Source organism: Anopheles nili, chromosome 3 (genome assembly GCF_943737925.1).
Source record: "Anopheles nili chromosome 3, idAnoNiliSN_F5_01, whole genome shotgun sequence".
Taxonomy (NCBI): Eukaryota; Metazoa; Arthropoda; class Insecta; order Diptera; family Culicidae; genus Anopheles; species Anopheles nili.
The window spans coordinates 68,730,156-68,783,374 of NC_071292.1; the positions used below are offsets into that span (position 1 = coordinate 68,730,156).

A 53,219-nucleotide genomic window follows, 5' to 3' on the forward strand; every position below is an offset into this window, starting at 1 on the left:
TCCACACACGTCCGTGTGGAGATGCGAAATAAAATAAACTCCACAATGAATCATAATCCGCGAAATAAAACACGACCAACCGTAATAAAGACAAGCCATTCTCGGGCGCCCATCGCCGGTCCCGGGGTCTCGTAATCAAATGAATATTTATGAACTGACCAGCAACCCCGGACGCCGATGGGGATGATCCGTTGGCTGGGCATTTCGGCAGGATCACATGCCGCGATCGCCACTGTTGACATCAAGATTAATCTCGTGCCGTTGGGCTTTTTTTTCTTTTTTATTCAAATAAACTGCGCAGTAGATTAAGCACAAATGTCACCCTTTTATTGGCTCCGGAATTGACTTGCATTGGGTTGATGCTATTTTGGACGCTCGCAACAATTTGCAACCAACAGCATCCGCGAACCTGCTCACTTATGCACACTTTAATGCCCGGAGCATAAATGGTACTTGTGGGTTGGAGGTTTAACGATGTAGCAGCCGGAAATGTGCTACTATTTTTTGCCAACGACCTGCTATCATTTTCCCTTTTCCTCCACATTAGCACCGGTTGGCGTTCGTTCGGTGAAAGTGAAACATGCGTGCTCAAGAACCCATCTCATTTCTTTCGTGGCAGCATCGGAGTGAAAAAGACACAAATAAAACAGGATGCCAATTTACGCAACCACCCGAGCAATGTGCGTGGCCTGCCATCCGCCAGGGTGGGATGTGCCCGAGAAAGTCACGCAACGTCGGAGAATCAGCCATCACGCTGCGTACTTCGGAGTTTTCGTCACGCCACACAAACACGCACGAACACGACACGATTTCCCTCGAGAAGCAGCCAACGGTAGTGGGCGATACTTTCTCCCCGGGGGACGTTCCGATGACGTCGGGTTTCTCTCTTTTTTATTCTGACTCCTCTTTTCCTTTCCCGATACTCTCGGTACATCCGTTTCTGAGGCACGCTATCTGTCGATGGTGATGAAATGGGGTGCTTCTTTCTTTCGCCTTCGTGGAGAGAGACGATGCTAGAGGATGAGACGATTTGGGCAGAACACCCGAGAAGAGTTCAATGCTTGCATTAGGACGATCAGACTGACTATTTGAGCAGTGTATTATTCAAACTAAGCTTAACGTTTAAAAAGGTCTACTTAAAACTAAACGTAATATTCAACGAACGTAGTTTTACATAAACATAAGCTATGATTTTCCTAGTTACAATTCCAGCCGTTAACTCACAGAATTTTGTTCATACTTAACCCTTTTCCAATCCACCACGATAAACATAATTATTTACGATGAAAATTTCCCCAACATTCGCCTTCTGTTCCACATAGTACGGATAAACTATAATTTTAATAGCTTCATATGCATTTTCCACCTTATCAAATAAAAAAAAGTCGAAAAGCAAACCCATAACATCATTATCAACCGACAGGACTCACGGCAAACACCACGACGTGCCAATGGGAAACCTTGATTAATAACATAATGATTTCAGTTGCGTCGGTTAATTTAAATTTCCATTCAAACTTTGTTAGCGCTGCCATTCAGCCCGAAATCAATGCACGATGTGAAGCTTTCCTCGAATTCAATCAAAGCCCACCTCTCTCCACGGTCCACAACCCCTTTTGCATTTCTGCTCCTGGAATGGAGAGAGCGGGTTAAGGAAAAACAGTCGCAAACCATTTTACCCGTCCTTTCGGCCACTGCTACCGGCGGGAATCCAAACAAAAACGCTTAACGAAATAATTGCTATCCCGTGAGGCACCTACCCTGTTTTCAACCCCCGTTCCGACACCATGTGGGGTGTAAAATGTCGCACATCACACGTCCGTATCATATCGGACCGTTGTCAATGAGGGTCCCTGGCGGTTGTGGTCAGGAGGCAACAACGAATAAAAAGGACAACATTATGCGTGGCGTGAAGAACAATGCCGGAAATGGAGTTCATTTTTTTAATCAGCAGGACACATTTAAAAAGCGAACATTTGCCGAATTCCACCATATGGCACCATTCCGGGTTTACGGTGCGCTGCGGGGGAAAATAAAGTGCAATAATTAAAAACGCCGGCTCACCTAGCGCAGCTCCACGGTATGGCCAGGCATTGATAGCAATCGATTGAAATTCAATAAAAATATTAAATGATCATAAAATATGAGATCTTGCTGTGCCGGTACACACCTCCAGCCCTATTCAACGGTCGATGGTGACTTCATTTCACATGCTCACTTTGATTGACTGCACGCTGCTGTGCTTGGAAACGGTGCGGTTGCTATGGTGTGACAATGGAGTAATGCGTTTTGTAGAATGTGTAAAATTTAAACATCAGCATAACGCTGTTTCCAATGGAATTTTTGTTCTTTCTTTTCAAACCAGCTGTCAGTTGGAATGACACGACAATAAAATGAGTTTTTAATTGGATCAAGAGTAAGAATGGAACCATATGCCTTTATTTTTTTAACTACAATAATGAATCTTTATATAAGTACACCATAAGTTAAAATCAAACATTATCGTTTGTCTATTAAACATTCATTATTAGATATATGAATTTGTGCAAAAACCACAATTCGATGTTTTGTGTGATCATTTGTGAATTCATGTGGAAATAGAACCTAAATTATTCTACTACTTGAACTATCTTTCTGCCTCAATTTGTTCCCTGTCGTTACAAAACTTGACACAATTGATGCGCAGCAATTAGACAAATATCCTTAGCGCTGTCCTTCGAAAGCATTACCAACTACCGGTGACATGATCACCGTCTTTTCCGCTTTCGTTTAATTACCACGCACGCAAGCCCTTTCGTGGCCAAAGGATATTTGTTTCCCTATTCCCCTATTCCCCCATTCCCCTCTCCTCTCCTTTCCCCAATACTATCCTGATTACTACGAGCAAGGACACGCTACGGTGGTAAAACTTTTTCCGTTTCGCACGAAAACTCCTCCCACCAGCTTGGTCACGGTATACAACCAGGTCGACTTTCGTCACAGGACACGGTGGAACCATTAGCCAAACATATCCTAGGCTTGGAAGTGCAGGACGACACTCGCTTTCTTGGGTGAATTATTCAAGTGCGTACGATGTCCCTGCAGCTCGAGAAAAAACAACCAAGCAATCCCTTTCCTCTGCAGGTCGCACACCACAAGCGATTCATAATAAATTACGGTATACTCGGTTTGTGAACATGCCTCGTTTTAGCCGTGACTGGTTGGAAAAAAGGCGTCGATTTCGGTCCAATCGCCCTCCGAGAAAGGATGTGCTGTAATTGTCGAGGTAGAAACGGGAGTAAACTTTATGGTCTACGTTTTTACGTGCCATCAAGGACAACAGGCAAAGTGGCTGCTAATGAATGAGAAACATGTACGAGGACATGTTTGGTGCAGATCTTCTTCCGATTTGCGACAGAATTGAAACATAGCAGTCAAACTGAAGCATATGATATGAACAACAAATATGATACACTACATCAATATAATGCAGTTTTATGAACATATTGTTAAGAGTTTTATTTTTATTCAAATTGTATTTCCTACTCAAATGTTTAATGTATCCAGAGTTCTATAGTTGCTATAGTGTTCTCGAAAATATGTAACACTATGTACCATCAGCCATGAAGTTTTAATTTTAGGTAATTAATTATTTACATTCAAATACAAAACTTACCCACGACAACGAGCTCATGTTTCCTATGTACCATGTTTCATATGCAGGCAGACAGTGAATTAGCATACTGTAGCCTTTAATAATGCTTTCCACTAAAAACTAATCCCCACTATGCATTATGATTAGTGAGCAACAAAAAAAATCACGCCACCCAAAAACCCTAACTCCAACTGTCGATTTTCCACAAGCCATTTCAAGCTCGCTGAATAGGGTTTTGCAACTCAATCAAATCTCGACAATTTCGGGGAAGACCATCGCATAAATTACACGCTCTAGCCCCGTGCTGGATTTGCATCAGAGCTGTTGCTGCTAGGACAATAATCACCAAACACCCCACACAAGGACAAAGAAATGCATCATCCCGCCGGACATGCATGTGGCAAGTGTCATGATTATTTTCGTGAGTTTTTTTCGGTGGTGTGTCTTTCCTTCTGCGCTCATCTCTTTTCATCGCCTTCGTCTACCACACAGTGGTGCAATTTTCCCGAAATTTCCTATTCACGGTGTGCCGTCGTGTCGAATGTTATCCGCCCTGCCCCTGCCAACCATCATAACGTCTGCTTCCCCGGTGAAGCCCGGTCTCCGGTTGCCATTTCCGTCCAATTTCGTTTCCGAATAACTTTTTAATTAAACACCAAATGTCAGCCGTCGGTCAACCGTCGGGAGTGCCAATGCGCCTTCGGTCCCGATGCAACCCGGCGGCCATTTCGTTTCTATCTCGTGGCCCTTCATACAGATTGGATTTTGTGTTCATCCCACCGGACGGTTGCCTCAAACCGTCCCAAAGGCAGGCTACAAATGCACAACTAAAGACCTAGCTTCGGTGGGGTTGGGCGTTCCATTTCCTGCGCCACACTCGCTTGTACACACACGCGCGCGCGCCTGTCCCGTCGTATGGTAAATGAAAAGGAAATGGGTGGAAAAGTGCCGCCGGGACACAAGGAATCTGGCCGAAGGATTCATTTTCTCCGATCTGCCGGCTGGTTGTTGATTGATTTTTTTGTTACTTCTCTTCGAGCAAAAGAAATACCCTTCAAAAAAAGGACACTCTACCAAAAGCTTTATTTGTGACAAAAATTGAGCAAAACCATTTTCAAAACCCCAACCTTTTGTGAGCCCGTGTCGATAAGTCCGTGGCAGCAAGAACTGGCCGGCCGGATGTTTAACACGTACCCATAATTTGATGATTATTCTCTCGAGATTTACAAATGTGCTGGAGCGCATCCTGCTGCTCGATCCTGCTGGGACAAGTTCCTCGAGCTCCTGGCATGCCGGACGGGTGCTACACGGAATCTAATTTGTAAGCACATCCGTTTCACAGACCAACAGGCCTTAAAGCGAACGCATCGGAATGGTCACCCACCCTACCAGGAACCCACCTGCGGAACGTGGCCAGAATCGTGCCGGATGCTGCAAAAGTGTGCACCCGGGCACTCTCACCTTTTAATTAAACTGCTCATCATCGGATCCCTCGAAGGGCGACGAGGTTCATCAACGGGTGTGGTAGTCAGATGAGGTGCTAAACTACTTATAACTCCACGCACTCTGGCCACCCGAGCTGTCGTTTGAAATCAATCGTGATGCTCACCGTTGGGCATGCCGGGCTGGTGACTGCAGGAATTTTCGCCATCCGACCAGCCTCGCACTTCGCCTAGAGGGATTCGCTCCTCGGATGGACGCATTTCAGTTATGAGAAGCCAGAACGCAATTTAACCACATTCACGCGTCCTGTGGCCGCTTCGGGGCACATCTCCAGTAGGCACCTTAAACGGTTGACAGTCGTAAAATGTGCCAACAGTGCCTCATCTGGTCGCCATCGTGGCTCAAGCCAGCCGCTCCGGTCGATGATGTAAGGGTATTATAGTTTGCAATCATTCGCCAACCGCAAGGGCAATCAAACGCATACGTTATGCGTTCGACGGATGGATATGACGCGCACGGTTGGACGTGGCAAACGGTTCTAGTGGCCAAAAATGATGATAAGTTGGATTTAATTATGGGTTTTGAGTATTCATATGGGTACTGCCATTTATAGGATGGAAGCTCTTCAACATTTGGATACGTAGCCCAGTGAGGAAGAGGGATTTGAAATAATTTCAATAAATGAAAATAATTCAAAAAATGATGAATGATTGCTGCATATTTTCTGCTTATGCATCTTTACTTTGAGAGTAAAATAAGCAACAATAGCTTTATCCATTGAGCAAAACACCGTTTACCCACTATTTGAGTTTCAATCCAGTCGCTCCATCGGTGGAATCTCTCCGCACATACGAGGCTCCAGATCGATAATAAATTTGAACCTCCTTTACCGGGGACGGACAAACTCTCTCGGGTAAAATTCATACAAAATAAGCTTCTTTAATCCGACCAGCTATGGCCGCCTGCATCGAACCGACCGCTGCGCCACTTTTCCAGTCACTTGCGCTTGTCTTTTCATCTTTGGCCGGGCAATGAATCGAACGCCTCCACACTCAACACCGGCACGAGGCAGACACCATCACCAACGCTAGATCACCGAACCACCGCAGACGAACCTGATGATAACTCGCCTCGACGTACGACTCCACTTCGAACGGGATTTCACGGCAGAGGTAGAGGCAAAAATACCACCAGCTGGATGTTTCACGAGCACGGCGGGACGAATGCCGGTGTGCGCTGTTGGAATCATTGTCCCTTTCTTTCCTTTCGATCCATGAGCCGTTAGCTTCGACCGGAATAGCTATTTTCCGATTTTACACGCCTTGGGGATTTCCTGCCCGGTGCAGTAACATTTAAAATGTTTTCTATGTAGTCCCTGCAACCGACGGCAAATAACCCGAATCCCACAAAACAATCTCCCAATCAAACGGGCACGAGCAAGACAGCATCGGGGACGTGAGCGAGAGCCGGAAAGATAGGTGGATAGCGAACTGAGTAAGGTGGTAAAACAAAATTCTAGTTCCATGTGCCCGCAACTCCGTTCGGAAGAACTATTACGCCGGAGATCTTCCGCCTGGGGGAAGTGCAGTTTGTCTGTCAAATGCTACGGAGCAAGCTCTCACTGTAGACGATGCCCTTGGGTTGCCCTGGCAACACTTTCACCATACCTCCCCAAAGGCTTTACAAGAGCACTAGATTACTGTAATCAGAAACAACATCAGGCATGGGAACGTTACATTCAACGAGTGTGAAGAGTGTGAACTGTTGTCGAAAAAAAAAAATGGTAAACTGCCAATAGTTTTAGCAGGTGTTAAACAACTATCAGGCTTTGTGGGATTTGAGAAGCACCTATCTGCGGAAGAACCTGAAGGTATGCTGTACAATGGGTCTCATTGCTGCTTAGCTGTCTTTTCCAGTAAAACGCCTAACGGAACAGCTGGACTGATGAATGCTAATTCCATTATCAACGTTTGTCTTAGCGCTCATCTCGAAGAATCTTTTGCCCTCCAAAGAGATCTGTAAGGCCCATTAAACGGGGATGAACGGTAAAGAAAGCATCGTTATCTTAGACCACTCCTGGGACCTTCTTCATTACCAGTTGCTTTAATTTTAATCTAATTTCATGGTTAATTTTAAGGAGCCTTCAGCCAAAAGTTCAACAAAGTGGCGCGACGTCGACCTTGGCATGGCGCTTGAGAAATGAAGCAAAAGAAATAGAGAGAGAGAGGGCGAGGGTGTTGTCGTTATCGACCCATTAAAGTGTGCTCATGAAAAGGAAGAAAAAATACCCACCGATGTGCATAATCGTTAAACTTTACAACCGGTCGCGGAAAAATCGGACGGTCCAGATGCTTGCCGGTGTCGTCGAGGCACGATTCGGTGGGTGCGTTATCTGCATCGGCAATGCTTTTAGAGAAATTATCTCCCACGAAAACCAAACACGCAGGCATTTTGTGATGATCAGTATGGTTATCTTTACCACCAGCTTTAAGAAAATGGATTTTCCCGTCTTTTTGAATAAGAGAGGTTTACAATTTGCTTGTTTTTAGATTAATTTATTAAACCGATATTTACATATTTTTACACCCATAAATATTCACTCTTTCCTACTTTTGTGTTTATCAATGATATATTAAAAGTTTTCTGGATATAAAAACTAAAAATATTCATTTTGCTTGCGTTACCGAAACTGCTATTTGGTTATACAAATTAAAACTATACAAAAGGGCTACCACGGCTCATCCCTTAGAAAAGGGGAATTTTTGTCAATTCGTCGATATTTCCCCGAATCAATCGATGCAATATTTTATTTCCCTAACCTAGTACCGAGTATTGCTAGGACTAAATCCCTGCCACTTTTACGCATGATGCACGAGAAGCGTCCACGCTCCCGAACCATCGCAACACAGCGCAACCAGGCGCCTCCATCAACCATAACAACCAGGCGCCTCCATCGACCACCGTCTCTGGTGATGCAGGTGCATACGAGTGGAAAAACTTTCCCACCACAGACGCATTCACTCACACATTCACAGACGGCAATGACAATTGAAAAATAAAACCGCAACCGCAGCGAAATCACCATGGCAACGACTCCGGATGCGCGACATCCCGGGAAAAGGATTAAGCAGAATTAAAGTCTCCCTGGTGACTGTGTTTTGTTTTCATCTGCACCGCGTCGCTGTTATTGTAGTCCAACCAGGAGAGATGCGCGGCAATCGGCATGAGGACCTTCATCATCCTCAAGACCACGCGGTTGTCAGCAACAGCAGCAGCGCAATGGCTCCCCAAACCCGCCCAGCAATAGGGCACCCACCATCCACGGGGTGGATAAAATGACGGCGGAACTTTTCCCGTACCGGATTCATCGAAAAACGCACAGCCCAGTTGGTGGTGATGATGGTGTGCATTGGCCGCACTCGGGTACGAGATGGTGATGGGAAAAGTTGGCAATATTTTTTCATTTCCATGCTTCAACACCCACGACTCTCGCTCTCTTTTTCTACCGGGAAAAACTGGGTAAGGGTTAAAAACAAATACCCACATCCCCCAGTTGGAGGAAAAATTCAACCGTCTGTGTTAATGTTTGCGTCAGTGCTTGGTCCCATGGCCAGATTCGTCCCGTTGCAAGGACGCACCTCACCAGCCACCGAGTAGAGGCTTTTCTCAAGTGGCCACCACTCGCCCTTCAACTACGTGTTTCATGGCGACGGTTTTATGGCGGTACGCGTTAGAATCGTTTTTCTTTTTTCTCATGTTCACCCTTTAAGCATACGCTGTGTGTTTGGATTACACTATTCAGGGATCGTACCGCGCACACAAAATACGACATAACGTAAGTGCACACATCAAAGCCCTTTAGGCGTGCCTTTCATTATCTTCACAAACCGGTACGCTTTACCCCGGATCACGTCTTACCCCGACACGCACACCCATCTCTAATCCACCCACCAAACAGGCAGCCCTCGCAGCTGGTTTAATTCTCGACTACACGGTACCGATTTGCATTTGCACGTAACGTAACAACAAATCCGTTTGCTGTGCCGTTCATTTCTCGCGAGCCCGTCGTCAGAGAGTTTTTCTACTCACTATGTACGCACGCAGATTTACGGTTAAATGACGTGTATTGAGATTTATCGATTCCATCCTTGCGCCCTCTTCCGGTTAATTGTTCACCGAAGACAGTGAAGAAAAGAAATCCGGGCGACGAACAGAGGGCAAAAACAAATCACACCAAATGGTGGAACAAAAATCGATTTAAATTTTCTCATTTGAAATTAAATTGCTTTCTTTTTTCAAGACCACCGCTTTTCCGGAGCACGTAAGGGCTGATTTATATGCAGCGCCCGCGAGAACCTGGCCCCAAAGTTAGCCGCGATTGTTTTCCTCCCGTGAAGCTTGAAGGGTGAACCGAAATCAGAACCGAATGCATAGGCACGGTACAAGTAAGAACGCAAAAAGGTCGACGATTGTGCAGTGATCGCAAAGGGATTCGGTGGCAACGGGACTCCTTCATTAACGACGTAAAGCGGCTAGCGGACGCAAACAATCCATCGTCTTCAGGCGAGCCGCCGCCTTCACTCGGCTTGCCCAAGGAAATTACAGTAATATTTTACACTTAACACCAGATTTCCTTACAATCGATTTGCTCCGAATCTGAACCAACCGGATTGGCGAACGGATTGGGGTGCGTTGAGCTGAGGGGTTGAAAAATGCTTCCCATATTAAGGCGAGTTTCGCCTTCTCTTGTTTCTGGTCCTTTGGCCGGACGGACTTTGCCATTTTGCGCTCATTGCAGTTTGCCGTTGTCACGTGGCTACTTTGATTCGTACGTTTTAGCCTGCTTCGGAGATCGATAATCGTCGACTCAACAACGTTCAACAGATCCTGACGGGTAGCGTAACAACGTGAAGGATATGCTTAATTAATCAACCCCTGGCGTGTGATGCCATCCACAGCACCCCCTTTTTGATGAATAATGTTGTATTCAACACGTTTAACATTATCGAGAAATTGATTTTAAGTTACGTGTTTGGAATCACAGACTGGTGAAGGAAAATAACAATACGAGAAAATAATCAATATTATACGCAGAGTTCTGCGACTTAAAGGGAGATTCGAATAAATTGTTGCTCGTATATCTTCGTTTTCCAGGTAAATGACGATATTTTCTCTCAGATAAAACAACTGGTGGAATGATGAAATGTTTTGTTACCAATTTTCGGAACCCTTTTCCAAAAGGCCTATTATCAGTGACATGAAACGGAGCGATTAAATACTGCAAATTAATCCACACAATAAATATATTTTTTCATTGCGTATGATGAATGCCTTTACTAGGGGCAAAATGCATGTTGCTAGTTATAAAAACGCATGTAACATGACACACAAACATATGGTAGCGTTTGGCAAGCTTTCTTCGTTTCCCTAATGGTCCTTAAAACAGTCATTTGATCCCGAATCGACGGTGCTACCCTCCGTTTTCCTGCCCCAAGGTCAAACTACTCCAGGGTGGCCCTCAAGATCGCAAAAGATACTCAAATGTGACTCCATTGCACAAGGGCAAATCTAATGAGGCTCGCGTTGCGGAACGTAAATCATTTGCAAAATATTCATTTACATCTCCCCCGGCGTTCTCCTTCCGAAACCTAGTTCCAGACCTTCCCCAGATGCTCGTTTGCTTCCTTATCGATTCCGGAAAAAAGCAAGCTCCTCAGCTCCTCATTCTCCCGCCCTCTCAATTGCCTGCCTCAGAGGAAGCCTGTTTTCTCGCTTATTGGCTGATTTACTATCATTTTCACGCGTGAACGTTGGACCGGAGCGTGCTTTCCGACGAAGGAAATCAAAAGGGAAAATGGACGTACAAACGAGTCTGTCTGCTTGGTGGAGAATAGAGCAAAAAAGAGGCATTCTTTTTTATCTGCTGTACATGTTCCCCACTTCGAACGCTGCATCCTCCCACCATTAGGTGTTGCGAGTCGGCGTGTGGAACCATCGGCGAAAGTGTCCTTCGGGATGAAGCGGCAGGCGTGGAAATCAGCATAACGGCCGCTCGTATTGCATGAATATTGAAACAAAATACGTTCGTTATGCATATCGCCTTACCCCTCGAGGGAGTGCCATCTTTACTGAGGGTACGAAACAGGATATTTCGAAACGAGTGCGCAAACGTTGTGGAGTATTGTTCGATAAAAGAACCCTGAGTGAGAACACCGCTGGAGGTCGCTTGAGGCCTCAGATGTGGAACACAAGGAGCATGGGCAGTGCCACGAGCAATGGACCGACACAATAACCAGGGAATCGTAAAAATTGAGTCAAACTTCATTTTCCCATCCAATCGTATTAGCACTCGGGAACGGAAAAGGGATATTTCACGGAGCACGTCGCGCCCGTTCAGATGGCGTAGCGTATGTTTCCGTTGGATCGCGATCAGTAAGCGGTCAACGTGTGCTATTTGATTTTGTAGCTACTCCTACCATTCATCAGCTCACGAGACGTGTAGCAACAGTCGAAAAAGGGCAGTATGTCCGTGCAATGCCCGGTAAGCAAGCTCTACAATACTCCATCTTTGGGTTTGCAAATCCCACTTTCATGCGATTTTACAGTGGTCTACAAAAAATCTGTACGCTTTGTAATACCTTCGAGAAAGTATTGCAAAAAGAATGGAAAAAATATAACCCACTTCCTATCACTCAATGCATCTTGTTTAAATACTCATATTGCTACATGATTAGAAAAATTTAATTTCTTAATTCTCCTTATTGACCTTACTGATATTAACTTTATTTTAGGTTATCTGTACTGGTCCATTGTTTGGGCTAAAAGATTAAATAACATATTCTCGCACTCTCGGATTGCATTATCAAAACACTGCCTTGCGCTACAAACCTTCCTAAACGCCAGCTTCAAACGGCAGATTGTACAAACACTTTTGTGAGCAACGGTACTTCCCTACTCAAGCTTCGACACACCATTAGAAAGTAGTCGAAGAGCTTGTCCGGAACCCCTAGAGGAGAAGTCGGGATAAATAAGTTATGCGTCGTGTGGGAGCCATAAGAAAGCAAACAGAATCCCTTCCCATCCAACGTTTTCCCATCGGGCAGAAGGGTGAATCGAGTGGCGAGTGGATGTGCTGTGGGAAAGATTTATAAAGGATTAAATTTTATCTTTCACTCGGCAACCATAAGCGCCTGTCCCTGGTTTACAGGTTGTTTGGACACGGGTTGACCGAAAATCCACTACAACCTACCACGGTACCGCCCAAACCTTGGGAAGATGAATGGTTGCTAAGTGTTTGGATGAGGAAAGAAGAAAAAAATGTCGTTCAAGTGTACCTACGTTCCCGATTTAGGCACTCTAAAATTCACCAAAGAAACAAGGATGCCGTGGTTGTGAAATCGCTCGAAATCGCGCCCGTTGGTGGAAATCTGTTACTTGTGCAATAATCACAACGTGGCTGCATCCCGGCAATCTCTCTCCGTTGAAGAAACAACCAGCAAGATGTACGGCAATGTCAGCAGTGTCGTCGGAAATCTGTAAGCCTGCGGTCAGCTGAAATTGCACCCATCGAGCCACCCACCACGGTGAACAATGAAATGGAAAGTTCTAATTAATTGCATCCATAAATCATGGCCAACAATATCGAATAATTACCGAACAATGTGTCGATGAGTTATGCCATGCCATGAGGTTCTCCGTCGACTCCTACTGCTGCTGCTGCTGCTGTGCCTGGAAAATGGCGATGCTGACATGCCTTCGTCGTGAACGTTTGGGATTTGGTTGCTATCGGTCCAACTCTTACTGGCCAACGCGATGCCATTGTTTCGGTGCATCGCGCGACCGTACTAATCAATTGAATGAACGTGCACTTGAAGACGCTCGTGTGAACGATGATGCATTTGTGCAATGTGTAACAAATCATCCACATTTGTAACATAATTTTTGCCCATTCGATTGATATCTCGATAGCTTGATAGCATTCCTTCAAAGGACCATTGCAGTTTAATAACGTGTGAAAAGGATTTTAAGAACTCTTAGCTTGAACACGCAGAACATTTATCTGGCAGTAAAATACTTGATCATGAAAAACTTAAAATCCAATCACTTTTAAAAGAAAATTGACAAACATTTATTTCAGAATACAACACGTGTATTTTCAACGAACTTTCGAGAACCTTTCAAACGCGTTTAAAACCATCCGCATCTAACCGTTTGCCTTGTCGTGCAATTTATATTTTTTCTTGATAAGATACCACCCCAATAACGCCGTTATCCGCTTTGTTCACCAAAACGGGACGTGTTTATAACGGCTCACCATTCCGTAATCCGTTTTCTCAAGTTGATAGCAGCAACATTGTACGCACGGCTGCATAATTCCCAACGGCGACCCGTTGATAACGGCCGGTGCTAATCGGGATTATTGTAGATTGAAATAAATAATCAGCATTGAACATGCAGCAATCAACCGCTCTTTCTAGGGTGCTGATCGTTGTCGTTAGATAGACTGGCGTGATGTAACGACGTGGCCCCTTTTTGGGTTTTACTGAGCGTGCACGATATGTCGCTATCGCTGCAGCGGTCGCTATCTCGCGCATTTTTGGGCAATTATGTCGGATATAAAAGAGAGAGCCGATTCTCGTTGCAGCAGTAGAAATAACGGTCTCAGCACAGAGCTACATCTTAGACAAAATGCGCAGCCTACTCTTACTTCCAATTTTGGTAGCTCTGGCAACAGGAGCCACGCTTGATTTCAACCAATATTGGAACGCCCAGCAAGTAAGTATGCTCATGCAAAAGCTTCTAGGTAATGTGCCCTACCATTTGATGCTTTCTTGACAATGCCACATAGATCGATGACTACTTGGATGAGCTGGTGGGTGACTTCCCGACCATAGCAAGCGTGGTGAATGTCGGCACCAGTTCCGAGGGACGCCGCATTCGGGCTTTGCGTGTCAGCAAAGACGGCAATGCTAACCGCCCACTCGTCATCGTTGAGGCGGGTCTGCGAGCCCGCGAGTGGATTTCACCCATGTCCGCTTGCTACATTTTGCACGAGATCGTTGAGCATTATTACGAATTCGAGCACATTCTGGACAACGTAAACTTCTTGGTCGTACCTTTGGCCAATCCCGATGGATACGAGTTCTCGCGTACCAGCAACCGGATGTGGTTGAAGTCGCGTAGCGTTAATGGTAATGGCTGCTTTGGTACGGATTTGAATCGCAACTTTGGATACCTGTGGAATACCGTCGGTGGAAGCACGGATGTAAGTTTGCAGACGCATTTGTCTTTGGCGTCTTCTTGAGTGTTCGTTGTGCGTTTTCCTTTCAGCCCTGCGCGGACAACTTCGTCGGTACGGCCGCTTTCTCAACCCCAGAAACGGCAGCTTTGCGTGATCTCGTCCAAAGCAACAGTGCTAACTTGGAGCTGTACCTCAGCATCCAGTCGGCGGATCAGATGGTGCTGTATCCGTTCTCACACAGCTCCATGACCAACCCAAGTAATGTGGCCCAACTGCGCAGCCTTGCCCAAAGTGTGGCACTGACGCTGATGAACCAAAATGGACGAATCTTCACCAGCGGAGGTGCTGGACTACTACAACCGGCTGCTTCTGGAAGCAGCATTGACTTCGTTGCCGGAACAATCCAACCGGAATTGGTATTTACGATTGAAACTGGTGCAGGTGGTAACACCGGCTACGATGTTCCGGAAGCACAGATGGCCGAGTACCTCAGCGAAACCACGCACGGATTCCTCACGATGGCAGAGTACGTTGCAGGCAACTAAGAGAAAAAACGAATTAAAAGAATCAATCATAATTTCAAATTCAAATACAAAATAAGTGAACAATTTTATTCTCTTCAGAGGCGTCAGAGGGCATAGCTTTTTTATCAAAAAGCAAATATCAAACCAAATACTTGTTCACAATGGATCTAATTTGTACAAAAATCCCATGTGTACAATCACCCCCATGTGCTTACCACGTGTTTAACCGTTGGTAACAGTAAACCCATTTCCCTAGAGACTCCCTGAAAAACATTTGTCAATGGTGCAAACCCCTCATGTCCGACGGTTATATTTTTATCAACTAGCTGATTTCTTTCTGTATCTCTTTTTTTGAATCCCTTCCCAATGCTTTGAAAGTCTCCATGGGATTTTCCTGTAAATTCTTTTGTACACGAAACGCCCTGAAAGCCTACAAATTGAATGGTCTCCCTGTGTGGGAAGCTCCGTATAAGAGATGATAACCCACCAAATAGGCGGAGTCGGAGAATGTAAAACACATCCTTTCCATACCTCTGTATAGCTCATCCGATTGGAAAAAAAGTATTTTGAGTTAGAAAAATATACGTCCTTGCGATGCTCCATCATGATAGTGGCAATGGGATTGAATATGGCTCGTACAAGATCATTTTTTTCATTTGTCCCTTCAAAGGGCATGTACTTCACTCCTTGGGATCAAAGAACCCACACGTCCAGTGAAGCTTTGACGAATTCTGCTACAGTGCTTCTTGGACAGTGATGCCAAAAAAGGCCAAAAACGAACGATAAGATGCAATCTTGGTCTTAAACTGGTGAAGATAAATTATGCAAAATCTAATTATTTCACGTACCTCTCGTGCTGCTCTCTGTCCAATTGGTTGACGCTCGTTTGCGCTTATTTTCCCCCTTCGTTTGATCGGTACTCAAAAGCGCCATTAAAATCATCCATAATGTACGTTACATTCGCTGATAGTAACGGAATGGCAGAACTGGTTAGAAAGTTTATTCCTACTACCTCAACCAGCGTGGAGCCCTCGACGAAATGTCGAAATGTTGAGTGTCTTTCATCGTGTGTTTTCAAAAAAGGTGGAAACAGAACATGTGCCTCTCTGTCAGCATCCCGGATTTATCTCTCTATAAGCCGAAAAAGCTTTTTATAATATGAGAGCCTGCGTGTTACACCTCACATATCCTGACGTTAAGGACGAAGAGTTGCAGGTACCGATGATGCATTTTGATGACGATTTGATGTTAGGGAATTAGGTTCGTTGTTTTCTCACCCGTTCTATCCCCAGCAGTTCAATGAAACAATGATTTTTTCACGATTTTCCTCCTCTACGAACCTTTCTGTGGGACACAGAAGACGTATTGATTGAGTTGATGTAAATTGAACGGTTTTATATGGCTGGGGAAGAATTGGACGATAGCAGAACTTTGCGTTAGTTCTGGATTGCGATGGTAGAGATTTTGTTAATAGAATCCTTTCGATGACTGAAGAAAATACGTACAAGATGTGCTTTTCTGTAAGAAATTAATTTCCATAAGCATCCAAACATGCTTGTTCTGAATTTGATTCGTAATTAAACGAAATTAATCACACTTCTTTACACCTAACGTTTTTCTCCGGCGATGTTTGATTTATAATCCACCCTTTTATCACCGATATTCTTCACGTCCGATCCTTGCCCACGGTCGCCTGTGCAAACACAGATAAACCTTCTGGCAAATCGAACAAATCGGATTGTCGATCGGGTGATAAAAAATTGTCCAAAGCATCCTCGTAAAACTCCACCGAACCGAGCCACGCGCAAAGAACAAATAAAATAAAACAAAGCTCGACCAAACCAACCGAACGCCTAACTTTCGATTGTCTCATAAATATTAATGACAGTATCAGAGATGCAAACTGTCCAGCTGGGGTCAGGCAGGCTGTGGGCGTAACTTTTTTTTTCTCCTTCTCTCTTTGTCTTTTGTCCTCTCATGAAACACTCGGCTTCAAATGGGGAAAACCACAACCCACCAGGCCACCACCTCGCACCGCTGGCGCACACGGTGGTTTACTGGTGCGGTTGAATAATTGATTAAAATTTATCGTGAAATTCAATATCGGACATTATCGAGTCTATTACTTTGTGCGCTTCCGGTGAACAGATTGCTTGATTTACTCATCCGCCCCCCCGCGCACTGGTCTCACCATTTTTGCGTCCATTATTTTCCTCCCACCTCAAGGCACTCACTAAAGCGTCCTGATCCGATGGCAGCCGGTGAAGAGAAACTTTTTAAGCCTACATTTCTTCTACCGGCACTGCCGCACCATCGGTAATGCTGTGGTTCGTCCCGATGTGCCGGATGCGACGATCGACCAGCATCGGGAGCAGACTTTTCCAACTACTCTGCCATTTTATGTTTCCGTTTTTTTTTCTTTCTTTCCCATCGCTGCTTTCTCCTTCCACTGCCCACGTTTTTCCGCTCTCATTTGCCATTGCATTTTATTTATTCTTCGCCCACCGTTCGACTTTCGCCTTTCGAAATGGGCGAATGACAAGCCCAAGCCCAACACAAAAGCCCATCAGCGGAAAGGAGCGGTAAAAATCCATTCTCCTAGAAACCACCGCTCTGCCGAAGCCGGTTGTTGGAAGGGAAAAGTTTTCCTCCTCCCACACCGGACGCTCGCCTTACCAGCCTTCCCCAAGTGTGTTCTATTTCGCGCCACTGGAAATCACCGACCTCACCCGGGGCTGCCGAGAAAATACGGCCACCACCGTGATGGAAAACAATTACGTGATAATAAAAATTTATATTTGCATTGTACGCCGCGAGCGTGGCAGTGCGAGTCCTCGTAGGACAGGGAGCAGGGCGAACAAATGCGTTAGACAACGGCATTTTCTTTGCCTCGTGACCGAAGTTTATCCACGATCAGCTCGGTGAGGATCTCACTGGTACGCGCCCTCGAAAGACCATTTCTCATTCACACCACAGCGCACGCCAGTGCCAGTGGAATTTCGCGCTCCGGTTCGTTGAAGAGTTCTTGGGCGGGGGTGTTTTTTCAAGACCGCTAACGACCAATTGTTTATGTGACGCCCTGTACAGCGAGCAATCGGGTCCGGGAACGCATGCGGTAAAGGCACCCGCTTTTCCGACCAACCTTCGATAATGCTTATGATTTATGGACGCACAAAAGCACCGAATGAACCGCTGATCGCATTTAGCTTCGTTTCTTTGCTCGGAAAAGACTCCAGCAGGCCGTTTTCGGGTAGGCTGGAACGAGCTCCTGAAAGTATGCAATTGCCCGATAATTCCACCATTTAAATGCATAACAATGGAGAACGGACCGAGCGGATTTATGCTTCTTCTCTGAGTGCTGTGGGTGTGGTTTTGTCGCGATGGTGTTAAAATATACACCCCTCTTTTACGCTCGAGCCGGTTGGTTGATTTTATATTTACACCACCCCGTACAGGGTGTGCAGACGCCCTGTAACGGCCGATGAGTTAGCACTCGAACGTGGCCTAAACGAACGCTATCGCCTTCGATCAACTGCCCTGCCATGCCAAGACACGGTTTTCTAAGTCCTGGGCGCATAAAAATCGCGAAAATTAAGTGTAAACAACATGCCCCATTTACAATGCGGCCTATTAAAATGTCATTAGCATGTGCTGAACGCCTGAAGTGCGGCTCGCCATTCACAACCGGCCGCTGGCTACAGCTGGGATTTAAATTATCACCACTTTTCGCTTCGCCGTTACTCACGTTTTCAGGACGCGGGTAACTGATTCCGTGATAAGCGAGATGGTCTGGTGGAAAAAGAAATCATATCTAGCCAGTCGATCGGCTTACGATTCGAGGTTTACGGTTTGTTTAGCTAGCGGTTTTAACTTTACGACGCCATGCCGGATAAAAACAAAACTTTGCGAACGTGCTTGTTTGCTGGACCTCCTTTCTTTTCTTTCTTTTCAAACAGCAATAAACAATGGTGTTATCAGCAGAAACCTATTTAGCTCTAATTTGAAAAAAAAAATCAATTAAACAAAGTGCCGCAATCAATTAGCTCATATTCTTTCTATTACTCAACAATATTTCCGAATTCGTCACGAATACTTTCCTTATCGCAAAGCTCGAAGACTTACCGGCTGGTTGAAACCACGTTAAGTTCACCATACCGATCATCTGTTTGAGGCACGTTTATTTGTCTGTATTTTTACACGTTGCCCGACGCACATTGTACTGAAAGGCTACCCACGGTGTTGGTTTTCGCAATGTCATTAGGCATGATTGCGTACTGGATTGGATGCTTTATTGCGCTACTCAATGAAACTGGTGCCTAGTACAATTGCTAATCAATCACCGCATCTATCAGCGATAAGCGACAAGCGCAGCATACACTACCATAGCGCATCCTACGGTGACACCGTCAACGTGCCGGCGTGCTGCCCGAACACCTTCAGCAGTTCGAACGTTTGCGAGGTAACGCGTGGCAACTCCGATGCCGGCAGGTCGAAACCTTGCGATCCACCCCCAGTCAGCTCGATGGTGTAGGAGTACGGCACACCCAGACTGTAAGCGTAGTCATCGGTAGCACCGGTTGCCGTGTACAGAATATCGGCCGAGTTACCGACTTCATATTCAGGACCACCAGCTGCTACGAGCGCATCCCGGGCTTGCTCACCCAATCGCTGCAACTCGACGGCGTTCGGTGCATGTACAAAGTCGTAACCCCATGGCCACAGGATCATCTCGCCGTACGTGTGTACTGCCAGGTACATGCGAATCGCCGCCTTGTACTGGTCCATTAGCGCGATCATGGCCTTAGATTCATTCTCAGAGGAAGCTGATCGTCCAGCGAAGTTGTTCGTGCACTCGGTAGTCGTTCGGTCCCACTCGTACGGGAAGTTCCGGTTCAAATCCACCCCATAGCAGAGCACATTGTTCTGGACGCGGTTCTTGCGCCACAACCGGTTTTCCTGGTGTGTATACACGAAACCATCTGGGTTTGCTACCGGAATGATGACGTAGTCGACATTCGCTAACTGATCGGTGTACTGCTCCGAGTGTTCCACGTACTCGTGGATCATGTACATCACCGACATCACACCGGCCCATTCTCTGCAAGCAACAGAACGCGAAAGCTTAAGAAGATGCACGTTATCTGTCCGACCAAAACCCGCGCGTACCTGGCGTGAATGCCTCCGTCCATAAACACAATGGGTCGGGTCTGATCGATGTCGCCCCGGACCGAGATAGTGATGGCCTTGATGGGACGGTTTTCGTGCGTTCTTCCGATCTCGGACACCCGCACCAAACCATTGTATGCCACCGCCAGCTCGTCCAGATAGTCGTAGATCTCGTCCAACGTCCAGAAGTGCTCGAAATTTACCGTCGCACGCGAATTCGAGTCTCGCTTGATCCGCTCGTGGTGCTCGTTGTTGCGACGATGTTCCTTATCCAGCATCCTACGGAAACAGGCAGATACAGACAGCCGTCACTTGAAACGTGGATCCGTGGATAAGCTCTTGGAGCTAGTACGCTTACTCTTGCACGTCATCGAACACCAGATCGTACTCGATGTCGTGGTTCTCCAGGAAGTCTTCCAACATCTTGTGATCCACACGTGCCACCATCACTCGTGCATTCCGGCCAAGCTTCGGTGCGTCCCAGAAGTCTACATCTACACCGCTACTTTTCCACCGAAGCAACTCCGTCAGCTGCTCTTGCGTTTCCGGGCGCACGCTGTACACCTGAAACCTGTCGGCGTAAGCCAGACGATCAGACAACCGCCCTCACATGTCACGTTGGAAAATGACGTGTGCAGCAAGCTAAAACTTCGCCAGCAGTACTCACTCATGATACGAATCGGCTTTGGCAACGGCCAAAGCCAGCAAACAACCGATCACCACTGCAAGCGTCTTCATTCTTCGCTCATCCGCAGCTAAACGTCAACTGGTGTCGCAGAACCCAACGAATCACCAATCGGGTCGTCCCGATTCGTACCGAACGACTTTTTCGCCAGCTTATCTCCCCACAAACATTATCTTTTCCGCCGCCAATCCGCCGCCACCACTCCGGATGGCTTCTACGAGGACGGGTTGTACATAAATTTATATATCAACAATCAGCAGACCTTCCCTTGCGCCGGCTTCTGATTCTTCCCGTCCAGCGAGGATCTCTCGTCCAATATTGACTATACTCTATCGAACGCAGTCACATGTACGATTCACCACCGCTGGCGAACAGCAAATCGGCGCATTTATCTCGATTCCGCCGTATCGGACGGGGTTCCGTATTTTATTCTCCACTTTTTTTTCTCTCATTCTTTTTTTTTTTTGCACGAGCCCCGCCATTATACGAGCGAAAAAGTTTATTTATTACGATATTCAAATGCGATAGCGATTACGTGTACGGAATTCGGTTCGTTCGATTCCGACCTACGAGCGTGTGGCGACCGTTTGGTTACCCGCGAACTGTCCAAACACCTTGAACATCTCAAACGCCTCAGCGGAAACGCTCTCGATCTGCTCGGTGTCGATGATGAAGCCAAACCCGCGCTTTCCGCAGGACAGCTCGAGGGTGTACGCGTACTCTACACCGTAGCTACCGTAGATGAAGTCATCGCTACCACTGGCCGGATAGAGCAGTTCGGCCGAGTTGCCCACTTCAAACTCTGGACCACCGATGTCCTTCACCGCCTGAGCAGCCTGCATACCCAGCAGATGAAGAGCGGCCGCATTCGGTGCCGGTACGTAATCGTAACCGTACGGGTAGAGGATGTAGTTGCCGCAGCTGTGCACCGAGAGGTACACCTTGATGCTGCGCGCGTAATGTCCCATCAGGAGCATCAGAGCCTGGGTCTCCTGCTCGGAACCAGGTGCGTGTCCTGCGTAACCATCGGTGCAGGACTGTGGACGAGAAAAGCAGTCCATGTTGGTGATCACGGGGCTCACAAGAGGGTACTAACAGCGCAAAACATTGCTTACGTGAGAGGTGTAGCTCCAGCGGAACGGGAAGTTCCGGTTTAGGTCAACACCGGAACAGAACTCATAGCCAGAATAACGGTTCTTACGCCACAGACGGTTCTGGAAAATAAGATGACAAAGTTTCTCCTGTACAAACGGCAGAATCACACAGCGATCGTTCACAACTTACCATCTCGTGTGAGTAGACGTATCCGTCCGGGTTGGCCACCGGCATAATGATCCAATCCGTGTTCTCCAACAGCTCCTTATTCTCGTCCGCTTTCTCCACCAACTGGTGCATCAGGTGTATCGTCGACATGTGCGATGCCCATTCGCGCGCGTGCAGACCCGCATCGATCAGAATCACCGGCCGGGTTTGGTCGATGTATCCCTTCGTCGAAACGCAGATCACCTTGATCGGGCGGTTCTCACTCGTGCGGCCAATCTCCATCACGTGCACGAGCTTCGGGAACCACTTCTGCAGCTGATCCATGTAGCGGTAGATCTCGTCAAGCGTCCAGAAGTGATGAAAATCGATAGGATCGATCTCTGGCAGGAACATGCGCTTGCTCGTTTCGTTGAGTTCCGGTTTCTTGTGCGCTTCCTCCAGGAGAATTTGTACGTTCTCCTCGACCAGCTCCGATTCGATCTGCACTAGCTCGAGCGTCTGCTCGAAACGCAGCTTCTGACCTGGGTGAATCATGACCGTAACCGAGTGGTTGATGCCGCCATAGCTCCAAAAGTCGAGGTTTCCCTGTTTGTGCCAGCTGTTCAGCTCCGCCGCCTGGTCAGTATCGACCACGAAGAGCTTGTACAGTTTGTAACTTCATGGGCCAAGGCACGTCAAAAAGTCAATGAGAACGAGATAACGACTTTGGCTAGCAAAACAGCGCAACGGACTTACTTTTCGAATTTTTGCACTGCCTCCTGGCAGGTGACTCCCAAAGCCAACAACACCACCTGGAGGAGAAGCTTCATTGTTCCACAGTTCTGCACGGACTGTCGTGGTTGCATCGCGCTCGAGGCTATATAAATTTGCCAGATAAGGCAGCAGGTTGCGCTGGTTCGGAGACAATTCGACCAACAAAATTAACTAATTGGAAAGCGACGATAGCATCAGGAAGTAGGCTGCCCGGAGGCAGATAAAAACACAGAATGCAGCAAGAAGTAAGCGTATGTACTGCAACTATAACGTTAATGAGCTTGCGCTATCAGAAGCAGCGCCGTCTCAGAAACTAATAACGTGCAGATTGCTTTTATTCTGATGAGTGTTAAATGGTACCGTTGCTCTTTCAAGGCCTCCCTCTAAACGTTCAATGCCATAGTGCGGTAAATCTGGAAGGTTTGGGTTGCAACGGCCATAATCTGCGAGGCAGGAAGATCGAAGCCAGTCGAGCCACCTCCCGTCAGCTCCAGCGTGTACGCGTACGGGGCTCTGATGACTCCAGCCGCGTAATCATCACTACATCCGGTAGCCGTGTACAGAATCTCCGCACTATTACCCACAATGTACCGTGGTCCACCAACGGCGGTGACCGCGTCACGAGCCAGCTCAGCAAGCGCGATATGACCGGCCTGGTTTGCAACCGGCACGAAGGGCAATGTGTAACCGTACGGGTACAGAATCATATCACCAAACGTATGCACCGCCAGATACAATGCAATGCTGTCTGCATATTGTTGCATCAAACGATCCAAAGCCTGCGTTTCCAGCTCCGAGAAGGCAGACACACCGGCGTACGAGTCAGAGCAAGCCTGTAACGAGCGGGATCGATTATGTGACACCAGTTTGTCGATCGATTATCCTTAGCGATCCTCCTTAGCGGCTCCGGCTACCTACGTTGCTAGAGAAAGCCCACATGTAGTCCCAGTTGCGGTTAAGATCGATACCAGTGCAAAGGGCCGTAGCAGGGAAGCGATTCTTGCGCCACATTCGGTTGTCAGTGTGGGAGAATCCGTAACCGTCCGGATTGGCCACAGGAACAATGACCCAGTCCTTGTTCAACATTTCGACGTGATCGCTGCGGCCGTGTTCAACCAGCTCGTGGATCAGATACATCACGGACATCACGCCAGCCCATTCACTGAGAATAAAAAAAGAACGCAAAAATGTGACAAATAATCCATCATGTCAAGAATTCGAAGGCAAGCATACCGAGCATGAATTCCTCCATCGATGAACACAACCGGCTTCGATCCAGCAATACCCTCGTTGGTGGAAATCGTGATGGATTTAATCGGCTGTCCCAGATGAGTAGTTCCAATAGTGGCCACTCGCACCAAATGAGGATACTCCACAGCAAGCTCATCGAGGTACGCGTTAACTTCCGCGTTTGTCCAGAAGTGTTCAAAGTCCACCGTTGCACGTCCTGAGGCGGCCTTGCGACGACGGTACTCGCGATCGTACTCACGTTCAGCCTCAATAGTGCTGGTACGATCAAAAGGAAGGTGTTATTTAATCAACTTTTTTCAAATGTACTTTTGTACGATGTCAGGTCAAACTTACGCCTCTACATCCTCAATGATCAGCTCATGGGTAAACTTGTTCATGGTGAGGAACCGCTCGAATGCTTCCTTAAGGCTCGGATGGATCATCACACGGCGACCAGCGCGGTCCCAGAAATCGACACCCTCTGCATTTTCCCAGCGCTTAAGCAGAGCATGTTGTTCCGCGCTGTCCACTTGAATACTGTAGACTTTGTAGCTGCAATAACACACGCGGAAATACATTAAACACTACTCCAAATGGTTTTCTAGAGTATCCAAACTCACTTGCGGTAGGACACTTGCTCGGCTGAGCTGTTCTGGACCAGCACGGCCAGTGCCAGCAGCACGAAAGCGGCACTATACTTCATCGTTATTCTACAACAGCACCACAACTTGCCTCGAACGGAGATGAAGTCGACCGAGGAAATTAGGCCGAATTTATACTTTTTGCTATCAGAAGCAAGCAGCTAATCCTTGAAACAGCCGTCCCGGCAGAACTGTGACGTCCATGAAATATCCAAAAATCCCAACCACATCATGGCGACTCAAAGATTGTGTGGTTCACCAGAGTTGTTCTTCGTCATCGCGATACTACGACCGATTGGTTCCCGACCGATTAGATATCGATCGTATCGAGCGAATCTAAGAGTGTACAAATTCATTCTCAGCGAACCACAATCGATTTATGATTCCAAAGATTATACACCACACGATAATTAAGGCTACAACAAATCTCCATCACATAAAAGCAAATATGATATAAAACTTTATTGGCATGCAACTGATCTTCGTTATCCAGACGCTTAACCAGATAATGCTACTCGACAGCGTATGCGGCTACGCTACCGTACTAGCCATTTGGCGCTAAAGCAGGGCTATGACGTTATCGATACATGTCTTCTAGACTGGCTGAAAGATCCAAGAGGAGGTAGTTTGGCAGATAGCTTGGCGCCTATATAAATACGACATCAGGTGCAACGATCGAATACGATCGTTAAAATGGTGAAATTAATTTATTTTCAGTACCGTTACCGTCAGGATAAACGAATGTTCGACCCCCCTCTTGTACTATCTTGAAGTTCTCGGTAAAAACAACAACTACGATACACGATAACTATCATTGATTTCAGGCGATAAAGACATCATACACAACATGTCTTCGAAGATCCTATTCGTACGAGTATGCATTTAATTTGATTGCAGTCGACATCCGTTACATAGGAGATAAATCTTACAGCATATATGCGCTTGCAACTGACTCTCATTGTTTACAGATATACCACTTTTCTTGCACAACTGAGACTCCACCGTGCTACTTCTATCGAGCTTGAACTGATAGCTAAACAGCTTCAAAGTAATATTTACAATAGGCACGTTCCCCAGCGTCATGGCTTGTAAAAAGCCCAGCATTAAAGCTAATCACACTCACCATTCAAATCAAGAATGTGAAGTGCACCGGGAGCAGACCAGAAGAATTCGCTAAGCTTATCGTTAAGTTGAGGTTTCGAAAATAGACACAAACAGAGCTCAAATCCTTTATGATCGAAATCTTAGACAATCTCAATCGTTGTAAACCATTCTTGAAAAATGTCGAGTAAAAATTACAGAAACATTCAAATGTTACTGCCTACTATGATCAGCGCTATCTATGCAAAGTCACACGATCAGGCAGGTGCAGACAATGGACGCGCGTCGATAGTGTAAATATATCACACTAACGCCTGTGAATTTGACGTGAATCGTCAAATGAGCAAAAATAAGGCCCTAATCGGAGCATTTTATGCGCACTTGAACCTGATACGACGAACCTCCACGGTCTGACGCACCCGCGAGCCCTTAAGGTTCCCCGACCGCCGACTGACGCGTGCAAATACGGCCACTCAGCGGGTTTGCCTAATTCCCCACCGATTCCTCGTCAATCCGTGGCCAACAAGCCAGCCAGGTAGCTCTACGGCAAGGCCTCTCAAGTAGCAAAAACAGTCGCATAGCAAATCGCTTATCGGCAAATACCATCGGCAAATAGTGTTGGAGCCCTGGAAAGACCGCCGTAAGGGCGTCGCTTTGAAGTGCCCCAATCGAACAGCCCTTCATTATAAAACCAAAGCCCTAAACCGTGGCTCCATCCAGTGTGCGCTCGGTGATCAATCCGACAAGGTGCTTAATCAATCCACCTCCAGTTTAAAAATGAAGCTTCCTGTGCGATTCCGCTCGCTCCGAGCGCTGGTGACATTGGTTCTGCTGGCCGTAATTGGTTGCGCCACGGTCGGTGAAGCTACTCGGCATTCCTACCGAGGGTGAGTGTTTAAATATTTCAAATCCAAAGCCCGATCGATCGCCCCATGGGTTATTGATCCGCACCGAGGTACCGGAATGGCCGTGTTTTGCTTGCCGTGTCATTTACCCATCCCGATGAGTGGTGTCTGATAACAGACAGTGGGAGTGCGAAAAACTAGAACGATCGTGTGATAACAGCCAAATCAACCAAACACCGCCGTAGTGAATTTGTTTTAACGCATTTGTGTTCACTCGTGCATTTGCAGCTACAAACTGTTTGCTGTACAGCAGGATGATCAGCTTCAGGTGGACTTCCTGCGAGGACTACAGCAATCGCACGAGGATCTTGACTTCTGGAAGCTCGATCGGTTGATCGGGTCGGAGGCTAGCGTCCTGGTGCCACCGGGACAAGTGAACACCTTCAAGCAGCAGCTCAACACTCAACACATCCGACACCGAGAGCTTATCTCTGACTACGATCGGTACGTAAAATTAAAATCTGCTTGCACGACGGATCGCTCTGGAGAGGTTCTTGATCATGGTTTCTTCTTTTTTCCTCCCCTCTAAGTGTGCAAGATGACTACATGCTTAGTGCAAAGCGATCCTCAAAGACAGACAATCCGATCCTGACGAAGTACCTCCGGTACAATGAGATGGTCACGTACATCGATTCGCTTGCCAAGAAACACCCAGACCTGGTGAGCGTGTCGGAGATCGGTAAATCCTTCGAAGGACGTCCAATTCCTGGCGTCACAATTCGCTCTCCTCAGAGCTACCGTGCTCAGGCGCACCAGAACGGTTCCCAACCGATCGTCTTCATCGACGCTGGAATTCACGCCCGTGAATGGGCCGCTCCGGCTATGGCAATGTACTTGATCAGCGAGTTGGTGGAGAATGCTGCCCAAAATGCGGACCTGCTGGAAGGTCTCACGTGGGTGATCGTCCCGATAGCAAACCCAGACGGGTACGAATACAGTCACGAACATGAGAGGCTCTGGCGTAAAACCCGTCGTCCAGCAGGACGTAACTGTTTCGGTATCGACGGAAACCGCAACTACGACTTCCACTGGGCTGAGGTTGGCTCCTCAAACACACCCTGCTCGGAGACGTTCCACGGAGAACACTCATTCTCGGAACCGGAAACGCGCGCCATTCGGGACGAGCTGTTGCGATTGAAGGGTCGTTGCAAGTTCTACGTGTCACTGCACTCGTACGGCGAGTACCTGCTGTATCCTTGGGGTTGGACGTCCGATCTGCCAGTTGGCTGGGAAAAGATGGACGCCGTTGCCAAGGTTGGAGCACAGGCCATCGAGGAAGCCACCGGAACGTCGTACTCGGTTGGCAGTTCGACAAATGTCCTGTACGCGGCCGCAGGAGGTAGCGATGACTATGCGTTCGCAGTCGCTGATGTACCGATCTCGATGACGATGGAGCTGCCAGGAGGTGGATCGGCTGGATTTAACCCACCACCGACCCGAATCGAGGAAATCGTCAAGGAAACGTTCGTCGGCATCCGCGCAATGGCACTCGAGGTGAAGAAAATCTACTCCTAGACGTGTGACAGCTCGAATAGGTCCGATATACGAAGGGAATTTTGTCGATTAGCCAGTAACGCAGCACTGTGTGTGATGTTTTATTTATACACGATCGAAGCACAGCACGAATGACGCGTGCCAGTTCGCAATAAAAAAAATGATTAGTCTGTAAACTGTGTGCTTGATGTGGTGTAGAGGTCCTTTTTAGAGGCCGCCCAATGCGGTTCCTCTCCCGATTTCACAGGCTTGTTAAATCAATGTCAACCCATTTAATATCCACCGAGGGCTAGTCTTAATGACCGACTTTGTTCGGTAAAAACTTTTCAAACGAGCAGCTACTTCTTACGTGGGGCAAACTTTCCCGTACCGTACGGGTATCGATTAAATCGATCACAAGCCACCAGACACCGGGAAACGAGCCGTTTCGGGCTTTGATTACCTCCCACGCAGGGTTTCAATCCATGTCGTCAATGAACCTCCCCAACCGCTATCAGGACGCCGCCCCATTCCAGGAGCAGCGCCTCCTGCGATTCCAAACAAACGGCGAACGGGTTCTGACAGAACAGGAGCCAAAGCTGGACGGTTACATCGATCGAACGTGCCGCCGTACATTCCGCCCGGGTAGCTGGTGGAATGTCGTGTTTAACGAACTGCTTGTGCCCGCACGTTCCCGTGCACATGTTTCGCTGCCATTTTCATTGATAACCAGCGCTTGCTTCACCGAGCGGCGCGTTCCTGCAGAAGGTTTCACCTCGTTTCGTGCTATTTGTTTGCTTTATCTGCACAGCCAGGAGTCTATTTTTCGGCGCCCCCAACACCACCCACCCGGCGCAACCCTTCTCCGCGAGGAAAGTTACACGAAACGCGGGAGTACGCATCATACCCGTGCCGTCGAATTTGGAAAGCCCCGCGGAAAACGTCCTAGTAAGCAACCGAGTTTGCAGGAATGTTCGCAGGAGGCTTTGTTAGTGCTTGTTTGGTGCCACTGCGGGAAGGACGTGAACGTGTGGGCCCTTTTTTCGGTGTGGAATTGGGTTACAAATTTTGAGGTTACAGTAGTTGGAACGTTTGACCATCGAAAGGGGATGATGAGATAGGTGTTGTAACATCGTGAACACGTGCATCGTTACTTTAACCAACCGTTTCACACATGCTTTTCTCCAGTGTGGAGCGTCACCGTTGCTAGAGGCAACCGAACGAGTATACTAAGCACTGCCCTAGCGTAGTAGCGTGTTACACTGCCCCGTCTGCGATGTCCTTCGATTCAACGAAGCTCTTCCGGACCTACCAAAGCCACCAGGACATCAAGCAGTACCTGGATGAACTGGTCCAGCGGTACTCAAGTAAAATCGAGATCTTCTCGCGTGCAGAATCGTACGAGGGACGCGAAATTCTAACCGTGCGCATCTGTACGGATGTACACCAGAAACGCTCTCTTGCCAATCGGTGGTGTATCCTGATCGATGCCGGGATACACGCACGCGAGTGGATCACAGTTTCGGTGGCGCTGTTTATCGTGCAACAGCTGCTCGAAAAGGACGAAATAAGTGCGAAGAGCTTCAGGAGTTTTGAGTGGATCATACTGCCGTTGTTGAACCCGGACGGGTACGAGTACAGCCGAGAGCACGTAGGTTTTGTGATTCCTTTAGCTTGCTAGCTTTCACTAGACGCCACGCTGTGTGGTTCCGTTTTTTTTTCAGAACAAAATGTGGCGCAAAACACGACGCCCGTTAGGTCTGCGAAGTCAACGAAGCTGCGTCGGTGTGGATTGCAATCGGAACTTCAACGTTGCCTGGACCATCGGAAGCACGCGGTTCTGCTCGTTGCTGTACCGTGGCGAGCGACCTTTTTCCGAGCGGGAAACTAAAAATGTGCGCGATCTCTTCCGCCAGCTGCGACCGACGTGTAAGCTTTACCTCTCGCTGCACTCTTACGCCAAGGCCATTCTTTATCCAAGAGCTTACACCAGGTAATCGGGGAGACATGCAACGTCCTCTCAGATTGTGTTACCTAGGGATCGGTTTTCGTTTACAGAACGCTTCCCCGGAACTGGCAGATGCAGCACACGATCGCGGAAGCCGGCGTGGAAGCGATGAAAAAGGCAACCGGTGTCCGTTACCGGTGCGGTAGCGCATCGAACGTGTTAAACCATCCGGTCGGTGGTTCCAGTATCGACTACGCGCACGATATCGAGAAAGTTCCGGTTGCGCTCGTGATGGAGATCGCCTCGAAGGGATTCCATCCGCCGGAAGTGAACATACAGCGAATCTGCGAGGAAAGCTGGATCGGTATCGGGGCGATGGTGAATTGTCTTGCCGGGAGCTTCCGCTCCGTGCTCAAGGGCAGCGGTACATTACATCTACGATAAGCACCAAGCACGCCACCTTCCCTCTAACCAGGATATTACGAATGAAACGCAACGAAATCAAATTATAGTTTTCTTTTTAAAATAGTGTTTTTTTTATTTTATTGGGACACTTTAACACGCGATCGGCACATGCAAAATATGACAATTTGTTTTACATTGGCGGTCCGATTGTCGACTCATTCCGGAAGGGGTTCAAATCGGTACGTCCCCAAACAATAATGCTGAGCTATTCCAAAGTCATTTTCCTAAGCGTGTCGGGAAAACTTGTGTGCTTGCGATCGGGGTTTGGATGTTCAACTCATCTGCGTGTAATGGAACGATATTTTGAACCGCATTGATTAATACATTGATTTAAACACGATGTCTAAATCATAACTAACATTCTACCACGTGTACATATCCCGTGGAAACCTTTCGTAAGATAAAAAAAATGATGTAAAAAAGAAAGATTCATTTTGTAATCGCCTTTTTGAAGTATCAAGCTCGATGGCCGAGAAGTTGAGCTGGAACGATTTAAGAACCGTTCACACCATACTTTACGCGCAACTTTTCGTAATGTTTTTTGTCCTGAAAAAAAAGAGGAATACAAATCAGTTGGTACCGAGTTGAAATGTAGCGAGGATTCACTTTCTTACCTCTGTGTTTACGGATGGTTTGATGTTCCGTATCGCCTCCAGGAAGTGTGCCATTCGGACCGTCAGACACAGCTTATCGTTGTTGCTCTGAGCGGCGTTTTCGCCCACATGCTCCTCATCACCGCAGGCCACAATCGAATCCTTAAGCGTTTGCAGCGACGCCTGCCGTACAAGTCCGGCCAAATCGGCACCGGTGTAACCGTCTGTCAGTTCAGCCACTCGGACAAATTCCACATCGTCCGCTAGTGGGGGCTGAGTGCGGTTCTTTGTCAGTGCGCGCAATATATCTACACGATCATCCTTCGCCGGTAGGCCCACGTACAAGATCTTATCCAAACGGCCTGGTCGTAAGACGGCGGGATCGACAATGTCGGGTCGGTTGGTAGCGGCCATCAAGAACACGCCCTTACGTTCCTCGATACCATCCATTTCCGTTAGCAGCTGGTTAACGACTCGCGTACCCGCGCTGCCTTCTGCCGTGTCTGACCGCTTCGGACATAGAGAATCGAACTCGTCGAAGAAAATCACACATGGAGCGGAATTTCGAGCCCGCTGGAAGCACTGCCGAACGGCTCGTTCCGATTCGCCGACGTACTAGTAACACCGGAATACAAACATAAGTTAAGTGATACGTTCAACCGGTACTTCTTTCGGGGGGGGGGGGGGTACTCACCATGTTCAGCAGCTCAGGTCCCTTCACGGAAATAAAGTTAATACCGGCTTCGTTCGCGACGGCTTTGGCAAGAAGTGTTTTACCGCAACCAGGTGGCCCGCATAGCAGCACACCGGACGGTGCATTCAGACCGAGAAGTTTCAAGCGCTGTGGGAATTTAACCGGCGCGAGAATGGCCAACTTTAGCTCCTCCCGGATGTCACCCAGCGAGCCGATATCGTTCCATGTCACGTCCGGCACAGTAATAAATCCTTCACGTTTCGCCGACGGTTGCACGGTTCGCAGCGATTCCATGAAGTCTTCCCGTTCGATGCACAAACCTTCCAATTCTGCTGATGGCAGTGGATTCTGCTGATTTAGCAGCAGATTAAGCATCTGTTCTAGAGTCAGTTCTTGTGGAGGCAACTGTTTCACTTTCCTCTCCACATTGATCCCAGTTTCGAACGTCGAAGAATCGGCGGCTGTGTTTGCGCTAGATGTGGTTTGATTGTCGCTTTTCACGTCCGTCATCGGCTGATCGTTTTCAGCATCGGCATCCTTGTTGGTAGCTTCCTTAATGACTTGCTTTTCTACTGCTGGTAACACAACATCAACATCCATTTTATCATCATCTGTGCTTTTTGCCTGATCCGTGACTTTTGGTTCCACCGAATCAGCTTCTGCCGAAATGGCTTCTATTTCGTTCGCTTGTGGGTCCTTTGGCGTTTCGCTTTTTGACTCGTTACCTGTTTCTTCGGTAGTCTTCTCATCACCTTTTTCAGACTCCTCCATTGGAGTTAGTTTGCTTTCTCCCTTCTGTTCTTCCTTTTCGTCATCCAAGTTCACCACTTCGTCTGGTTCGTCGTCAATTGCTACAACGTCGTCTGAACTGGCAACGACGGCAACGTTCGTTACGTTGGCACTATCCATTGTTTCCTTAGCCAGGAACTTTGTTTCATGCTTCGTCAAAAGCCTAAAAGGATGCAGATTAAATACCATTTTAATATCATTTAAACAACACTTCATTTATACCATACCGTTTAACCGCTGTATTGGCAGCACGGGTGGCCAAAGCCAATAGATCCGCTCCTACATAACCAGGCGTCAGTTTGGCAAGCTCAGCAAAATCAATCGACTCGCTAATCTTCAGTTTTCGGCAAATTATACGCAGTATTTGTGAGCGTGCTGCTCGGTCCGGAATGCCGAGTGAAATTTCCTGATCGAACCGGCCAATCCTCCGTAGGGCCGGATCGAGAACGTCTGCCCGGTTGGTGGCACCGATAACAATTACTCCCTCAATACCGTTGTGCTTACCCAGCATATCCAGGCTGCTTAACAATTGAGCTACTATACGTCGCTCCATGTCCTTCTGCGCATTTATGCGGTTCGAAGAGATAGCATCGATTTCGTCAATAAACAACACGCACGGAGACAGTGCAACCGCCTGCTCAAATATGTCCCGTATTCTTTCTTCGGATTCGCCCGAAACGCCAGCCACGAGCTCGGTAGCCGGGACCTCAATAAAATCTACACCCAGTTGCTAAAATGATCAGAAACACATTTCATAAGAATAGGTTAACACAAATCAAACTGGTGCCGATGACTTACGCCAGCTATTGCCTCGGCGAGAAGCGACTTTCCCGAACCAGGAGGCCCGTGCAGTAGAAATCCTCTCGGTGGTGGCAAACCTATGTGCTGATAGATTTCTGGGTGTTTCACGTGCATCAGCAATTCGCATAAATTCTTCAGTATACGATCCATTCCGCCAATATCATCGAACGTTGTGCTAACCATTCGGGAGACGACTTCCTTGCGATACTTTTTCAGCCGCTGACCAGCTGCCGACGCTGAAGCCGGTGTCGCCGATGAACCACCATTTGTCGCGTTTCTATTCATTTGATCTGATTTGAGCAATTTTGAACTCTTGCTAGGAAGCTTACCATTGACCAAGGACAGTGTCATGGCCGTTTTAGTGGGCTCCACTCGACGACGCTTGGTAACCGGTGGCAACCTGTCTGCGGCATTCCCTGTGCCGCTTTCATTGCTCGCATTGCTAGACTCCTCCTCGCGGTGTTTATTAATACGCATCAGCTTTGTGACGGTTACGTGTTTGTTTCCTGCAACAAATTCTGTCGAAAATGCGAATGAAAGAACATTAAATTAAACCATGCGGAAGATTTTGAGAAACGTTTAGCTGTTTATGTTTAGTACTTTGAATATAGTTTGAATTATCACCTCCCAAACGATCATCGATTGTACCGGCAGGTTCATCTTCCTCGTCACTGCTAATGTCGATGGCTTCTCCATCAGCACCGGGCCCCGCCATGTTCTGGTCAGCAGCGCTACCCTGTGTCGAAGATGGTTGCGCGCGGTTATTCATGTACATGTTTGTCAGAGTGTTGCTCATTTGATTTCGCGTGTTTGCTCCGGCCTCGTCGAGTACTTCAACTTCCGAGGCACCTTCTTCATCGGGATCGGACGATGCATTGCTATCAAGACCGTAGCTGTGCAATACAGTACGATACGCTTGCTCGACATGCATACGAAAGGGTATCGTTTTTCGACGATGATAATCCCGGTAACGTTGCTGTAGCTCTCGCGCCATCACCCCCACGTCGACGTATGTTTGGTGCACATTTTCCTCTAAATACTGTAGAGGAAGAGAAAATCAATAACTAGCTCATCAAACGGCTGGCGGTGGTACGGTACAGCGAGCAACGTGAAGCGCACTTCATGAACGCCGGTTTCACTGCGCCGCGCGCGCCACAACATAACCTACGCTCCAACGAACGATCGACACATCTTTAGCCAATGTTTCTAATCCTTACTCGCACATCTCTTACCTGCTTCACTCGCGGTATTAACATGGTATCATACGGCAAAGGCAGCGTTCTTTTATGCATCATATTTGAAGTTTGAAATGCGAAAAACCACAGAAAAATGAACGAATTTCGTTGACGCTCTCTTCTGCTCTGTGCTCGCTCTATATCTTTTTGTCAAACTGTTTCCTATCCTTGCAAACTTACCTGTACGGCTGTCAACATGACGGATATGTCGTTGATTTTTCACTAGAATCTATTTACGTTTTTAAATTGATATGAGAAATTTCCAATTGACCAACTGGTGTTGAAAATCTGTGAACATTTATACCAGCATTTGAATATAATTTGAAACACTTGTTTATGTGTTAAATTATGCACTATTTATTTGTTACTGTGATTTTGAATGCTACCGTTTCCGAAACAGTTCACAGTTGCTAGCTCATGGGAAGAAGTCATTTGACAACATTCAATTCAAAACAAAAGCAAACCGTCAGATAAGGACGCGCAAAGTTTCTTTTCCAATTGCAGTTATTTTCAAATGGTTGTCTTGAATTATGTCTTCGACTAAACGCATGACTCTTCCGAGGCGCACTCAGGAATTCGATATATCGGCTCCGCAATCATCGGTCAAAAAACCCCAAAAGTGAGTAATAAAGTTTAGCATAGTATTGTTCTGATTCAACAATCCACTTCTCACGTTTGATTTCAGCCGCGTCAGTAGAATTGCTCAGCCTGTGCGTAGATCCACCAAACCTGTGGGACAGTTGGGTGAAAATGGCCGATCGAGATCCATGGAACGTGGCCTCAACAGTGCCTTGTTGGGAGTGCCTTCGACTGCTACGAAGAAATCGCTCAACCCACGTAGTATGAGCGCTACCCCTCAGCTACGGACACCGCTACGTAGCGTGGGCTATGGAGGATTGAACGCGGATAATGTGCTACCCATGCCTTCGACCGTTGAACGTGAGCAATTTTCGCCAGAAGCACGGCAAATATTCGACTATCTTTCGCAAGCCAACATTGCTGACTTGCCGAAAGATTTCATCGAGCGTGGCAATATAAGAGCGATGTCCATGAAGCAGTTTCTAATTATCGTTGCTCACTTGCTTCGTCAAATTGGTGGCAGTCGGTACAAAATTGGCACCAACTTTATTGAAGACATTATGAAAGCAATTACCGAACTGCACTGTCCGTTTACTGTCAGCAAATCGATGTTAAAAACGCCAAGCGCACCGCACTCCATCCACCATATTATAACGATGCTCTTGTGGTTGATAAGTCTGGCCCCTAAATCGATCACACCGATCGAGTGGGCACCGAAATGCTTGCATGCGTCCGAGTTTCCATCGCAGGAATTTACCCAATTTTTCTTCCAAGCTTCAATTGAAAGTTTCCACCTGTGGAACCTGAAAAAAGAGGTCGAATTTGGCGAACAGGTGGAGGCAATGATTGACCGTCTGGTGTCAGAGAAAACTAACGGACTTTCTCAGGACCAGGTACGTATGCGAACTGAGCAAATCGTGAAGCAGCTAGAATCGATCGGTGCTGACAGAACAATAGGTCAGACACGGGACCTAAGCTTTGGCGATGTGCAGCGGGAAGTTAGCGAACTGCAACGGGTTGAGAAACATCTGTCGGAAGAAACGAAACAGCTAAAGAAGCAGCTGGAACGCCAGGAACAGATGTACCACCAGCGACAAGATCAGTACTACGATAGGGAAAACGCCATCTATAAAGTGAAAGAGCAGCTTTCTAAACAGGAAATGACGGTCAGCGAACGAGACGAGCTACGGATGATGATCATCCAATGCAAAAATCTCATATCCGCTAAGCGCAAAGCAATTGCATGCTTGGAGGAGGAATCTTCTGACTATCAGATTACGCTGTCTCGGTTGATAAAGCGGAAAATCAACTGCATTTCCGAACTCAACACCAAGCTGTACAACTTTTCCAACGCCATCAAACCCGAAATTCAGTTCGAGCCGATCGAACTGAATCTCCAATCGAACAATTACACCGAACTCGAGGAAACACTCTTGACTCTCGAACAGCAGTTGGCGGACGTGTTTCAGCAGTATCGCGCATGGAGACATAGGCTCAGCAAAGAAAAATGTCTTGTCGAACAAGAGATGTCCGACCTCCGGCTTATGGTGGCTGCGTTGGAATCAAAAATATCCAAACAAACGGAACATTTCCATCAGATCCAGCAGCAGCGAAGTGCTGTCGTACGTGAACTGATTGCACTTGCCGATCGGGCGAATGAACAAAAACCGGTGCATGTCCGGGAAAAAGAGCTTGATCTCGCTATATTGCAGACCCGAGAGCAACTGGAAGGCAATCGTAAAGCAATCGAGAAACTTAGCCTCGACAAGCAAAAGCTAATGGAGGACGGGCTGGAGCGATGTCGGCAGGCGCTCGACGAGAGGCATTTGAAACTAGCCTCTTTCCGCGCGTATGTCCAGAATTGTGAGGATATTATGAAGCAAATTGTGGTTGTTTGCTTTAGTAATGAGAAAGAAAAAAGTGAATCGGTTTAACGGGAAAAATCGTAATTCTTTTATTTATCGAAAATGAGTTTTGCCTTACTGAATTTTTGTAATTGTTTGAATTCTCTACACTTTTTGTCTTAAAAATATTTGCATGCATAGTTTGCAAATTAAAATAAATGGAATAGTACCGAAATCATGTTTAGAAAATCTTCAACACACGTGCCTGATTAGATTAAAAAATACTTTTCACCCCGTCGTACGTGACGCAATTCGTATCAGCATATCGAACAAACCGAGCAGAATGCATGCGAGCGCACTCCATCAACGCCAAAACGTCTTCTTCGGCACGATGGGCCTTAACCAGTTCCTTCCCGATGGTGCGTTTGTAAAGTTCCGATAAATTGTAGCGTTTTTTCAGCTTCCGCTCGGACGGACCAGCTTGCTTTGTTTCGTCCTGCGTAACATCAGAGGCTGCAGTATCGAACAGTCTTTTCCGCGCCTTCGATTGGCCCAGTGGCGGAGAACTATTACCTTCACCTTTGGATGGCTGAATTGGCGTTTGTTCTTGCACGGCAGGACCATTTAGAAACTCTCTGAGCGTCTGTTTGTAATTTTGCTCCAAACGCTGACCCTGCGGTGTGGTTTCGTTGATTTTTCGACGCATTGCCAAAATATCGTTGGCCTGTTCGAGCTGCTCCATACTTCGTACCGCCTGGTACTCTAGTTCCGAAATTTCATTCTCCGCTCCATCCTTGTCATTATTAGTCGCCGCTTCCAGGTCAGTCTCTATATTTCGAAAAGCGGCAAGGGAGTCAAGGTAGTGCAGATCTTCGGGTAACATAATACCGATTTTCTGCATGTGCCGCTTAAGTATGATGAAATCGAACCGATCTCCATTATGGGCCACCAAACAGGCGGGCTTCTGCAACCGGTCCAGAAACATCTTCACCATCACGCCAACATTCTCATCGAATTTAGACTCGTTCTCCAGCAGATCATTGTACAACCCTAGCAGAATCCAGAACCATGGTAAGCAAAACTATACTCTATCACATCTTAGCATTTATAGCTGATTCATGAGTCATCAAATCGTTTATATATAAGCATGACTTACGCTTGGGGTTATCATACCTGTCGACTGTGATGCTCCAATAGAAATTACACGAGCTGGATTGAAACATAAGCTAAGCTTATGCAAAACACGGGGCTGCTCGATCACACTCTCCAGAAAATGTTCCCTGGAACATGCCACTAACGAAAGCTCCGTAATTTTTGTCTTAAAAAATTCATACTCTGGTATGCCAGTCGTCTCGAGATCAAAAAACACAAAAGACTTTATTTCGACCATATTACATGGTAAAAGACTAGCATCTTTTCTTAAATATTGGCCAGTTTCTGTCCGTTACATGAGTTTACACGTATTTAAAACAAATTTGTTTACTATCACCCCCTCCGCACCACAATGATTTAGTTTATGTTTGGTTATATCCTGACGTTTGAGATTTTCAAACCCATCAGCTAGCTGTCACTTTTATTTGAATATTTTCGTTCAATAATTTTTGCAACAAGAATATTTTTGAATCCGCTAAGAAATATTGTTAAATCATGGCATTTGTGGCGATGAAAAAGAAATTCTCATGGAAGTGCGGATATTGCCATGAGTTTGACCAAGCGTGTTAACCGTCCCGTGATTTCCGAAAGCGAAGACTCTTACTGGACATATGGCCATTAGTTGCCGGTCCTATTTACTACTAAGGTTGAGTGGAGTCAGAACACGGATTAATACAGGAGGGAACAAGTAGCTGGACTTCTGCATCGTACCGTGTTAAAACTTTAGTAAAGAAGAAGAAGAAGACTCTTACTGCTAGGAAGTCACGTTTTCTTGCACTTATAATTGGTGCATACAATTTATTCTCTTCTATGTCGTTCTGTCTGAATGACTAAACCTACATTCGTTTTCCATCAGTGGACAGCCGTCAGGATGATTAACGAAAAACCAACATTCACGTTGTTTAAAGTTAATCGGTTTAAAATTCTTATTTTTTTGTAATTTTCGTTTTAATGCAGCATCCATTGCTTCAGACATCTTCGACGGAATTCGCAACTGCACGGCTCCATTTTCAACGCGAAAGATTTGATGGTTGTTTCTTAGTAAAGTTTGCAATCCACCGCACTCTGCCTTCAGCAAAAGCAAATACTCCTGAGGTATCAGCTTTACCAACGCCTCCATCGTAATCGTTCCGCCAGCGTTCCAATTGCGCTCCGAGTGCTCGGGTAGAACTCGTCGCTTTGCAAGAAGCTCCTTGAACACAACCATCACAATCTTGTCCACCACAGTACGATCGATTTTGGTACAATTTCTTACTCTTTCTACGCTTTCCCTAGGCTTAAAGTTGGTGGACCAGCTGGCGGTCGTAGAGTCGGTGGTGGTGTTCTCTCTCTGCTTTAATTCAACGCTTGATACTAACTTTGTTCGATCACTGATGAAGGATTTAATCGTAGTGTCCTGAATGTCAAATTCAGCTTCAGAATAGGTCCTCTCGTCACCAATAATGCAGGTTCTTTTGGTGCTAGGAATTCTTAACCGATCCATTTTCACGCAAAATCCACACACACGGGCTATTTCGTTTGCATAATTCAAAAAATCACCATACTGGCTAAGCAAACAATTTTGCCGCTGATATTTACTGCCATCGAACTCATACGCACAACATGGAAGCAGGAAAAATCGACAGCTATACGAGCTTCTCGCAGCTATGACAGGAATCCAGGGGGAAAGTTCGTCTGAATGATTGCCGATTATCCAATCTATGTCGGGGAATAGCGATGCGTTGGAAGGTACAATTGTTTGCACGCGTAAATCAATCGTCAACTCGACTGGATAAAGATCCCAAAGTTTTCTTTTCCTCAGGTCGATGCCATATCCTTGGTGCCCCTCGGATGCCAGAATATACACCAACAATCCATTCCCGCAACCAATATCAACAAAAGATTGTAATTTATCCACACCTGTAGTAAGGCGTTCTTTTTTCCACAGCGTTATCAGGTAAGTGGCTATCGCTATATCCTCAAACACGAACTTTTGAGGATCGGTGCATTCTGGCCAAATGGACACCATTGCCTTGCCGTATTTTTGCTTCAGTTTGTGAAACAGGCAGTTGTATTCCTCCAAATTCTCCACAAGCGCCAAGGATCGTATCGGGGCTTTACTACCGTCGGCTGAGTGTGCTGGACTGCTTGATACCATCCATTTATGCATCCGCTCCATTAGAACTTCGCGTAACCAGTATATCGATCGCTCATCGGTGGAATCGGTGGAATTGCATCGAATGGCTAGACTATTTCTTGATACATGCAACGCGAAGGGAAATTTCGGAAACAAACTGTTAACTTTCTCCCTTTGCAGACATTGCAGATGAACGGAACAAGAGCTGAAACCTATAAAAAAATCATTTTACTTTAACGAAGAGATAATAACCAGTAGCATTTGCTTACGGATACTGCAAACGATATCGATAGGATGGAACACGTGGATGTTTTTCGGAAGAAGGCGATTTAGCACGATCACACCATACCATTCGGATTGCGATAACCGATCTATGGAGGTGTTATTCATGTTTTCTACTTGTACCACGTATCCATGATCTATTAGATGCTGTCGAACTTCAGTTTCGAAGCGCTCTGCGGTTGTTTCATTTAATTTATCCTGCAAAAAGGGATCTTGTTCCTCGTTGGTTGAAGCGGATTTTCCATGTTTAAACGATAGAATAGATATGTTGTTGACACCAAAGAGTTTCTTGTTGATCAAATGTGTTTTGAACAGATAAATGTCGACGGCTTTCCAAAAGTTTTTATGGAATGCTTTCTCAATAGTTATTTCGGATATAACGTGATCGAACATTTTGATTCCACTAAGCAAATTGTAAACAAATATACACGTGAAAATGAGAGTTGTCTAGTGCAGCACTTCCTATAATTATGGCACGCAAGTACAAGATTCGTTCCATATTTTGATCCGCTGTGTGTTTCTGTTTTTGTGACATTTTTTAAAATTTTACTGATAAATATTCATAAAAGCTAGTAAGTGAACAGAACATTTTATTCACGAAAATTATATTACAGATCATTTTTCATACCAAAAACATTCATAAAAGGTTAAAATGTTACAAAAATTCAGCAGTATTTTGTCACCCATGCGGCTGTTACCGATAAACTGAATTGAATGCACCGGGCTAGTTTCTTTTGCACATCACTACAAAAGTGCATTTTTAAACCAGTGCTAAATCTGGCAAATATTTTCCCAATTTCATGATCCTTGAACGGGAAAAAAGGCTTCACTAGAAAGATATTCTGTTCTTTTTTTGGAAATATAAATAGTTTCTTATCCGGTTCAAAAAGAATAAATAATTTGATAGACTCCGCTCCGGAGCATACATCAGTTGCAATAAGTCTCAAGCTGCACACGTGAGTACACTACTTACGTTTTAGAAATGTCTCGACGTTGTTGAGGCGGAGTTGTTTGATGTCCGATTAAAAACGCAAAATTGGACGCTTTTCGTGAATCAGACGCAGCTTTATTGTTAATTGTTTGTTAAAAGACAAATACGGTCACAGTATAATAGGTGTAAAATGTAAGTCAGGCGCGTCAGAAGTGTCCTTTTCGGTTTGTTGGTTTGTTTTGGTTTTGCTGTGGAAAAGGAAGACGCGTACAGTTCTGGCTTCATTCCGCAGCGGGCTTCTGGAAGCGGCGCACGAAGTGATACCTAAATTTATGTATTCCGAACAACGGTGGCTTCGACGGAGTGGGTGATGCAATGGTGAATGACATTTTTTTCGTGTCATTTCGATTGATAATAAAGAGTTTTATCCCAAAAGCATGAGCGCACGCACGGTTTCGCTGCTTCAAGCTTACAATCGATCCCTATCCTGAGTGCTACAGTAATCTTAAGCGAGTGTGTTTCTTTGTTGATGTGTATCTTATCGTGTATGTGTGTACATTTTCGTGTGTTATAGGACGAGGTTTGCGAAAAGTGTCCTCTTCTTTAGTTTGTACGAATTTAGGAAAAATCTCCCGCTGCGAGTAAAATAAGAAAACCCGTGTGGAGTAATAATCACCGACAGCAAACCCTCACTCGTCTCCTTGAGACCCATTCGTCTCACCAGCTGCGGCGGGCTGGCGAAACTTTCGCTCCTGACGAGCAGGATTACCGTCGGTGAAAATACGGAAAGGATTAAAGGAGCGCGACTCTCGTCCTGGTCGAAGCCTTAACAGAAACATCCTCGATATGGATAACAATTCGGATGATCGTGTGTACGCCGCGGAAAAGATTATGAAAAAGCGTGTCCGGGCGGTAAGTGTCCTTTCATCTGGTACTAGTTCACGTATAACACGTGTATCCTTTAAGTGCAGTGCTCTCCTTGCCGTTGTTGGAATGGGAGAGCCTTGTTTTTAATTGTCTGTCAGAACGTGCTGAAAAAAAACAGCAAATGTTTATGATTTCCCATTACGTCATAGAAAAGGAACTGTGTGTGGGTTAGGTAAGAAGACAAAGAAAAGTGGTCGCGAATGGAGGTGGGATGTTAAAAAACCCGCCTACTCGACAGGTTGATGTTAGTCCTAATAGGAGCTTTCTGTCCGGTCGATGCTACCGGTGCAAGGTGCACAACATTCACTAACCCTTCTCAGCCGGTCTAAGCCGCTGGTTTGCTTCCTTTTCGTCGCCTGTTTTTGGTGCGTATCCTTGCTCGCTTAATCGCAAACGATCCAAGAAGGCAGGTGGTACTCGTGCAGTGGGCGATCTTCAGTTCGAACATCGGAGTTGATGATTGCTATGATGCGAGTGTTTGTCGTATGCTTCGCCCGTGTTTCGCTTTCGGGAGCGAGAGAGAAAGCGAGTGACGCGGTTTTCTGCGAATGCAGCTGACCTTGACTGGTTTTCCGTCTCCCGGTAACGCGCCTCGCTAGCGGTGGAGTGAGCGAGACAGTGCGCATCAGCGTGCATCATATTAGGCAATTTTATCTTTTTGCGACTCCGTTTTATGCAGGCAACGATGTTACGGATTCGTTGAAGTTTGTCGTTAGGCGATCACCCATTAAAAGTCCGCAAATGTCGGATCCAGCCAGGACTCCTTTCCCAAGAAAGGGTTATACAACAGGGGTGAAAAAGGCCAGCTGTTTGTTTTGTTTAGATTCGACTGTTAGGTTGTTTTTTTTCATACTCGATTGATGTCGTGGCGGAGTAAAAGTTTATTGCGTATTAATTCTATGAAGCATTCGCAGATATGATTTTTTGCTTGCTCTTCAGTGTTATTGGTGATCATTTTTGTTGAATTTTTGATACGGTTTAATTTTTAATTTATCACTTACTTAAGATATTCTATATTTACTATTACCTTTTATTTCTTGACTTTTTTAATTTGTAAAGCAAGGCCTAAAAAAATATTAAAATGTTCCCCGAAAATAAAATATTGATCTTCCATTAATTTTCGCTTCTGTTTTTCGTAGGGCAAATCCGAATATATGGTCAAATGGAAGGGTTGGAGTCAACGGCACAACACCTGGGAACCAGAGGAAAACATTCTCGATCAGCGGTTGATTGAAATCTTTGAAAAGTCACTGCGTGGATCTTCCACACCAAAGCGCAAAAAGAAGGCCGTTATCGAGGACTCGGATGAAGACGACGAACCGTCACGGCCGCTAACAGCAACCCCAGAACCGGAACAGTCAAAAAAGGAAGAGCGAAAAGAATCGGTCACCGTGCGGAAGGTGGAGCGTGAAGAGAAACAGCATCATCACCACCACCATCATCATCATCACGGTGCGCACCATCACCACGCGCAAGGAGCCGGCAAAAAGGAAAAGGATTCTCTCACCGGTGCGGGCACCGGAGGTACCGGAAACAGTGTCACCATCACCGATGGGTCTAAGCGAAGCAGCAGTATCAGCCCCAGTGGTGGTGGTCCCTCTTTAAAGGAAAAATCAGTATCTTCTGCGCTGACGTCGTCTGTGGAGCGAAGTGCTGGCACGCCTACGGTGCCCGGGAGTGTGGCAGGTTCCACCAGCGGCACCCAGCCATTGCCTAGCCTGAAGATATCGATATCTTCATCTGCAGATCGCACCGACCAAGCAAACGATCATGACACGAACTCGAACTCCAGCGACGACCAACCGCTCAGTCACAAGGATCTGGTCGGCACGAAGCGGAAGGCCGAGGTTCTTTCAAAAGCGGGAAAGGTGGGTGTGACGATCAAGATGTCTCCACCGGGTGACGAACCATCGGGCAGCCTTGCAAAAGCGCAACGGCTCGAGGCTAGTCCTCTGGCGACATCAGGACCGGTTGGGGCGGTCTCCACTGTGACCCCAATCAGCGCGGGTGGCAGCAAGTTGGACTTGAAACCAGCAGCGCCTTTATCACCGGATACGCCGGCTTCAAGGCCCGAATCCAATATACCACCACCGGCTGACGCGAACATGCTACCAGGAGTAGCAGGAGCAGCCGCTGGAGGGGCCCCAATCAGGGATGCGAACCCACTAGAAGGCCACGCGGCAGCCGGCCAACCGATGCAGCAACCTGCGATGCCAACAGCAAACGGTGCCAACCAACAGCGGGTACGTAACGATCAGTTCCAGCATACGAACGGGAACAGCAATAACAACAACAGCAACGCCCTGAACAATAATAACATTAATAAGCATGTAAGCAACCTGACGCTATCGCCGCGGGCCGCTCCACCCCGGTTGTGGCTACCGAAGGCACAAACCACTAACCAGGTGTTTATCACCGACGTGACTGTCAACCTGGAGACGGTGACGATACGCGAGTGCAAGACAGAGCAGGGGTTCTTCAAGACTCGTGATATGGCGCAGCATCAGCACCACCATCCCCATCATCATCACCACCACCAGCCGCAGCATCAGCAGCAACCACGTGGTGGCGATCTGCTCAGCAATTAGGACGGTGATGGAGAAGCTCCCATCCGTAGCGGGTTTTCGCGATCGTACGATGTATTTTCCTTGTACCTGTGAAACTGAACAGTGCATTTTGGGGCTAAGTTTGGAACCGTTTTTGCTATATAGAGCAGCACTTCAATATATACATTACTATAGACATGTACACAAGACAAAAAGGCCAATGAAAAGCTGAGTGCAGGCAACACACGTGGTTATTGATGATTGATTTAAAATCAAACACGCAAATTGTAAATATTGGCGCATACTAATCCCGGACGTGACAAGGATTGATATGAGGATCTAAGACGATCGCGAGGAAAGTCGTCCAAGTAGAAGATTGGTTTTGATTGCCCGTGTGGGCGAGTGCTTGTGTGTATATAGTGTATTGCTGTCACGCAGTTTAATGGAGAGAGGCTAAAAATGGGACCTAAGACAGGGAGAGGGCGTAGATGGTCCCCAAACGATATGTAACTTGTGTAAAGAATTCCGTAGATGGTTTTATTATTATGTTTTAACTTTTATCCCGCCAGAAGACCGCCTCGACTCTTTCTACGAGCCTGTTGACCGATGTTCCGATGAGATCAGTGGCTAGTAACATCGTCGGTTTAGTTATAAAACAAAAAATCTCAAGAATAGGTATATCCTTCTGTCACATCCATGTGGATGTGGTTGGCTAATAAGGCGAGCTTTACGTGCGTACGTCTCAGTTTTATGCTCTAGTTTTATTTCTTAGCTTAGTTTGCTTATACGTTCAGTCCACAGGTTGTATTAGATCGGATGGAGTTTTGCATCGTTTTAATGCACTTTTCCATGGCATCAATATGGATTAGTTTATATGATTATGCATAATTTTATGCACATGATCACTTCAGTGAAGAGTGTATCAATCTAGTATTAGATAAAGCTAAATTTTATCTTTAATTGTACTTTTGTATTTTGTTCTCTACTATTATATGAACCTGGTGCACGAACGATACAGCCGTAGGTCTAGTATATTGTCAGCACTACAATTTGATTCGTACACCAAATAGCAACGCATTAAATAAAAGTAACTTAATGAGAGCGAAAGGACACACTTCGTCCTTTAGTCCAGTGCACATCAGCGTTCACTAATCGAGCTTTTAATTTGCTTCGTATTTATGTATTTGTGTTTTATTAAGCTCTATTTTAAGACCCTTAATCTTTACTTTAACGTTCGTCTATTACGCAGTCTTGTGAACATCGTTTTAATTCATTTCTGTTTGTCTCTAGCTAACTGTCTTTAATATGGCCGAAGACGAAAAAAATGCGTTTTATCTTTTTTCTCGTAATTTTTAACATATTTATTAACAACCATGGAAGAGTGCGATGTTATGTATACTTGAATATGTGAGGCTCGCTTAAATTGTGTAAAAAAGCACACATAAAAGAAATCTGGCCGTCATCGTCAAACGAAATATTGGCTCCTTTCCAAATCCATAGCGATTATTGCGCTTAGTTTATTGCTACGGGGCCAGATAGAAACGCGTACATTTGTATTACTTCATACGTGTAAGGGCTAACAAAACATGGAGCACATCTCTTAAATGCCACCTTTTACCATACCAACAAATAATAATGTAAGCAGAAAAGTACCAATAAGGAATAGAGTCGGGAGCGGGCATCTGGCTAATCGTTTACTTATTGCACTCCTTTCCTGGTCACTAGTTAGCTTGTCGATGTTTTGAGTTCCGTTGCACTTTAGGCATGCATTTGTATCGTGCTGCATGAGTATGTTCACTGTGCGAAGAAGAGCCGGTGCATCGTGAAAGAGCAATATCAATTGATCGTCGTGTGGATCACAATCCACTCTCAAGAAAAAATAAAATAAAACTAGCAGCCTATAAAATCGTGACAACAATAAGCACATTCTGCTATCCATAGTATAGGAGCATAACTATCTTACGTAGTTGATAGAGGTAACACGCAACATGTACTGTTATAGTCTAAGAAAGGAAATTAAAACATGCATACGGAAATCAAACAAATCACTCTGTTCCTTGTTAAGCTTGAGTCTATTCAATGAAACATTACCAAAATGTGTCTAAATATCAATTTGGCATCAATCTAAATGCTATAGCTTGCTTTTCGAAACGTTTATTCGGATGATTTAAATGAAACAAAACGGATTATAGCTAGATTTTTTTATTTTTCTCTCATAAAATAGCTTCCTATAGAATGTGTGTGTGTGTTTGCATATTCTCTTCCAAGAAGAAACGATTACCGCACAGAAAAAAGCCATGGTAAGCCTGTCTGGGATCTGCTCTTACATTTCCTGTGCCATCCACCTCATCCTGATGGCCGTCTATTTCCGGGCGAGCAACCATTAACATCGGGCACAGGATCAGGTAACGAGTAAAGAACATAACATGGCTTTCATATCTAATTCCTCTTTCATTTTGTTGCGCAAAAACTAACTACTATCGCCACTTATCCGTTGCACGATCAGCTAGGCAAGCTTAACCAAGGTTTAAAGGATACTCTATGCAATTTTTGAGCAGCGTGCCCGTTATCGCAAGACTGTTTTACATCATTATTGAGAAAGAAAACAGGTGACAGCCGAAAGCAGACAATTACTATAACAACATTAGCCGCAAATATTAACAAATAGCACCCAACCGGGGTTGCGGCCACGTGGCAACTGAATCGCGCCTTAACAGTAACATTTTTAACCGCACGAAAATAAACCGTCAGCCCGAGATAAAGGAGAAAACGGAAAGCGTCGCGACTGGGACTGCGATTCGGAATTCTCTCGCGTTGGCAGGTAACAGAACAGAGGCCAGGGGAGCTGGTGAAATGGACAGATAGAGAGAGATTGAGAACTGTTTAGCTTTTGCACTTTCGCCGGTTCTTTTGCAGCGTTTCGACGCGCGATTTGATCGAGAACGGAAGGGAAAACTGTTCATCGATGACACCGACGGACATGGCGGTCGCGACGAACTGGTTGAGCGAAATTTCCCAAGCCGCTTCCGGCGGTGCGTTGGCCGTGCTGTGCCTTGGTGTGCGTTCCGAGCTGGACGATGACGGATTACCATTCGGGTCGAACTGAAAGATAATGAATAGGGGCTTGTTAGGATCACAAAGTTCTTCAGGGATGAGTAATGAAGCTTACCGCTTCGGCACCCTCTACTGCCGCTGGGAAGGCCAGTTGAGTAAAACTATCGTTGCTGTCGTCTCGCCGACTCATGGCGGTATTTTCCCCCAGCGAGATCAGCGTTTGGTCTGCAAGTAGAAGAGCTATCGTCAATGCTTGTGTGCGAGAAGACCGAAGAAGGATCAACCGAGGAAAGAAACTTACACGACGTTTGCACCTTCTGGTCGGTCACCTTGCACTCCTTGTTCAGTATTTCGAGCAGCGTCGTCCACAACGAGAAAAAGTTCTTCTGCGTCATGTTCGGAATGGTTTTGTACGTAAAGTTTGAATCCGGCTCATCGAGAAAAATCCGAAGACCGCTGATGCTTCGTGCTTCGTTTCCCTGGCCGGTGCGGCGGCTTCCTCCCTCCTCCATGCTGTTGTACCTCTGGAATCCAAGATCGCTTATGTCCGACCGGGAACCGAAAGATTCCACCTCGCATGCGTTGTTGCTGGGTGTGTCCGATGACGCGGCACCGCCACCACTTGGGCCGGCCGCAGTCGGCAACTCGACGTAGAAAATGGACGACGTTTCTGCGTAGGTCGAATGCGTGTCATCCATCGACAAGTTTGGCGTGACGGCGTTAAACTGTGACAGCGACAAATTCTCGACGTCTGAAGACGCCTCCAAACTGATGTCGATCGGGGACGGCAAGGATTTCAACGTCTCGAGTGGATTGTCGCTGAAGAAGCTCTCCGCCTCGGTTGCAACCTCTGTGTCTGAATCACGAGATTCACCGCCGCTACTCGATTCCAGCTCTTGCGCCGATAGCAGCGGCGGCAAATGAAGGATGTACAACAGCTTCAGCTTCTCGGTGGCCCGCTTCGAACAGATAATACCAATCGCGAAGATCAACTGCTTGAACTCGAGATAACCGCACGATTGCTTGTCCATCAGCTAGAACCGAATAGTAGCATGAGTGTATGATTAATTTAGAAGATGTCCAGTGAAAGTCTTACTCGAAACAGCTTCTCCGAGATGTCGACGTTTTGACAGTGGCCCCATGGTGTTAGATCTACAAACAGCCTACGGAATGTCTCGTAATCGACCCGGAAGCAATCGTACCGGTTGTCTCGGAAACGCTTCTTCGCATCATTCAGCACAAGGACATCGTATACGGGCTCGCTGCTATTTACTGACGTTGGCCGCGATCGGTTCTTAACGCTGATCTTTTCGTCCTTCGTGTAGCAGAGCAGCATGCGCAACTCGTCACCATCGAAATAGCTGCAACAAAAGCTCTGATTAGTGCAAAGGCCGCGTTGGCTCCGGGTAAAACACGCTCACCCGTTGTCTTTGTAATTTTTTATCACGCTATTCTCCAAATCCTTCTCCAGCTGGTGGACGGTCACTCGACGGTGTTTGTTCCTCAGTTCCTCGATCTTTTGCGACGTGATTGCTTTGCCATACTTTAGATATGCTTCGTAAATAAGGGTCTGTACTGACTGACTCTGAAAGTGGGCAGTACCAACGTGAAATTGAAGGGACAGAACAAAATAGTATCGCATCTCTTCTACTAACCTTGATTTGCTGTTTCTCCTTGTCTTCGATCTTGATACGCTGAACTTCATCGTTGAAGATGCCCATTAGAAAGTTGGACAGCAGCTGCATCGCCTCCCCGTCATCATTGCAGTTGAGCAGTTTTTCTTGGTTCCATTCAAGAATTTTTAAAGCTATCTGTAAACGAAATGACCACAGAATGTGTACGTTAGTGGATGCGGTCGGGTAGCGATTTGCTTGTTGAGTGGTACGCACAATAAAGATCACTTTCGCACCGTCACACAGAAAGCAGTCGATGATGTGCAGCGCGCTTTCGTATGGCATCACACTGAGAAATATGGTAAGAAACCAGGATAGTGAAATCATCCGGATCATGCCAAGATCGGTCAGCTTCACGTGCAAGTTCGGCAAGTTGTCACTTATCAGCTCATCCAGCAGCCCCTGATCAATCTGGGCACCGACGACACGATCGTTGTAATAGTCGGGCAGCAACGACTCGCAGAGACAACTCAATATCCAGAACGTGTCCTCCTCGTCACAGTAGATGAGAAATACGGACGAGACGATGTTCATTGCCTGACAGTAGCCAATCTCGGGGTTGCGCAACGCATAGGCCTGCAGCACCCGACGAAGAGCCGTTATGCCAATGCTCGTCTGAAAGGCTGGATGTTCCGGCAGCGAACGATGGAGATCACGCTCGATCTCCTCGAACGAAACCGGACTCTGATCCTTCGCCTTCGTGACCAGCTGCTGGTAGCAATTCGGGTGCATCATCTTCATATGGGTCGCACCAGAGAAGATTAGCCACACCTCACGCCTCAGTTCATCAGGAATGCCTTCTATCACGAGATTGATTGTATCGGTGGTACGGAGCATCGAGATGCCGCGTCCGTACAACGAAAAGTGCTCCTCCCAGCGTTTCATCTGCGAAGACGGCGAAGAACAAATGAAGTGAAAGGTTTCCAGCGAGCTAAATAGAGACTACCTTTTCAGCCTGCAGATCATCGAATTCATGATTGTTCGGATCCTTGAAGAGATGCATTAGGGGTTCCTGCTTTTCCCAATCCAAGTCGCTACGGACACGTGTTGGCCTGAAGGAAAGCAAGTGTACTGAAAATCTTTACCTAGAGAACTGCCTCGATCGTGTTACTTACGCTACAGTTTTGGAAACCAGCTCCGAAATTTTGTTTATCAAAAACTCGCGATCCAAAATGTGCTGGAGCACAAAAATATTTAGATCGGATGTGGTGATGATAATTCTGTTGCTATATCTATTGTGAGGATCATCAGTTTTCTCTACACTCTACACGAAAGGAATAAAATGCAACATGTAGTACAATATCTTCAAATTTCTGGAAAAATTCTTAAGGAATTTTTAGCATGCTAAACTTAAGCGAAATGTTACTTACCAGTATGTTACTTAACGGAATGACCAGGGCCACCATTGCGGTCACTTCACTCTTGAAGCATAGATAGTTCTGAGACAGATAGAGCATCCCATTTATGTGTTTCTTGTTGTACGGTGCCCACAGCGATGCTTTAATCATGCCATCCAGGATTTCCGTTTTCGGCAAGCGGAAATGTATCCGATACTCGTCCGACTGCTGCCGTGTGGTCAGATCTCGTAACAGCTGCGTTTTCTGTACCACATTCTTTTCCATCTTTTTTGGTAAGACTGGATCATGGTCTACTATAGGTCGGTCTGGGTCCTGGATCATTTTTTGCATCGTCAACTTGCTCAGCTGCTCGATCAGTTGGTATGCCTCACTGGGCGAATACAGAAACATGAACGTATACTCCTTGCTGCTTTGCTGCCCGGCTCGCACCGTGATCGTGTTGCCGGATTTCTTGATATCGGTCAGCTCATTGTACCGCAAACAAAGCTTACATTCCGACCCGAGTATATACGAATAAAAGCAAATGTGATTTAACGACAGGTAAAGCTGGCCTTGGCGGGGAATTTTGCGGAAGTAGCTGCAGTAGTAGTAGTTAACCAACTTCTCGTCCTCTGGCATGCGGAACTTTTCGCGAAACTTGAATACGGCCACCTGGAAGCTGGTCGGATCGTTCTGTTCCTCGGTTGACCGGGAACTGTGCGCTAGCAGGGATTGTATCTTGCAGATAGTAAAGTTTGTGATCTCTTCCTCCGTTTCCATCTCGTTGATTACGCGAAACAAATTCTTGGCCAACCATTCCCAGTCCTGCATGATCGCTTCCAGTGTGATGTCAGCGGCGATTTCTAATCGTCAGCAGAATTACGACGCAAAGAAGATGAAAGAAAAGATAGAGCTCAGTTGATCTTCGCCTGTCATCATTCTACTATGGCGCAACCAAAGCAGTTGGCCCGAATCAGCGACGCTGGCTTATCGCATTGCTGTAGAATAGTCTCAACCAGAATCCATACCCCGCAGCATATTGATAAGCTAGTCAAGCACTTCTTCGCACACACATGACCGACTTACCATAGCACAAGCCTGTCGAGGGCTGGTAATGCAGAATCCTATACGGCGATGGTTTCGTGTCCAAGACATTATCCAACGTACCTACCAGCATTGATGAAAGTCCCCGCAGGCTTCCATGGCCCTTCCGGTGCTGTAGTAGGAAGTAGCGGGACGATGTTTTCGTTGTTTCGTTCACCCTAGAAGAAAAGGAACAAAAAACAACCATGTACGTAGAAATTGCGAGCAAAGGGCTCTTTACTTTAATATCTAATGCTTTATAACGCAATTTGTCACGTTCAGTAACTGTACTAAGATAATACATCTGAATCATCCACCCCTCAACATTGGAACCGGCCTGATGATAACAATCAAACTGCGCCACAAACGATATTAGCTGACCAGCCACCTCCCCATTCAGCAGCCCCAACTCACCATAAAGCGAACGGTATCGAACATTCTCTCGGTGGAATCCACATTCTTTGCGACTGAACCGCTTCCCTTTCGAGGGCCGGTGTCGCAGTAAAGTGGTAAACGTACGAATACAACGAATTTTGCGTACACTCGCGAAGTTACATGAATATCACAATTAGTAAACAGTACAGCTGATCTTCTTTCCCTTTGTGTTGTAATGTAGGGTATACGGTGCAGCTTTGGCATTCAATTTACCGTGTCTTTGCTAGCTATTGCAACTTGAACCAGCACCTCTGTCTGTTTATGACCAGAAAGCCGTAGACTATATACACGACTTTGAACTAGCGTGTTTATTTCTTTTAATTTGTGCAATTTATTCAATTTACAGTAATTATGGTATACGATTTTGAAGTGAGTTTCGTAAACAATTTACAGTTTTGTTTTGAATGTCTAGTCGTTTTGACATCTCAGCTGACGTTTCACTCCTACATAAATGTCAATTTTTAAATGTACCTTTCGGATTTATCGACCGAAAACTTAATTTATATCACAAACTACATTTTAATGATTAATTGAGGCTTTTTGGAATACAACTAGCTGAGTATTTAATTCAACTTCTAAAAATATGTTACGAATGACGTCGTTTTCAAGAGCAAAATGATCGATTTTACCGATACAAACTGTAGAAAGCGTATAACAGTTTAAGCACGTGCCGAAA

At 46.3% G+C, this 53,219-nt stretch overlaps 11 protein-coding genes across 11 annotated transcripts; 5 read left to right on the forward strand and 6 right to left on the reverse strand.

Annotated features, from left to right (window-relative positions):
* Nucleotides 1–13,765: 13,765 nt before the first annotated feature.
* LOC128724918 (carboxypeptidase B-like) lies at nucleotides 13,766–14,766 on the forward strand. Its single transcript, XM_053818639.1, has 4 exons — nucleotides 13,766–13,852; nucleotides 13,926–14,342; nucleotides 14,408–14,541; nucleotides 14,760–14,766. The coding sequence occupies exons 1-4, from the start codon at nucleotides 13,766–13,768 to the stop codon at nucleotides 14,764–14,766; spliced, it is 645 nt and encodes a 214-aa protein (XP_053674614.1).
* A 16-nt stretch (nucleotides 14,767–14,782) lies between these two features.
* On the forward strand, nucleotides 14,783–28,225 carry LOC128722740 (carboxypeptidase B-like). The gene is made up of 3 exons (XM_053816419.1): nucleotides 14,783–14,844; nucleotides 26,815–27,030; nucleotides 27,117–28,225. The coding sequence occupies exons 1-3, from the start codon at nucleotides 14,795–14,797 to the stop codon at nucleotides 28,099–28,101; spliced, it is 1,251 nt and encodes a 416-aa protein (XP_053672394.1). The 5' UTR covers nucleotides 14,783–14,794; the 3' UTR covers nucleotides 28,102–28,225.
* On the reverse strand, nucleotides 19,235–22,765 carry LOC128727583 (uncharacterized). The gene is made up of 8 exons (XM_053821512.1): nucleotides 22,692–22,765; nucleotides 21,978–22,611; nucleotides 21,809–21,907; nucleotides 21,264–21,730; nucleotides 20,676–20,747; nucleotides 20,367–20,579; nucleotides 20,009–20,287; nucleotides 19,235–19,940 (listed from the first exon to the last, which is right to left on the reverse strand). Exons 1-8 carry the CDS (start codon nucleotides 22,763–22,765, stop codon nucleotides 19,235–19,237), a joined length of 2,544 nt encoding a protein of 847 aa, XP_053677487.1.
* LOC128722741 (carboxypeptidase B-like) lies at nucleotides 23,093–24,642 on the reverse strand. Its single transcript, XM_053816420.1, has 5 exons — nucleotides 24,560–24,642; nucleotides 24,294–24,491; nucleotides 23,943–24,215; nucleotides 23,628–23,871; nucleotides 23,093–23,542 (listed from the first exon to the last, which is right to left on the reverse strand). Exons 1-5 carry the CDS (start codon nucleotides 24,640–24,642, stop codon nucleotides 23,093–23,095), a joined length of 1,248 nt encoding a protein of 415 aa, XP_053672395.1.
* A 1,110-nt stretch (nucleotides 28,226–29,335) lies between the features above and the next one.
* On the forward strand, nucleotides 29,336–30,451 carry LOC128722743 (carboxypeptidase B-like). The gene is made up of 3 exons (XM_053816421.1): nucleotides 29,336–29,710; nucleotides 29,784–30,052; nucleotides 30,118–30,451. The coding sequence occupies exons 1-3, from the start codon at nucleotides 29,336–29,338 to the stop codon at nucleotides 30,449–30,451; spliced, it is 978 nt and encodes a 325-aa protein (XP_053672396.1).
* Nucleotides 30,452–30,543: 92 nt separating this feature from the next.
* LOC128722739 (nuclear valosin-containing protein-like) lies at nucleotides 30,544–34,358 on the reverse strand. Its single transcript, XM_053816418.1, has 6 exons — nucleotides 33,950–34,358; nucleotides 33,347–33,867; nucleotides 32,776–33,278; nucleotides 31,760–32,711; nucleotides 31,087–31,680; nucleotides 30,544–31,018 (listed from the first exon to the last, which is right to left on the reverse strand). The coding sequence occupies exons 1-6, from the start codon at nucleotides 34,341–34,343 to the stop codon at nucleotides 30,965–30,967; spliced, it is 3,018 nt and encodes a 1,005-aa protein (XP_053672393.1). The 5' UTR covers nucleotides 34,344–34,358; the 3' UTR covers nucleotides 30,544–30,964.
* A 756-nt stretch (nucleotides 34,359–35,114) lies between these two features.
* On the forward strand, nucleotides 35,115–37,097 carry LOC128724920 (kinetochore protein NDC80 homolog). The gene is made up of 2 exons (XM_053818641.1): nucleotides 35,115–35,203; nucleotides 35,270–37,097. Exons 1-2 carry the CDS (start codon nucleotides 35,115–35,117, stop codon nucleotides 37,095–37,097), a joined length of 1,917 nt encoding a protein of 638 aa, XP_053674616.1.
* A 9-nt stretch (nucleotides 37,098–37,106) lies between these two features.
* LOC128725771 (three-prime repair exonuclease 1) lies at nucleotides 37,107–38,446 on the reverse strand. The gene is made up of 2 exons (XM_053819541.1): nucleotides 38,181–38,446; nucleotides 37,107–38,057 (listed from the first exon to the last, which is right to left on the reverse strand). Exons 1-2 carry the CDS (start codon nucleotides 38,395–38,397, stop codon nucleotides 37,282–37,284), a joined length of 993 nt encoding a protein of 330 aa, XP_053675516.1. The 5' UTR covers nucleotides 38,398–38,446; the 3' UTR covers nucleotides 37,107–37,281.
* A 491-nt stretch (nucleotides 38,447–38,937) lies between these two features.
* LOC128726682 (probable tRNA (uracil-O(2)-)-methyltransferase) lies at nucleotides 38,938–40,950 on the reverse strand. Its single transcript, XM_053820503.1, has 2 exons — nucleotides 40,545–40,950; nucleotides 38,938–40,487 (listed from the first exon to the last, which is right to left on the reverse strand). Exons 1-2 carry the CDS (start codon nucleotides 40,948–40,950, stop codon nucleotides 38,968–38,970), a joined length of 1,926 nt encoding a protein of 641 aa, XP_053676478.1. The 3' UTR covers nucleotides 38,938–38,967.
* Nucleotides 40,951–42,334: 1,384 nt separating this feature from the next.
* Nucleotides 42,335–45,085, forward strand: LOC128725584 (polycomb group protein Pc). Its single transcript, XM_053819339.1, has 2 exons — nucleotides 42,335–42,400; nucleotides 43,555–45,085. The coding sequence occupies exons 1-2, from the start codon at nucleotides 42,335–42,337 to the stop codon at nucleotides 45,001–45,003; spliced, it is 1,515 nt and encodes a 504-aa protein (XP_053675314.1). The 3' UTR covers nucleotides 45,004–45,085.
* Nucleotides 45,086–46,981: 1,896 nt separating this feature from the next.
* Nucleotides 46,982–52,566, reverse strand: LOC128722499 (TBC1 domain family member 9). The gene is made up of 12 exons (XM_053816167.1): nucleotides 52,523–52,566; nucleotides 52,112–52,287; nucleotides 51,059–51,888; nucleotides 50,804–50,952; nucleotides 50,635–50,740; nucleotides 49,905–50,573; nucleotides 49,671–49,826; nucleotides 49,437–49,600; nucleotides 49,112–49,376; nucleotides 48,317–49,049; nucleotides 48,131–48,240; nucleotides 46,982–48,063 (listed from the first exon to the last, which is right to left on the reverse strand). The coding sequence occupies exons 1-12, from the start codon at nucleotides 52,564–52,566 to the stop codon at nucleotides 47,845–47,847; spliced, it is 3,621 nt and encodes a 1,206-aa protein (XP_053672142.1). The 3' UTR covers nucleotides 46,982–47,844.
* Nucleotides 52,567–53,219: the final 653 nt, after the last annotated feature.

Excerpts from the sequence above, each read along its gene's own strand:
- LOC128722499 (XM_053816167.1), bottom strand. The coding sequence starts at position 52,566 with ATGTGGATTCCACCGAGAGAATGTTCGATACCGTTCGCTTTATG. Across the intron at positions 50,953-51,058 it reads TTCCGTTAAGTAACATACTG|AGTGTAGAGAAAACTGATGA; the intron begins GTAAGTAACATT and ends CCTTTCGTGTAG. Across the intron at positions 49,601-49,670 it reads AGGAGAAACAGCAAATCAAG|AGTCAGTCAGTACAGACCCT; the intron begins GTTAGTAGAAGA and ends GCCCACTTTCAG.
- LOC128725771 (XM_053819541.1), bottom strand. The coding sequence starts at position 38,397 with ATGGTCGAAATAAAGTCTTTTGTGTTTTTTGATCTCGAGACGACTGGC. Across the intron at positions 38,058-38,180 it reads TGGAGCATCACAGTCGACAG|GGTTGTACAATGATCTGCTG; the intron begins GTATGATAACCC and ends GGATTCTGCTAG.
- LOC128726682 (XM_053820503.1), bottom strand. The coding sequence starts at position 40,950 with ATGTTCGATCACGTTATATCCGAAATAACTATTGAGAAAGCATTCCAT. Across the intron at positions 40,488-40,544 it reads CGATATCGTTTGCAGTATCC|GTTTCAGCTCTTGTTCCGTT; the intron begins GTAAGCAAATGC and ends ATTTTTTTATAG.
- LOC128722739 (XM_053816418.1), bottom strand. The coding sequence starts at position 34,343 with ATGGCGCGAGAGCTACAGCAACGTTACCGGGATTATCATCGTCGAAAA. Across the intron at positions 33,868-33,949 it reads TAATTCAAACTATATTCAAA|AATTTGTTGCAGGAAACAAA; the intron begins GTACTAAACATA and ends CATTTTCGACAG. Across the intron at positions 32,712-32,775 it reads GCCAATACAGCGGTTAAACG|GCTTTTGACGAAGCATGAAA; the intron begins GTATGGTATAAA and ends GCATCCTTTTAG.
- LOC128727583 (XM_053821512.1), bottom strand. The coding sequence starts at position 22,765 with ATGAAGCTTCTCCTCCAGGTGGTGTTGTTGGCTTTGGGAGTCACCTGC. Across the intron at positions 21,731-21,808 it reads GCTGGAGCTACACCTCTCAC|TCCTGCACCGATGGTTACGC; the intron begins GTAAGCAATGTT and ends TCTCGTCCACAG. Across the intron at positions 20,748-21,263 it reads CAAACGGTCGCCACACGCTC|AATGAAGACGCTTGCAGTGG; the intron begins GTAGGTCGGAAT and ends GGATGAGCGAAG.
- LOC128722741 (XM_053816420.1), bottom strand. The coding sequence starts at position 24,642 with ATGAAGTATAGTGCCGCTTTCGTGCTGCTGGCACTGGCCGTGCTGGTC. Across the intron at positions 24,492-24,559 it reads GAGCAAGTGTCCTACCGCAA|CTACAAAGTCTACAGTATTC; the intron begins GTGAGTTTGGAT and ends GTGTTATTGCAG. Across the intron at positions 23,543-23,627 it reads TGTGGGCTTTCTCTAGCAAC|GCTTGCTCTGACTCGTACGC; the intron begins GTAGGTAGCCGG and ends CGCTCGTTACAG.
- LOC128722740 (XM_053816419.1), top strand. The coding sequence starts at position 14,795 with ATGGCCGAGTACCTCAGCGAAACCACGCACGGATTCCTCACGATGGCA. Across the intron at positions 14,845-26,814 it reads GGATTCCTCACGATGGCAGA|CTACAAACTGTTTGCTGTAC; the intron begins GTACGTTGCAGG and ends GTGCATTTGCAG. Across the intron at positions 27,031-27,116 it reads CTTATCTCTGACTACGATCG|TGTGCAAGATGACTACATGC; the intron begins GTACGTAAAATT and ends CTCCCCTCTAAG.
- LOC128724918 (XM_053818639.1), top strand. The coding sequence starts at position 13,766 with ATGCGCAGCCTACTCTTACTTCCAATTTTGGTAGCTCTGGCAACAGGA. Across the intron at positions 13,853-13,925 it reads AATATTGGAACGCCCAGCAA|ATCGATGACTACTTGGATGA; the intron begins GTAAGTATGCTC and ends AATGCCACATAG. Across the intron at positions 14,343-14,407 it reads CCGTCGGTGGAAGCACGGAT|CCCTGCGCGGACAACTTCGT; the intron begins GTAAGTTTGCAG and ends TTTTCCTTTCAG.
- LOC128724920 (XM_053818641.1), top strand. The coding sequence starts at position 35,115 with ATGTCTTCGACTAAACGCATGACTCTTCCGAGGCGCACTCAGGAATTC. Across the intron at positions 35,204-35,269 it reads TCGGTCAAAAAACCCCAAAA|CCGCGTCAGTAGAATTGCTC; the intron begins GTGAGTAATAAA and ends GTTTGATTTCAG.
- LOC128722743 (XM_053816421.1), top strand. The coding sequence starts at position 29,336 with ATGTCCTTCGATTCAACGAAGCTCTTCCGGACCTACCAAAGCCACCAG. Across the intron at positions 29,711-29,783 it reads ACGAGTACAGCCGAGAGCAC|AACAAAATGTGGCGCAAAAC; the intron begins GTAGGTTTTGTG and ends TTTTTTTTTCAG. Across the intron at positions 30,053-30,117 it reads TATCCAAGAGCTTACACCAG|AACGCTTCCCCGGAACTGGC; the intron begins GTAATCGGGGAG and ends TTTCGTTTACAG.
- LOC128725584 (XM_053819339.1), top strand. The coding sequence starts at position 42,335 with ATGGATAACAATTCGGATGATCGTGTGTACGCCGCGGAAAAGATTATG. Across the intron at positions 42,401-43,554 it reads TGAAAAAGCGTGTCCGGGCG|GGCAAATCCGAATATATGGT; the intron begins GTAAGTGTCCTT and ends TGTTTTTCGTAG.